Genomic DNA, 72,089 nt, shown 5'->3' with positions numbered 1-72,089 from the left:
AAAATCGCATACATATGTTAATATAACGAAATTGATTACAATAATTTTTCCTGTGAAATGAGAGTTTAATAATAGGTAATAAATGATCATTAAAATTAACAAACAGAAAGAAAGCAAAATAAATTGTAACTTGTTTAAATAAACTTTATATAACACTTAACACAAATTAAAGGTACAAAGAAAAAAAATTACATGAAATTACGCTTTCTTGACTGTCCTTAACTTCATCGTTACATATTATGCAACATAACTTACCCACATCTATTATAGCAGCATTCAGCTCAACAATAGTTTGATTTGTTTTATATACGTATATAAAATAATACTACTTATTCTATTACTAATTTATTTATTAAGTATAACTTAGAAAATGTTTACTTTAGTAATTTTAACAATGAATTTTATGGTTCAATAGTGTGATAACTCTTACCAATCGCAGTCTCCCTATTCTCTTGGGTATCACCACCAATCATAGATACTGTAGTACCGACATTCAGCAAAATCAATAGGAATCGTGAGTGGCCTAATATCAAAGTTTATCAAATTTTAAGTCTTAAGTGTTAAGGGCCTATTACCAACAAACATGCACATGTAAAACGAAATAAATAACCTCAATCACCCAACTAAAAATGATATTGAGGTATTTCTATTACGGTTATTACATTTTATATAATGTTAGGAAATGTTTTTCAAAGATTATATGACTAAATATTATTTCTACTGTAATGAAAATTAGAATTCAATAATAATACTACATACATAACATCGGTGGTGTAGTCGTAAAGATATACGCTGCGTGTGCTCACCTAGCACTTTTCTGTGCATGCATGTACTCGTGCAAAAAACGTGTACTTCTAATCCGCGGATACAGGATTTTCATTAAGAGCACATGCATGCATAGAAGAGTGGATACACACAGCATACACCCAATGACTACAACACAGCATAAGATAAACAATTTAAAATTTTCATCCATTTTTCTTCTGAAAATTAAAAACACTAAAAACAATAAATGTTAACGAAAAATGAATGCCACTAACATTATAAATTACTTTGATAAAGTTAGAAATGATGAAAATCTAATCTCATCAAACTTAATCAAATTGCCTAACGAGCAAAACCACCTCAGATTTATTTTGAAATGAGGTTTTTATAAAATACATGTGTAATAAACAGCTTACGGCATATACAAATTATTTTTGTATAAATCTTCAATTGCACATTACAATTTATTTGATTCAGTAAATTAATAAAATATGTTTACAAAATTGAAAATTCAAAAAATAGTAGCTATTTTATTGATTACTTTGATGAAAAATATATTATAAATAGGTCATATAATACACATAAAATGTACAATAAAATAGCTCGTAGAGATTGTTAGATATTTCTATAATCATTATCAAGATAACCGTAATCTACATACTTTTTTGATTGTGGAACTGCATTTGCAAACGTAACTGGAGCACCAACAATTTCACCTAAAATAAAAAAAAAAATGTAACAATCAAGACGCTTTACACAAGAAAAAGTTTAGCCTAAAAGTAACGGTTGGTTAAATGTCTTTTGACTACGCTATATTTAACGCCAATCAATGTAAATACGATAAAGTGGACTTTTACTCGACTGGACTGGCGTACAAAAACATTAAAATAAAGGCATCAAGTACACTTACCGGGCATACTCATATTATACGGAGGCATGAACGGAGGAGGGATTCCTGGTGGACCAATACCCATCGGTGCTGCCGCTAAAAAACCTGGAGGTATAGCACCGGGTGTAAAGCCCATTTGGGCTGGAGGTGGATACGCTGGTGGCGGTACCATCGAAGTCGCCCTAGTACTTGGAGAATCCTAGACAAACACGGCGATAAGTTTAAAACAAGTAATAATGTATTATAGTATTGTATACAACGTCATGAATACTCACCATTGCAAACTTCAAGGTTTCCAACAACACAAAAACGAGCAAAACATTAATAACACAACGAGCTAAGCAGTCTCGTTAACAAACATATTTACATTTGTCCGGCAGATGTAAAAAAAAAAAACAGTTAAAACCGTACCGCGAGAATAATTTAAATTATAAAAATTAAAATTACTAAGACGATTATTATTTGATGTATTTATTGGAGTATATATTATTTTTTACAAGTTTTGTTGTAGTTGGCGGCTATGGATATGATGTTAGCAACGATTATCGTTGGCATTGTCATTATTGTCGAGACGGACGCGCCGGTCGAAAAATGTTGGCCGTGGTGGTGAGGTTATCGCTCGCTTCCAAAGACGCTCTAGAAATATACGCCGGTTTGCTTACAATGTTTGCGCGCCATATTTTAAACTGGTTAATATAAATAGAATTTTAGCTAAGGGCTCTTGGCCTCATTGCATCTGTTCAGTTTACACGTTATACTAGTGTTTATGTCATACTCTATGTAATAATATAATATATTATTGTAATTACTATATATATTTGTTTATCAATAGTAGCGTGTTATCAGTTCATTTATCTGTGTTGTGTTTTATTCAAATACTAAACTTCCACTTGTATTACTCATTATTCTATATATTATTGTACGGTTTTACAACAAAAATTGTTTGTTTACACATGTTTTGCAATAATTTCACTCTTATTTCAAAAGCTTTATTATTTTGAAGTTTTATAGAAAAGTTATTAAATAACTGTTTAATTTGAACTTTTTTTAAAAAGTTTTATAAATGTTTTAAGCTTTGCTTTTCGTAAATTGACTTCGCGTGAAAGTAAAATTGAGATTCTAAAATAAATGCAAGAAAAACAAAGTTAGTTAGGTCGTTTGCTTTTATTTTAACAATTTTTCCAAACACTGCTCTCTTGCGGAAGGCGACGTCTTATGTAATGTATAAAAGGCTATTCAATTTTTTTTTAACTAGTTAACTTTAGTTAGTCACAAAACAATTTCAACTTAATGAAGTTTAAAGTTACTCTTTAAAAATTATAGTAAACAATAAACATACCTAAATTTTAGTAAATTAATAATCAAGAACAATACATTCATTTAATTTTAAAAAAGCTGTCAAATATCGGTTATAAACAAAATAGTTCTACATTTATTAGCATTAAAAAAAGTAGTGTATAAACTTAAATCTTCGGCGTACAATGTAAGAACTATGTATTATGTTATTAATTATAGTTATATTCAACATTCTTATTTTTTCTCCAATGCCAATACTGCTGCCATCTAGCGAATAAATCATTGAGAGCTACTATACTCTTTACACACCGGCACGGCGTTGAGTAAAACTTAAATATTCCTTTAACACTGCGAAACCCATAAAACAATTTAAGTATCTAATAAATATTAAACGTACTTTCGAGTTCTAAAAAAAATTATGTTTTCGATAAAAGTAAAACATACAAATAATATTATGTTAACGTTGCGCCTACCATATACTGAGTATGCAACTAAAATTACTTAGTTTTATTACATTTTGGAGGGTTTTATGAAAATTAAATAACTATATACTAGTATTATATTAATTCTTGGTACTTTTTAAATTAGTTAGTTGGATAAAACGTAGATGCCCGTAAACCTGACGTGTTATACTGTACTCTGTAGTGTATAAATTATAATTATTTTTTGGTCGCAGGTATAATGTGCAAATGGATTTACAACAAACAGGCTGATTTTTAAAAACCAAAAAACTGTTACGGAAGATAAAAGTTATATTCATCGGTCAAAATCAGTACACAATTTCTACTTCTTAGATAGAATGTTGTCCTTTTAAATTTGTATTGCAGCACAAAAGTTATAATTATTGCAAAAATATAATTTTTCAAAATTTCAAAAAGTACTATAACCAATTGTGTTTTACCATAATTACAATATAATACATCCGAATAAAAAGTATTTTGTACTCACTTATCTAATACTTTATTTATTACCTACTATTTACTTCATAATTTTTTTGTTGTTTTGCATATAAAACAAATCTAAATAATAAAATAAAGGCTTCAATTAGGATTACTTCATTTTGTTCAATAAAAGAGTGTTAACTGTAGAATTTTTTTTTTTTAACTATTTATCTATCGTTCAAACATAGTTCTTATTATTTAGAATAACTCCACTTTGCTAAATAATTACAAATTAAAATATCGAAACATACGAATAAAGATCATTTAATTTACAATTTAGTATAAAAATGTCGAGTCAATAAAATAAGGAAGTATAATAACAATTTTTTTTGTTTTCTATTCCTACTTACTAAATTTGTTTCGCTGAACATACTATTACTCCTTGCGGGTGTTAATATATATATAAGAAAACAAATAATACTTTTCGAGTGTGAAAAATTAAAAAATCGCTCTCCCTGGAAGACCTGTAAGCCCGGGACCTTTTGTGTATTTATTAAACCGAGAATCCGGGAGGGAAACCGCTTTCGTATTACTTCCTCGTTGTAAACCCGGGACCTAACCTAAGCAATCACAAAACCTATTATATAATCGGGTGGACCGAAAAAAAGTATTGCGTTGAACTTTTCTTATTAGGTCCAAAATAGTATTGGAGTAGTAACGTCGTTTTACAAAAACTAGTCACGTGGCGCGCAATACAAGACGGCTGGCTAAAGAGGGGCTAGAATGTAATTTTCTCCCTACGAGTCCCTAGAGGTTTTATCTACTGATCTTTCGTTTATCTGCAACGTGAAAAAGCGATAGCCACCGGATAATGTATAGGGATAAAATGCATATGCGTGTAGTATATATGTCTATATATATATAACAAGTTAAGTAAGTACGTTTTACCAACGTTGTTACGGCGATTAATGTACGTTATATTGTTAAAGGGATTGTGCATGCGGTCTGTTTTAAAAGAGTGTATAGGCAATATTTAAGAAAAAAGTGGTTTTAATAAATTTCGACTAGGTCAATTAATTTACCGGTTAATTTGCGTATAAGCGTCAAGAGATTATTTTTAATGAAAATAATGTTTTCTATGAGTAAAAGCCAGTTCGGTTCATTTTAGACAGAAAAGCTAAACAAAATGTCGACTATATAGGATGGTCCATTTTCAATTCTGTATTAAGATTCGAGTTTTTTGGCTACTTTATTGTGTCGTGTAGAAAGCCTATTTTCATTTGCAATTTTTTCAATATTAAAACCTAATTTTTTTATATAATAAAAACAAAAAATCAAAAATCTGTTTTCTACATAACCTAGTAAAGTTTCCAAAAAACTCGTATGTCTTTACACAATTGAAGTCGGACCATCCTAGGTAGTCGACATTTTTTCTGGCTACCTATTAAGTACCTGTCTATAAATGATTTAGATGAGAATTTGATTATTATTATTATAATAATAAGTTCGAATATTTTTTTCACTCATTCGATTACCAAGGCTTTTTCGATTTATATGTAATCAAAACAATGTAATCCTATTAGCATATAAAACATATTTTAATAATCTAATCAAGTCAGGGCCTAACAGGTAGCTTGCTCTAAATATGATCACCCTAATATCTTTAAAATATTATAACAAAAGTAGTACAGATGAACTATACGAAGTAATATAATATAATAAATGTATAATAAAAAAATGATCAAAGTCGGAGAATTAAGTAATATTTATATCCGAGAATAATAAAAGAACCCTGTCAGTAAGTCATTTTTAATTTTTAGTAAACTTAGGTGGCATATCTATTCTGAATAGTGTAACTCTGATTGTTATGTATATTATTACTATATCCGAATTTGCTAAATCGTTTGCGAGGAAAATTACACGTACCAAAAAAAAAATTAAATAAATCACATAACGGTTTTAAAAAAAAATAATAATAAATTAATAATATTTATCCAGCTTGGTCGTATGCAGAGATTTAAAGTATTTAAGTACATTGTTGTATGATAATTTTACACACGCATCATATTTGAATATCGTACAGCGGAAACTCCCCTTTGTGAGTATTTTTTTTTTTTCTATCCTTTTGAACGGTATGAATGAATTAATACCGCGGCTATACAGGGGGCAAATATATTATATAATATAATAATAATCGGAATACCTTTATCGGGGTCGTGCTACTATCGTTTCCTACATAGATTATCGACGGCGACAACGGGATCCCGGGTAATATTATAATATTCAGACAATGCAAAACAGCCATGGCACGTTCCCCGGGCACAATGCTATACACGAATGCGGAAGTAACACTACCTGGTCGTACAACACCTTGTGCGTTTAAGAGGGACCCTGACGGCAGCGCAACATCTGCATGAACCCATCGATACATTGCGCGTATCGACGATAGGAGAGAAAAAAAAAGGGTTATACTAAATTAATCATCATCTGCCGCCTCGTCCCCACATTTTTTACCAATAGAACATACATATATATTTTATTCCAGATGTCCCACCGATCTCATACCGGTATCGGAAACAGATGCCTCAGTTGTCATATTATTTTGTAGGTGTCCTATAATAAAATAATAATATGCGCGACATTATACATCGGAAGTAACCTATTTGTTTTTTTATAAAATAAAAGTGCCAATAGGTACGGTGTACACTGTACACCGTAGTACATTGTAGTTATATTAAGTGTGTACGTGACTATGATGAACCCCATAATATTATTGTTAATACTTACACATCTACAAGGTTTATCAAAATTGCGGTCAAAAATACTTTCCTATTCATAAAGTTAGTACCTAATCATCTTAAACGGTAATATTTTGTGCTATTTTTTTTATGGTTATTAAGCCAATAAGTGAAAGAACAATAATTATTATTATTGAAATTTAAAAATAATCTATTTATGACCATTAGCCAAAATTATTGGCGATATAAATTTTTTTAAATATGCTTTTACATACATAATATATTTATACGGTAAGATAGGTATATTGTAATTTACCGTTAACACGTACTTGAAATTCATACATTTATTCATTTAGACACGGTAATAGCTCAATGTTTGAACTAATATTTATGTGTAAAATAATTTTCTACAATTATTTATTTACATTTATATTCTGCATCATATTTATAACACAACTGCTATAAACGGACAGACTTGCTCATTCGGTATGTCTGCTTAACGCATAAAACGGTTACTTCGAATAGTACAAACTAACAACGACAGTGTATATTATTATATGTACAGCCACACGACCTGTGCTAGAGTTATTGAAGTAAGAACGTATCAAGCTATACATATATTTTCGAAATATTTCAAAAACAATACTTAGAGACGCACGTATTCATGTACTAAAGTTGTTACAGTAATATAATACAGAGCAAAGTTAGAGCAGCGAGACCGACACTATAGACTTCTGAAAATAAACACGTGAGTGCATTGGAAAACAGGTATTTCTAGTTTCCATTAAAGTTTTAATGCATCTAGTTTCCAACTCTTTGGCAAAGGTAGCGTGGGTTAGACTGTACTATAGTTAAGTATTAATTATCCAATTGGTCCAAAACATAGTGTATAGTGTTTTTAAACTATGTGATCTCAATATCTCCTAAACTAATTATTCAGCTATTGAAACTTGTTAAATGTTAACGTAAATATTTTATTCATTTTTTTAAGTTAAGAATACTTTACTAAAAACGTTGACTGGTAGATAACCAGATTTGATCAACTATTTTTAAGGCTATATAAGTTTAAAAGTTATGACGGAACGGGAAGTGCGCGCGGATAAAAATAATACTACACTCCACCTCTCCACCTGCCCTTAACATGAAACTTCAATAACTTCAAAACTGGTTATAGACCAGGCAAAATTGTTATTGTCAAATTAAAAAAGTTTACGCATTGTAAGCGTTACCATTTAAGTTTCAAAAGTTGATATAAAAATAATTAGCCTGGAAGATGGGGGGGGGGGGGGGTAGGAACAAAAATAATTGTGAAAAACTGAGATCACATTGTATAAAAACATTATGAAAAAAAACAATTAATTTATTAACAAAACTCGTTGCCATATTGACTGGCTTAAGATAAAACAAATATCAAATAAAAAATGACAAAATTTGTAATCTCGTGTTAGTTAAAAAAAAAAATAAACACAACACATCGCACACACATAGATATGTACACAGAGCACGCACATGTATAAGTACATAATGTATCGACTGATGTAAACATTTTAATATAGATGCGTATCCTAAATTTACTCGGCTTTAACTCCTAAAACACCAGTGAGTGTAAGGTTTTTGTTAACATTTCAGTTGCTCGGTCCACCAATAACATACCGGAAGAATGCGTTTGAATATTAATTCTACATTGGTGTTTCTCGTGTGCACGTTTCTAAGAATGGACGTGATCTTCACCCAAATAACTGACGAGGCCGCAATAAAAGCGTTGATCGCTCAACCGGGATGGAAACCTATTTTGGAAATCATAAAAAAAAATTGCAAACCCGAATACGAATTGGCCATTGATGAAGTGATACGACCGAACATCTCCGCCGAGAACGTTGCAAGTAGATCTCGTCAAGTTTTTCAACTGTTGTGTTGCTTTTATACGATGACGCTAAGAACGCTCGTGGTCAACGCAAAAGATATCGTGACCTTAAGTCTCTCGAATCTGGGACTCGAAAATGATATGCATAATGATTTCAATAATTTATTGATAGAGGCTATTGGTGTTATTGTTGATATTATTCCGCCCGTAGTTAGCGCTTTGAAATGTTTACAACATTTTGCACCCGATATCTACGATAAAGCACAAGTGGCGTTTCAATCTTTTCTAACGTATTTCACTTGTCAGCCATGTAACGATGATACCTTGATACCGTATTGGATGTTCGTGTGTATAATTGTTCACGACGATGAAGATTTTAGGATGCAACTAAACATTATGGCTGATTGGCTAACAACAGTCAACAACTACACAATGATTTTTTTGGATTTTTACTGCCCCATAACTAAACGGCAGGAAAAATCTTATAGACAGTATAACAAATTAAGCCAAGAAGAGTCCAAGAGTACTTATACTAATTTCTTCGAGTACCTGAGGTCGAAGTTTCTCGAGGAGTACTACAATACCCTGGGATTTGTGTACAACAAAACAAAAGACGAATGTGACTTTTCAGAAGGTATGATCGGTTAATTCTCAGCAACCAGTAATGTATATAAGTATAAGGATTAATTAATATTGGCTAAACTAAATTCAGAGTTAGTTGTACTAAACCTAAAATGTCATTATCTATCAGAATTTTGTGTAAATTAAAAAAGTAGGTATCCCAAAATCAAATTCATTGTGTATTCGTATAAAACATTTTATACTTAGGATGTCAAGTAACAACTACTTTATTTAGTGGACCATATTATTGATATTATAATAAATGTGCACACACAAAAAAAAAGTAATACAAATTATTAAATATTCTAATAAATATACAATTAGTGCTAACTAAAATTATACATTTTTTTTTATTATAGTATGTTTTATAACTTATAAAAAAAATGAAACGCATATAAAATAGCAATTAAACGGCAATAAACATCTAAAAAACACCAAGGTATGTATAGTTTGTATTTTTACAAAACTGCTGAAAAAATAAAGCAATGACGTACATTTTTTAGCTAAGATCAATAAAAAAAATTCCGTGGCCGTAACATAATAAAACATTTTTCAAAATGTATTAACAACTATACTTACCTAACCTATAACCGGTTCGCTTACAAGACTTAAAACATGACAGATGTTTCCATCACCCACTTTGTTCTGTCAAAAAATGCTATAAGGACCTTATATTAAATTTAACACATTTAATTGAAACAGCTTTACTGATGCTTGTAAATACTAAATAGCAAGTCTCTTACCAAGCTGAACAGAACCTCGAAAAAACTCCCAACGCTTATAAAATAACAGCACTTTTATAATAAAGGTTTACTTAAATATTAGAAGAACATACAAAACCTATCAATAACCAATAAACAATATTATTGTGAACTTGTCACTTTCATACAAAAAAAAAAATCAAATTTTTTGGATTACACTTTTATCAGTGATCATTTTTTGACTATCATAATATTATCTACTTACCTAATTTACAAAATCGTCACGATCGTAGACTATTGGGTCTGGCAAATTGATATTTGGAAATTTTATAGTATATTATGTATATCATTAACTCATGTTAATATATCTCACGAAATTGCAGCCAATTTTTAATTATTTAATTACATTTATAAAATCACCGAAAAAAGGGAGTTTTCGTTCAAATCAACTCTGACTTAATAAAATCCATATTCAGTTAATTATGTAATGTTGACAAATTGGTTTTTGTCCATAAATGAAAACTGATAATGTCATAATATACGTTTTACTCTGTAACGCAAATTACAACCAAAATTAAAGCAACCGTTTGGCAGACGTGATTTAAAGGTAACATGTAAAACAGTAATCCACTTATTGTATCAACTGATTTCATTTCAGAGCCGCAATGAGCGTGGCGACAACATGGCGTTTGGGTAGACGATGATGCCAACAGAACATAAAAATAAAAAAATTGTTCGTTTCTCACATCTTGCACACCGTAAATAAAGGCAAAAAATGTATTTACCCCCTCCAAAATATTAACTAGATAAAATTTGTGATTTATAAAGTTGCTACTCGAAATAATTGGTCCAGTATTAAAAAAGTTACAGTGTGTGCATACACGAAAACAGACCACACCGTTGTAAGACCAATAGCATCGCTGCTCCGCATCGAAGCTAAAATCACTCTGTATACGCATTTAACAAAACCAAATAAAAAATACCAAAACATGATATCTCGTGTTTGTTCAAAAAGAAAGTACACGCAACACATACATAATTATGTGCACAATGCGCACACATGTATTAATACATAATGTAGACTTGTGTACAAGTTTTTTTTTTTTGCTGGGTATCCTTATTTTACTCGGCTTTCACGGCTTTCGTTTAACAATTCACTTGCTCGGTCGACCAATAACGTACCGAAAGAATGCATTTGAATATTTCTACATTAGTGTTTCTCGTGTGCACGTTTGGAAGAATGGACGTGATCTTCAGCCATTTAACTGATGAGGCCGTAGTAAAAGCGTTGATCGCTCAACCGGGATGGACGTCTATTTTGAAAGTCATTAAAAGAAACATCAAACCCGAGTTGGGTTTGCCATTGGCCATTGATGAAGTGATACGACCGGACATCTCCGCCGAGAACGTTGCAAGTAGATCTCGTCAACTTTTTCAACTGTTGTGTTGCTTTTATACGATGACGCTAAGAACGCTCGTGGTCAACGCAAAAGATATCGTGACCTTAAGTCTCTCGAATCTGGGACTCGAAAATGATATGCATAATGATTTCAAGAATTTATTGATAGAGGCTATTGGTGTTATTGTTGATATTATTCCACCCGTAGTTAGCGCTTTGAAGTGTTTACAACATTTTGCACCTGATATCTACGATAAAGCACAAGTGGCGTTTCATTCTTTTCTGACGTATTTCACTTGTCAGCCGTGTGATGATGATACCTTGATACCGTACTGGATGTTCGTGAGTATAGTTGACCACGACGTTGAAGATATTAGGGTGCAACTAAACAGTATAGATAATTGGTTAACAACAGTCAACGACTACACAACGATTTTTTTGGATGTTTACTGCCCGATATTTAAACGCCAGGAAGGATCTTATAGACAATATTACAAATTAAGCCAAGAAGAGTCCAAGAGTGCTTATAATATATACTTCGATAAAATGAAGGTAAGTTTTCTTGACGAGTACTACAAGACCCTGGGATTTTGGTACAACAAAACAAAAGGCGAAAGCGGCTTTACAAAAAGTATGGTCGATATCATTCTCAGCAACCAATAATGTACATAAGTATAAACATTTATTAATATTGGCTAAAATAAATTCAGAGTTCTAAATGGCTGTAATATACTTCTATATTTAAATATTATTATATGCTAACTACACATATGTCCTAAAATGTCATTGTCTATCAGAATTTTGTGTACATTTAAAAAGAAGGGATCCCAAATCAAATGCATTGTATATTCGTATAAAACATTTTATGCTTATGATGTCAACGATTTTGTTATGTTAAGTAATAGCTACTTTATTTAGTGAACCATATTATTAATATAATAATATATATGCATTAAAAAAAAGTGTCATACAAATTATTAAATATTCTAATAAATATATAATTAGTGCTAACTAAAAGTTGACTTGTTTTTTTTTCAATAAATTAAAGTATGTTTTATGAAGTCTTATACCGGAGTTCTTATAAAAAATTGAAACGCATATAAAATGGCAGCTACATGACCTTAGATATGTAAGGTTTGTATTTTTACAAAACTGCTGAAAAAATAAAGCGGTGACATACACTTTTTAGCTATGATCAATATTATTATGTTTTTGATCAATGATGTAATACTATATTGACGTACATATTATTTAAGCAAAGTCATAGTACTTGTTTAGTATGCTTACTATAATAATCCGAACCTAAAAACTCAGAGGTTGAATTTTAAATACGTTGGATTTTGCATAACACAAAGTCACCTATTTACAAACTTAAATTTTTTCATTTTGTACATCTGAAAACTAAACAAATATAAACAACTTTTAATAATAAAAAAGACACTGTGGTTGAGCATCTTAGAAATGGAGAATTCGCGAGTCTTAAGAAAATTATAGCTGAAGGGATAAAATCACTTTCAAATAAACTTTTGTTGCGAAACTGTAGTTAAGGTAAAAAAATATTCAACAGGTATATTGAGCTCTTGAGCGATATTCAATTTTTAACTGTTCGTTTGGAAAGTTTATGTTACTCTAAAAAAAAAAGGTTAAAAAATATAAAATTCGCTTATTTTTGGTTCTTACGTTAATTTGATGAAAAATGTTTAAAATATTTTTATGGCTATGTTGTGCCTTAAATTATATTTTTATTATTAGGGTGGCTAACAAAAAGTACACATGCTTTTTTCAAAATAGTATCAAATATAAAAGAAATAACTGAATAAAAATAATTAGATATATTTCGATGCTTTATAATTACTAAAAAACCAAATAATAATTATCATTGTTACTCTATAGAATATACATTTAAAAACGCAATTCGTAACTGGCCAGACTAAATATATATATTTTTTTTTTCGAAAAACACCAGAGGATTGCAGTTTGGCGGGGGTAAGGACGCCAGACGGGGGGTAATTAAGGGTGACAAAAAAAACGAGAGTGAAATATTTTGCATTCTCTAATTTATATTATGAAAGGAAGGGTTTAAAAAGTACGGTGTTTGAAGGTCTATACAAAAAAAAAACCCCGCTGCCGAGGGGTGGGGCTGTATGATCTCTCTAGACCCACATAGTATGGAAAAAAAGAACGAAAATAGTGTGCGCACAAATCCCATAGTCTGTTGTGCCCAGACCAATATTTAAAAAAAAAAAAAAATTATTATTTTATTTTAATAGGCCGCATGGGGCGGTACCGAACTCGGCTGGACGTCTTCTTTGTCATCGATTGTAATAATAATAATAATAATAATTCAAGCGCATCGTTCAAAGTGATTTCGCCAAAAGGCTTCTTTAGATTATATTATTATTTGTTGTGGGGTCGACGCTATTGTGGCGAGGTAACACCCTGTTTTCACGCCGAGGCCGGTGCCCCAACGGCGTGTATGTTATGTGGGATTTACATTTTTGGGAAACTGTCTGTCGGGAAAACGCAATTGCCCTTTGGCTGACCACCGTGGACTTGGTCCGAATACATGTCGCCGAGGTCAACCGTGTACAAAAAAAAAAAAAACGTACAATGCTGCTGACAAGCGGTTCGGCGTTTGTTTGTATTTTTACACGTTCCGGTCGAAATCCCATTTTTATTGTACACTATATGTATACATGCAAAATATTCCATCCGGCTGATCCCCGATAGCCCATAAAAATGCGCACGGCCCGTTCGAATTGCATGTTTCGGACGGATCGCAACCGGAATCCGAAATGAGCGAGCCAAATGGGTTCCGAACCCTTCGACATGCTCCCTACTCTCCCGTGCCCTTTCCCGAGTCACTCACTTTTTGTCCCCGCCGCTGGGCCGGGAAACAACAAAGTTCGATGTCCGCCGCCCGCGCTATTCCGAAGACAAACAACCGTCGAATTAATTGGACGACATAGCTCTTTGGCTCTTTCTCTATGGTCAAGTCATAAATCCACTGTCCGTCGCAGGCCGCACGATCTTAAACATATATATTATGTACTATAGGTATATATATATATATATATACTTACGTTGTATTGCCAACGGCGCAAGTTGGGTGTCTTCTGTTCGAAAACGGGGGACACTTTTCAACTCCCTGAAAATTCCGTTCTTTCTTTCGGACATTTGTACATATTATACTGCTTTTAAAAAAAGAAAATTACTCGGATTATTTTCAGGAAAAAAACCCTTATTAAAACCGCCTTGAACTAGTTCTCATTAAAAATTTTGAAACATAAATTCCAGTTTTTTTTAGTGTTCTAATGAAAGAAAATTCACAACTGGTATCATGCTACTTTCGTTATGCCTGCCCACATAACAAATACCTTATTATCGGCACATCCTCACGTGTATACTTTATTATTGTAATTTTGGTATCAACTCAGACGCCTACCTGTTTTTTAGATTATTAAACTTGTAAAAAATTAATACCTTGAGTAATTTTTGCTGCAACGACTTATTGTTAAGGCCATAAATATATATAATATTTTTTCAAAAACATATTTATTTTACTTCCACTTTTTAACAATTCCACATAATATATTGTTTAAGAAAATAATAATTATGAATAGGAAAGTATACTTAGCGGCCAATATCTTGTTAGACTTATTACCTTTAACCTTTTAGTAGATTATAATTACACGTGTATTATATAGAGTAGAAATCTAAGAGATTTTTTTAGAGTTTCTAAAAGTTTCCGCTGTTTAGCACGTTAGCAAGTTAAAAGTTATACTTCAAAAGATGCGCTTGTCGTCGTTTGTTAATTATTGCGGATTTTGCTCGTACTTATACTCTCCGTTCGTATTAATAATATATTATTATACTACGATAATAATTATTATTGTAGTTTGCACGGCCTTCGTGTCGTCGCCGTTTTGGCGCTTTTGTTCTTAAACGTTTCGTGATTAGCGCCAAGGGTTGACGGTCGGTTTTCACGGGAAAGGTCAAAATATGTGTGTAGGTCCCCGGGACTACCTACTTACTCTCTCTCTCTCTCTCTCTATCCATCTCTTTTGCTCTTGCTCTCCAGGTTATGCATACACAAAATACGTGCTCGGCGGTGGTCGCTAAAGCGATGTCATTTTCTATTTGCCCGGGAAAATGATGGCGTGGGCGGCCAGAGCATTTACCCGACGAAACGTTCAAACCGGGGAAAGCGCATAAACCACGGCATTACGGTCGCGCTGCCCGTGTTAGGACCGTCTCGGAATACCCCGGGGTCCCATATAATGACACGGACGACACCGTACTCTTGTAGATATATATATATATATTTACAAGGGACATTCCCGCACAAACTGCGTGTGTATATATACCGTAATAACAGCGCATCGTGTAGCCCGGGAGCGCCTTACATGTCCGCGTCGGACCGTACACTCGCTCCCCTAAAGACCGCGCGTTCGCCGCCAACCCGTAGCGGCCAGAGAAGATGATACAAATAAAAAAAAAACCCCCCATAAGTATAACGCCCGCACCGTATCGGCCGGCCACAGTTGTTGCTGCTGTCCTTGTACATCCTTTATAGTATGAGGATCTCCCGTACCTCTCTCTGTCCCTCTGTCATCTCCGCACTAATATACATATACATATATATATATATATATATATATATATATCTGAATCACGCCCCCGCACACATGATTTTCCTATAGCGAATTTTTTTTACCCTCGTCACAGCGGCACAATGTAGTACGCACAGTTGAACGCTATTCTCCGGTCAAAAAAATGCCACTATCATACATATGGGCTCGATATGTGACATCTATCTTTTTGCGACGGACGTAGGTCGGCTATGACCAGCGTTTCCCCGGTGGGATTTGGCGGGCCGTATCGCGTTTCAACGGCGAGCACCGCAGTTAAATAGTAAGTAAAAAAACAGTCAGTATAATAATTGCGAATTAACGATTTTTTTACTGGCACATGTGCGACAACGCCGAAAAATCATAATCGAAAATCCATTAGCAAATCGGTGTTATGAAACCGATACGTTCGAACAGCAGTGTTTTCCGCATCGCCCCAAAAATGTATCATGATGACCTATTCAGCGCTACCGCACTTCTCGATTACGCTATACATTTTATAATAAACACCCTACCAAACGTCATCTACCCGCCGAACAACGTACAATGTTGCCGGGGAGAAAAAGCGTTATTTCGAAAAATAATCCCGGAAATAGACGACTAGGCTTTTAGAAACTCTATTAAGAAGAAAATAAATAATTTAACTATGAACAAATTTAGTTAGATTTCTACTTCATATAGTATATAAATTACAAGTACTTATGATCTATTGTAAGTAAATACGTGATAAAATCCATTATTTTCCGTTTGATCTTTATAACCAAACAGCTTTTCCACTCCATGAGAGATCTTACAAATGTAAAAGTTATGTTTATTTTAGTCATTGAAAACCCCAATATTAATCCAACATATCACAAAGAATATTATTGTTAGAAGTTAGATATTTCTTGTATCAATTTTTTTTCAAATCCTTGAAATTACAGCCTCTTGTGTAACAGACAACAGTTAGATACACAAGATTACAATATCATCACAGTATATTACAGTAACTCATAACAGCTATATAAGGCAATACTGTATTGAAGACGACGCGTGTATGTGTACTGAGAATGTATATATGTGTTGTACATGCTTCACCCGAATACACGCGGGCAATCGTTTACAAATAGGAATTCGCATTTACACACGGTGACATATCGGAAGAGGGTATCGGGCGATCACGGTTCTGTGAACAAAATGTCCGATTTGGAATGTGTGGCGACAAGATAGGGTGGGCCGATGGTGGACGGCTGCTGTGCTGTGCGACGGCCGATATAGGTAAAAGCAGCACACGGTATCTGATTCGGACCGGAAATTGAATTTGCTCGCAGCGAAAGTCCACGATCAGAAGATACCCCTAAACCCCCCAAGAGACCGCCGTACAAACGCACACGTCTTGAATGTCATTTTAGCCCGAGATAGAGATTTAGTATATTATTATATACCTATCGAGGGCGGTCGCGGAGACGAGCCGTGCAAGGGAATGCAAACATTTCAGTGTCGGTCGCTACTATTTAAATCGTATGCTAATCAATTCTGGGTTTTTGGGAGTGCGCGAGGGTCTACCGTGAATTATAATATGCCTACGTTGTTACCATAGGCGCATTCCTCTTGTCATAGCTATAATATGTAACTCTGAAACCGTCGAATACCGTGCGTTAAGAGCGTGTAAAAAGTATGCTTATTATAAAAAAAAAAAACACCCTATAAAAGTAGTTGTGCTATCGTTTTCCCACACATAACAAAAAAAAAAATGCCAATTTGGCGTGACAGGTTCTGATTGAACCCTTCCGCTAAACACACGGCGCGAGGCTTTCCCGTTTTGTGTGGAAATCAAGTGTTTTATTATTATTACTTTTTTTTTTTTTTGCTCATTCCACAGAATTTTTTTTTTTTTGGGGTAAAACGTCCGGGGTAAATAAACACAAACACTCTAACTAGTGTGACACGTATGAAAAAAAAAAATAACACATAGCGGTATCGTATTGCCATCCCAGTAGGCCCTTATTGTATGTGTAATAGCGGCGCGCAACACTAACTATTGTGTGCTCATTCGTCCCTTTAATGGATGTCGTTGAAATCGGTTTAGTGCAAAAAAAAAAATAAAATAAAAAAAGGCCACGAGTACTTGCTAATAAGCTTGTCGTTCGATCAGATATTAACGTTTTGGAGAATACAACCCATCCGCTGTAGTTGTTGGCCACTCGAAACGGCATTGTTCTTGCACGCACAATAAGAAATAAAAAAAAAGCCCACAGACACATTTTGACTTGGTGGCCAACACCAGCACAATCACAACCACCACCATTTCGCTTCTAAACGATCGTTATCTATATTGTCTACTATTCTTGTATAGTCTGCGGCCACTTCTCTCGGTCGTTTAGCCGCGCAAGCACATTATCGTTTACAACAGACGGGTTAACGGGGTACATATCAATGAGTTGTATATTATTGTGCAGTTAACATTGGATTGCACCCCGCACTCTTAGAAGAGTAAAAACCGTCTGCTCCGTCATGCCGTAACAATATTACTATAACATGAGAAGTAAATCAGTTATAGTTTTAGCCGGCCAATAAAATATAATATAAGGCGCTTCACTAGTTTCGACAAAACTGCAATATTGTATTCGATCGCGAGCTTATGTAAACGTTGTGTACGTCTTTTAATATAATATAATGCAATAATACGAGTATATTGGATAAGTCTGGTTTCGCTTGCTCTCGTCCGACCGCACGCAGCACGTGTGAGTAATCTGGTGTGCGAAGACTTAAATAACCATTTCTCGTAGGCATCGTGTCATTTATATACGGTGTACCTTCTGTACATCTAACAGTGTACTTATGCGATCAGGGAGAGTTCAAAAAAAAATATATATATATATATATATTGTCATTCGATACATCGTAAATCTCAGCGGTTACTCTCCGATTTATGTACCCGAGGAACAGACTTTCATCTGTTCAGCGTTAGCATAACATAATATATGAGAAGATAAAAAAACCTTTGCGCATAAATGGTATCCGAAATGTCATATTTTTTCCACCGTAATGCCGTAGTTTTGTAGTTTAAACGTCAACCGCCCGTCTTATAAGTCGTTATTTTATAAGATAGAAAAACATATATATATAAATACAAATAAAAGAATTTATATTTTTTGATTTGATTCGAATCTCGAAAAATATTTCATACATATATAACCTCTAACGCCTCGAGACACTTTTACATGGAATACAGATTTGACACGGTTTCTTATACATACCTAATGATTGATTAACGGTCAGTTTTTTTTTTTTGGTTTAGCATATTTTTTCGAGCTATTCTAACCTACATTCCCGCACCCGAGTTTTTAAACTGTAAATTATATCAGTGGGCCGCCGCGCGTTTCGTGTCGCATAATTGAAATGCACTTTATCTGCCGAAACTTTCTGTCAGAATTGAACACTATTCCCTCGGGGGGGTAAAGAGCCCAACACCACGGTATTAACTATACATATAAGTACCGCGCAGAAGGTACGTAAAGCTATAAGTTAGGGTTGTCGCGGACGCCTGGTCGGTGTGCATTATAAATTCAAACACGGGCGGCCGAGGCGCGCGGATTTCAAAATTGCCATATCGAAAAGTGGAGAAACCCGAACCCTTCTTCCCCTCCCCATTTGCATGTTCATCGTCGACCGTCACGTTGTAGGTATAAGCACATGACGGCGAACAGGGTAAAGTTAGCTAAGTCAGGAGCCGGCGGCTTTTAACTAAACGGACAACACATCCCGGACCCAGACCGCCCTCACTCCGTCCATCCGTTAATAACCGCTCCCGGACCCGGCGATGATGGATGACCCTCCTCTAAACGATTACCACTTCATCCCCATCCAAAGTTTGTTGTCTCTTTAGTCCCTTCCCGCAAATCTCAGCGGTAGCTGCCCGGCCGGACCACCTCCTTCCCGACCACCTTAAGACTACTGTGTCGTCTATCTCGCGTACGTAGGTACGCCATATCGTCGGTAAATATCGACTTCATTTTTTTGAGTTTTCATGCTAAGCTATTGGTACGTATACATTAGGGTGGTTCTTCTTTGGGCAATGTCCGAACTTTAATTCAGTCGATCTGTCATTTGGTACTAATAAGAATATAAAAAAAAAAATCGTACCAATCCGACCTTTCTACTCATACGATGTAACGAGAATAAGATACCCGTTTAATTTAATTTTTTTCGAATTTTACAACTACATTTCTCCATAAAAATAAATAATTGTAAAACAAATTTTATACTTTATGAATTTTAAGATACATTGGCTCTACTTTCAAATTAAAAAAATACTAATAGTTAGAGTACTGTGTTATTTTATGTGAACAGAAGGGATAATTCAGTTCAAATTTCAGTTTACACAAAGCAATTATGTGATGTATACAATTGTAAAATATCATGATCTAGATCATGTACTTATTCAGATCATTAAAAATTTTTTTTATGTATTGTTACAAACCTTTTCTTCAGTCCTCTCCTCCCTTGGATGACCTATGGATTAGCAATAATTGGTATAATTAGAATAATCGTTATAAAACATGGACAACGAAGAATATGTTTTTGTTATATGTCTTTTGTTAGTAAATGTTCGCAATGTTGTGTTATTTTTCATAATCATAATTTGTAAATTGAATACACCGACTTGATTATATTTAAATAAGAGAATTACTCTGTTCGACCAACAGTACTTAAAAATATCTTCAAAGACATAATAAAGTGGTTCGGTGCAACACGTTGTTTGTATTTACTATATTTTATTTAACGCAAAACCTTTGAAATTAATTGAGTCAAGTGCGCATGTTTATATTAATATTTATTAATAAAGTCAAGTGCGCATGTTTATATTAATATTTGCTGTAGTAGAACAACAGCTAAAAATCGTTATTATATTGGCACTCAAAACATTTAAATACCGGTCCATTATCGCATCCAAAAAGTGTTGAACAAATTAGTCTGATCAATTTTTAACTTAATTCATAATTTAATTGTAACATTTTTCCCAATTTTGTTTTTGGGTTTCGTTTTTATGACCGCGAGACAATGAGTAATAATTCTATAACAGGAGTATTTTTTCATCATTAGCATTACATAACCAATTGATCTTTTAATAAAAAAATCACATCATTCTGAAATTATCATACTATTAGATTCGTGGCCACAGTTTTATTTTTACTTTATTTTTTTATTTTTCAATCAATGTTTAAAAAAAATGAAATTAGGCGTTAATTAAAATGTTAAAATGAGTAGGTGCAAACAATGAATACAATTATATTTATTTATAATTTAAAAAAAATATAAAATGTTTGCTAAACTGAGTTAAGAAAATATTTGTTCATAGTAAAACTTTCAAATTATCGAGTTAAATGTATTTTTTATTAATTTTTAAATTTAAGCTGTCCGGTTAGTTTAATTCGACTGTATCGAGTTGATTTATTTAATTAGTTTTAGTCCGTCTTAGAATTTGAACAAATGCACGTATTTCAATCAAATAAACGTTTCTATACTCTAAAATCAACGTGGTCGGCGCGGCGGTGTTGTTAATAATAATTATTATATTTATTAATAATCATGGTGAAAATGTGTTAAAAAAAAAAACATCTGTCTCCAGTTTCATTTGTATACTACTGCGTGCGTCTTGCCCGTTTAGTCACGTCAACGGAAAATAACCCAACTCATTTCTGATGTATATATAATAATATATTCGCGTTTGCCGTGGAAATAATATCGTTTTATGTGTTCCGTTTCGGCGTATCGGGAAAACGAATTTTCTGGTCAACTAAACGATTTCCATATTTCCGACGGCATTCGAGCGAGAGCCCATATCGCATATAAGCCGAAGAAAAGAGAGAAAAACGAGACGACGGTATATGTGTGTGTGTGTATATACATACATAGTGGCCGTGGTCTTTATGGGATAGCAGGGGAGGTGGAGAGAACGTATTTATACGGATGGTTGAATGTCACGCGGGTCTCTGGAAATAGCCCCATATATTTCCTCGGCAATGCGCGCCGGGGAGACTTTATTTTCGACCAGTCAAAAGTCTGCAGCACCAGGGTCGATGGGGGGGGGGGGGTGAGGGGTTGCGTTTCCCCCGACTTTTTGATCCGTACTAAATTGGATGTCCACATGCGCTCCTATCGCCCCTCCGCCGCCGACACCGCCACCGGCTCCAAATAGCAGCAGCCTTTGAGCTTTTCGTTATTATTTTTTTTTTTTTTCCCCATCTCCTTGCCCTTTTTTTTTCTTCTTCTTCTTATTATCCGCGTCGGACAAGCCCGCCGCTCCCTCCTCCTCCTCCTCCGGCGCGCAGTCGACTTTTATACATACATTTCGGTGCCGGCAGTTTCATTTTCTCCGGGGCCGGATTATACGGTTAAAGATAGGTACTCCGCCGGAATAACGTACAGAAAAATCCTCTTTAGTGTACCGAGAAAAAAAAAGGAAAGAAAGAGAATATATATTTTTCAATTTGCTTTCAAACCAACGGTCCCGCCGCCTCAGCCCTGTCCACCGCGCTCGGGGAGAGCACGGTGAACGTTATTAAATAGACATGCCGGAAAGAAATCCACTCCCGTGCACCGGTCTCTTGCCGGTATTATATATATATATATATATATATATATATATAATGTTTTATATTCCCATATGATTTAAAATTAATTAAAAATATTTTCTTGACCATAATCCAAAGTCTAAAGTGGAATACCTACTGCTCGACTCTGCGGTCACCGTTTTATCAAGGTCATAAACTAAATCTCGATGCCAATTCAAAATCGCTTTCTACAGTTTTTATGTTTTAATTGTAAAATAAAAAGAGCTTTAGACGAGAAATTAACTTTTGTTCCTCTCTAAAAACTCCAGGACAAAACATATATACTTTATTCTAGTGCAACACTCATTATTTATAAATGTATCATATTAATTGAGTTATTCACTGTCTAGTTATGAAATAAATGACATCACACAAACGTTAACCGTTTTCCACTTAAATTATATAATAAGGAAACATCAAACAATTATTAGTGTTATGAATTACAGCACAAACAGTTTTAATGACAATTTTAACGTACTTATATGCTTTTATAGATTTTAAAACTATTCATAATGTTTGCATGTTCGTTATATAATCTATTTTTTTTTGGTTGGGTCCATGGTTATGACCTAAGTTATTGTAGTCGACCGTAGAACCTGTTTTATTCGAGGCCCCTGGGCTAATCATGGTACTGTCGTTGCAGTAACTATCCAACATAATAGTTAAAGCGGTAGAGTGAGACTAGGTATACTGTCTGCGAGTAACTAAACCAGTAAATAGGTACATATTTTGTAAGTACTTTATAAAAATAATAACGTTTACATTTATCATAGCAAACTATTGTAAACGTGTATTTATATTTTGTACCTATAGTACTTTCCTATAGACTCAATCGGGCCTGAAATAAACGGTTTTAACTGCATTTATAATAAACCGCCGTTGTCTCCCAAACAGTATGAGGATCGTGTTTATCAAACATTACGTTGTCGACGCGGTGAAATTGGAGCGCCCACTCTTCGCTACCGCTAATGCGGTCGACCCTCCGCACTGCAGCAAACCTACATGTACATAAAATATCGTTGGGAATGTCCACACAAGAATGTTTTTGTTTGTTTTGGATCCCCTGAGCATTTGTTTAAAGAAATTCCTAAACGCACCCCTCGACAAACCCTGTCCGGTGGAATATTGTTTTTTTTTTTTATAATAATATCATTACAACCTGGTTTTATTATTTTTCACTCTAAAGTTTTGAGTACTTTCAATATCTACGTATGTGTAATGCCATTGTGGCCAATCTGACGGACAGTTAAAAAAAAACAAGTGGATGTGAAAACTAAAAAACTTCAAAATTATTTGCGTGAGGGTAGTTTATATACGTAGGTATACCGTATGATATTTTGTAGACTTGGAATAATATGTTTGAACGCGTTACTTCGCTATTTTAATCTAAATTGGGTTTAATTGTGGATCAAAAGGTTGATTGAATTGTTTGAGCATTGGAATTGGTATATAATACATGGATATATACTTACATGGAACATACACTTAAATGGAAACACGGACCGATTCTATGGATACATGACGTATACGTTGAATTAATAATTGAATGTATACATTACCTAAATCGTTAAATATTATAGTTAAATGGATTTTGGATATAATATATTATTTTGAATTTTCATAGAAATCGAACTTAAGACTGAAATCTTAATGTTAAGCGATTATTTATAAAATAACAAACAACTGGTATTTTAACGTTAAATTTTCATGATAAATTTAGATGCACAAAAATTTTAATAAATTTGTCTTCTTTTAGTATAGTTTAATAAACATTTCAAGTTGACCGCAATCATGATCAATCTGTTTTATCCTAACCTAACTAGTAAATACCAAAGGAATCGTTTAACTCCTAATAAACATTTATGCAATCTGGCATTCGAATGATGAATAATTAATTTGCAACTTCAAGTTTAACCGCATTACTCCATCACCAAGTTTCTATAATTTAATTGACGTGTTCACTATTGTTTTTAATGTTAATATTCTTCGCCATTCTCGTATAAATGTATTATTTTTTCATAATATTAAACAATATAATATAACAGTCAATAACAACAATTTGATGACTGTAATGTGTGTGTGGGGGAACTTTATGGATTTTCTATTTGGTTTGTCTATTATTTTTTTCATCAGGGAAATATTTCATTCGAAATTCAATTACTGTAGTAGTGCGTTGTGGGGAACAACACGGTATCCCGTAACCTCTGGCGATGAATATATTTTATTTTTGTCCAGCGTTTAAAACTCGCCCCAGTTGATTTCTCTACGGTTTTTACGGATAAACTGTCCAAAATTAATTTACCGAGTATTATAAGCGATACTATCTAATTGAATGACTTCTAGTCTCTTGAACATATTTATGTTTGTACATTATTTGCGTTAGATAGTTTTAATCGTATACTTATCATATATCATTATAAGAGTTCGTATTATTTCTAAAATTTAAAAAATTAAGAATAAATAAAAAATCATATTGCACAGAGAATACGTTGCTTAGGAGAATCTAGCATGGCGCTATCGAATCGAATACGGAATTACTACTATGCGCTCACACACACACATACATACATTAAAATGCCAGTTATTGTTCGTTAATAAAAAAATATACAATTCTTTTCCAACAGGAAACCGACGTACCGGCATTGTGCGTCTAATGTATGTATATATATATATATATAGGGGTTCAAATCCGTCAGGTAGCTATACGGTATAGAGCTAACTGTTTAAATGCGAGAGAGGGCACATACACGGTTATATTATGCGCGTACGGTGTTTTTACATAACATCATCACCGTCACACGAACTGGGAATGCACGGGGGAACCGTAGATAAAGGGTTAATGTTCGGAAATTTTAAAGGCCGACGGCGGCACACGAGGAAGGGGTTGACACACATGAGAAAAAAAAAAGGTACCTTTTGTGTTATCCGGCACAGATGTGTCAGTAGGTTTAATAATAATAATAATAATAATACAAAAACCCACTATGTTTGGGGAAGTAAATTTTTTAGAGGAAGGGTTAATCCAGGTACACGGTGCGTAAGACCTGTTTGTATGCGGTAGTGTTGGTTCGTCGTTCGTTCGGATTGCATTACACTGAAAACTAGTTCAAAAACGAGGAAGTAAGCAATGAGGAAGTGCGATCCTAGTAAGTACTGGCACATATTGTTATTTTATTGGAACAAACCGTTTATCATTTGGGACGAGCAAATAATATGCAGTAAAATAGTAGATATAGTTATATAGATATATAGTTACTAGATGTACAGTTTTCCTGTAATGCTGTTTAATCGAAGTCATAAACTTGTATAAAATACTCGTGAACCCTTTTAGAACGTGTTAGAATTAATAGATGAACAGCTTATACGATTGTCTTATACAATAGTCTATGAATTACAGGTACTGCTGAATAAAAAACTAAGAAATTTCAAATATTATTTTGGTATTAATTTTTATATTTAACATTTAAACACAATTTTTTTTATTTCCCTTCTAATAACTTTGATAAACTTCATTTTAACATTTCAATATACTTTATTAATCAAACGTCGGTACAGGTCAGGTTGTTCATAGTCAGACTAGTGTATTCATTTTTAATATAATAATATAATATGAAACATAATGTTAAAAACTTAAATATTTTAGTTTGACAAAAACAATGCTAATGAATTTGAATAATCGCCATCAGTCATAATTTAAATATTTTTGTTAATAATTTGACACACAGTAAACACATTAACAAAATCATTTATTAAGCCTATAACGTTATTATAAATATTAATATCTATAGATTTTCTTAATTTTACTGAATGACAGTATTCGGTAAAATAATTTAGCTAATATGTACTAATATGTTACTGTTTATAATTAGTCAATATATTATAAAATATTATCGTTTTAAATTAGGTAGTCGATACAACTTGGTGATTTTTTTATTTCAAGTTTCGTAACCTTTCTGAATGTTTTAAAAAACATAAAAATAATATTACACTATAAAAATGAGGTTCGCTTTATAATCTTTATTTCGGTTACTCATTTCTTGCATAGAAATTTTTAAATGAGGTGAAATAGTACATAATTAGAAATTAGGTATTGAACTTCGATGTTTAAATTCATACAATGAGGTTGTGTACTTTAAAACCAACAAAAATGCAAAACGACCTATTATTATTATTTAACCGTAATTGTTTTTTTTGCGCATTAGAATGTTCTGACGGGCGAGATGATAATTTGATAGCTGTCGAGCAAAAGAAATAATTTCCGGTTTAAAAAAAAAACAGAAAAATTAACATCATGACGGCACGGTCAGAAGTATTATAGTTTTTTTTCCGATGATTTTCTTTTTCGTTTAGTTTGTTTTATATTGTTGTCTATAGAGGCGGACGTTGAGGCAATATAAGCAAACAAATAAAATTACATCTTCACACAACTTGGTGATGTTATCATTTACAACAACTGATATTATGTATTGATCTAAAATGTATCAATCTAATACAATCGATGGCGCTTTATGATACTATTATTATTTTTTTTTTATATTCTTTGGTGCTTGTAAACGTCCTAGTGTTGTATTATAACGCCGGCGTTGGGATGGTTTTGGACGGAAAACTATATAATAATTATTATTACAACTTAGAACGTGGAAACCGGCGGCGATGGGCAAAACTATAAAACCGCAGTCGCCGAGTGGCTGGAGCGCGCGGTTTAACCCGGTCGGCAACCACAGTGGTCGCGCAGCACACACACACTCACACTAACGTTTTCCAAACTTGAATAATAATTTATGTTGAACGAGTTTGGCGCGTTAAGAGCTGCCAACTCCACACTTGCAGTACTTTTGCACAAACGCGCAGTGGAAAGGAAAAGAGAGAGGCGACGATAGAGAGAAGAGACGGCCCATGTGTACGCGTACACGTCGCGTTATACTTAAACAACCAAAACGATTTTCCGGCAGCTTTTCCGCTGGCCCTTTAACAGTGTGTACACACGGTATACCCACGGTAAACACACTCTCCTCGACCACCACCACCACCATCCCTTGGCCGGCTCTCGGAACACCCGGCAAATGTGTTAGGCGTCACCGCGGGTAAACGAATTGGAAACAAATAATAAAAAATAAAAAAAATGGTCCGACTTTACTATTTTTATACGCGACGAGCAACTCCATTGACGTCTAATGCACGCTTCTTTAGCTTTTTTACCCGACCACCGTCGACCCGTACTTGTCGCTCTTATTTCCGAGACATAAAACATTTTGTTCGACTACCCGCAGCTGTAAAATATTTCGGTTGTTTGTGCGGACGTTTCCGTTTTTGCGCTCCCTACATGTTTTTTTAACCACCGCCGCCGAACAGAACGTGCTGTTGTTGTTGTTGTTATTTATTTATTTTTTCTGGAAATTTCCGGGCATGTCTAGCAAGTTGCGAGGGTGACGGGTCATTACTAAAATATATTAGAGAGGGTCCGGCTATTGGCGACGACCAATAGGGTTCTAATCCGTCGCGCAGCCATGTTGGTCAGTGCCAGTGCAATTTTTATATGCCCACGCACGGACGAGGGTGCTCGATTTTTCTCCTCCCCCGTGCAAAAACGGCGACGACTCCATTTCCCTCCGGTCACACAAAAGGCTTTTTTTTATACAAACACAAAATCCCCCGATTAATGTGCGTTTACAATAGGTAAACACGATTTTCTTTGCAACATTACCTTTTTTTATTTTATCCATTAACCATATTTTATATTGCACCGATTAGGCACGACTGCACTGCACAATATGTATCTAGTTGCATTTGGTTGACTTGAGATACATTTATTTTATTTACTTAAGTATAATATATATATTGTCCCTGTGGCTTAGGAAATTACAATATGAAAACCCCTATTTTTAAAAACAATCCGTTTTAACATTAAATGTGAATTATAAAAAAAAAACAAAATTGTCAAATGATAAAAAATAATGATCATACTAAATACTATGTGCAAAATACAAACAAATTATATATTTGGTTTTCACTTTATAAAATTGACAATAAAAATAAACAATGCATAAACTTCCAAACTATAATTATTATCAAACTCGCCTTGTTGATGTAAAAACATTAATTTCCAATGCCTCTAAACATAATAGTCGGCAAATTAAGCGACCACACTAGACTATTAAAGTTAGAAACAATATGAATAAACAAAGATTGCGCAATTATTAAAATATAGTTAACATAACATTAATATGCATTTTAATAATTTATAATAAACGTGCATTAAGTTAATATGTATCATTCGACAATTATAAATTTATAATAGTTGTATTTAATAGTTTAAAAAATAATAGCTATAAAATCAGTGATTGATTGAAATAACGAAACGTGGCCTTAATTGTCCACAAGCATTAACTCGAATAATAGTAGGTACATTATTATTTTAATATACTAATTGTTACTTAATAGAACATTATAATATTTTAATGTACACGTGTTAAGGCATTTCTGTTTTCTTTATTATTTACAATTTACGAGTTCAATGTGTATAAAGTTATTATGAGACGTTACGGACTACTTAGAAAATTAAAGATCCTATTATGTAGTCACGGTCTTGCTACAATAGCTAACAATGTAACATTATAGTTAGAGCAGAGTTAGACACCGTCAGCTAGTAACTGAACACGTGTTTCTCTTTAAATAAAATATATTGTAGGTATGCATTTTTCAGCATATCTATTTTAGTTTAAGTAAAATTCTGCAACGACACTAAAAGAATTAGAGATAGCGGTAGTGTCTCAATTTTTTTTTATATATAACTGTATGCATTTATATTTCGATATAGATAGTGTCCACTATTGTATTATTTCATAAAATGTATTAAAATCACGTCAGCATAATATGTACCGAGTTTAAATTGGGACGAAGATTAAAATGATTTTAATTTTTTTTTTGTATTAAGATAGGTACAGAAGTTTTAAAAACATTAGTCTTTTTTTTTTAGTGTAGATTCATCAACCGGGCAGTCTTTGATATTAGCAGTGTAATTACAGTCTCAAAGTGCACATTTGTCTTTTAAGCATTCACCGGTATGGTGCGGTCCTCGCTAAAAAAAATTTACAAAACATGAATTGAATTCATGACACAACTGCACATTGGTAGATTAGATTCCTTTCGAAAATATTGTTGTCAGCGGTTGTAAAAAAAAATTGTTTGACTATAACGGCCAAATGTACGGTGCGGTTAGCTTACTTTATGTTATGTAGGTAATGGAAGGTCTATAGTTAATTTCTATCATTTATTTTCGGATATGCCTATCCAAAAAATCTGTTAGAACGACGAGGTCCTTTGTGTTTTGGTAACCAAATTTTTTTCTAGCGTTTGAAACTTCAAAGCGGCCGTTAAGCACACTATCGTTTATCTCCTTCGGGCGAGCAAGAGATTTTCCGGACCGCCCCTCCCCCCTACAGTGTGTGTGTGTGTGTATACAGTATATTAACTATATATAACAAGGTAACTTTACGGACCCTTCAAGTCAAACAACAAGGGTATAAAATCGATGAGAACGTATTTAAATTAGTCGGGTCAATTACCGTCGGCGGCGGCAGTGGGTCTAATGCCACGCGCTATCTGCATTATTATTATAATTATTATTATCATTGTTGGCACAGTATACGTATAGTAGCGTATAGTGACCGGGCAAAAGAAAAACTCGGCTACATTGTTACAGTAGAAATAATATTGTGCAAGGAAATGGCGGTGTATGAAGAAGGGCTGCGAGTGGGAAGAAAGGGCAAGAAACACCAACTTTGACCGGAGTTGCGCAGAGGCAGCTTGCCGGACCCTCGAATGGACATAGGCCAATCGATACTTGCCCACCAAAACACAATGTGTATGTGTGTGTTATTTTACACTTTTATCCCCCAACATGACTACTCCCAGCGGTAATGGCGGGCCACGGCGCATGCAAGTTTTTCCTTTCCTTCACACCGTCTTTACTACTTGCACACACACACATATATATTTATACACATCGCGGTATATGTCCAATTTATTTTTCGACCCTTTGCTTATGCGTGTGTGTGTGTGTGTGTGTGTATGTATATACTCTATTACACGTATATACTTATGTATAATATGCGTGGAGAAATGTTGTGGCCCGCATGGGGGAAAAGTCGGTAAAAAGTTGTTTTCTTTATTTATATATACGTTTAGATACGTCCCGTGTAAACACCGCCACCCCGCGAATGTCGAAGGAGAACGACTTGGGGGTGTTTATTTCTGAAAAAAAAACCAAAAGTAAATAAGCAAACAATATCATAACATACGGTTATAACTTATTACGTTAAATGTACAGAGGTTACGGTGCAATTGTAATTTATCAGAGCACGTCATAATGTTTAAGGGCAGCGGGCGGCTCGGAGGGTGCAGATTTTGTCCGTGCAATTAAGTAATAATGTTAAATTAGGTACTCAATTACTATAACGGGTGTACGCAACGAGACTCGTTAAGATTATATACTATACACCGCATCCTAATTATTATTGTACCGTCGCTCATCGCATCTATTTTAATTTTTAGCCGATAGAAATCGAAATCACTCTTAACGGTATTCAACTTTTATAAAAATAAAGTAACGCGGATTATAGTATTATTAAAGTACACTAAAGTGGTATTTGTCAGGCTTTTTTTATAAATCTATTTCAATCGCACATACTACAATCGTTGTTTAAAAAAAAGCCGTACACATAACATCATAACAAAAAAACATAATATTGTCGTCTAAACGGGCCGAAAATAATAAACTGCATGAAGATGACGAAGCTAGTTTTTTCCTGAATATAGTTGTGATTGGCCATGAAAGGGTGTATGAACATAATAATTGCTTAATAATATTTTTCGTCACCGCGGGGGTAGCACACCATAAGGATATACACGGTAAAAAATAAAACATTAATAACAATCCGAAGCGTGCAGCTTGAGCGTACAGGGTTATTAAAAAAAATAAAAGTGTTAAATCATGATCACAACAATTTGGCGTTAGTGATATCAAATAAATATGTACTAGGTACCTACAACAATAAATTTGCCATAAAAGCATTTACAATGGGTGAGTAGATGGTTAAAAATTAAATTGATATTTTTCAATCCAAACAGTAACTACACAAAGAAAGGATATAATATTATCTTTAGTAGATTTGGTGCGAACGTTTGTTATTATATATTTTACAATAACAAATTAACAATGCAAGCGTTCATTTAAGAATAAAAACATTACAATTTGGTATCCCACGATTGATTTACATACAACGCTTAAGTATTTTATTGATTTACAAAATAGTACTGTAATGTAAAATTGCTTAATTTAAGTTAAAGCTTTTAGATAAAATAAATATTAAAGTTTCAGTTATCAGTAATCATCGATTTATAACCGGTAACTGATAATAGAAAAAATGTATATATCATCTGTGGTGATAATAATATTTAAAACAAGTACTTACTCTTTTATGTGTGTGTGTAAGACTTGTCTTCGTAGCTATTGTCTATTAAATAGACTTTATTTAGTTTATAACAAAACACCAATATTATAATTTATAATGTTCACAATAATTGTTAACAGGTTAACAGGTTATACATCAATAAATAACATATATTATTTGTTCTATTTCAGTTATCACTTATTTGCTGTAAAAAAAAATCGTAATATCATATTTGAACTTTAAATCAAATTTATACATTTTGTGTTTATAACCTGGCTGAATCAACAACATAAAATTTAATTCGGATTTAAAACATCTTCATCTAAATAAACTACGAGCTCGGTGGTAGTATAATATTAATTCTCCAACAATTTTTTAAATTTTATTTTCAGAAGATAAAGAAGTAAGAGAAATGCAGATAACATCAGTGACACGGTTTGCGTACAACGATAGTATGAAATCACGATTGATCGGCAGTAATCTGTAAGCACACATAAATTATAAACTATCTTAAGTATGTATAGGCACTTTAAGTTCATTCAAATATGAGAGTATTGTAGAAGTATATAAATAAAATCACTTAAAGTCTGTTGATTATTTCGTTATATTTTAATTTTATCTTTTAAAATAATTGTTTAGTAGAACAACGCTGTATTTAAGATTAAGTCGAATAAAAAACGGATAATAATGTTTAAACAGTATGATTGTTTTAGGTAATTCTTATAGCCACTTAATACTTACTACTAGGCTACCGCGTTGACTAGGCTGTAAAAAATGCTTTTTTTTTTTGCAAATTCATGGACGTTTGTGTCGAGTAACTTTCGAAGAGCCACTGCGTGTGTAGGTATAATATCAAAACAGTTATATTGGACTTGTGTGTACAGGTAAGGGCGCGAACACCCGATACGTCGTCGTCCCCCGACCGGTCATTGTGCGCTTGTACGCCATTGGTCATGACCCCCGTTCCGTTTGACCCCGACGATGACCGACCGGGATAACGTCAGGTCCGTTTACAGCACGCGCACCTGGACGTGGACGGGTTTGACCAGTTCTTGTATTTTTTGTATTTTCTATGGCCATAACGCGTCCCGAAAACCGTCGGGTCCGAATCCAGAAATTTCAGGACTACTCGCCGGGCCAAACGGTTTTTGTACTCGTCGCCGTGCCGGGTTAGGTTATTCGCCAACAAACCGGTTTCCGGTAGTAGGCCGTTGGTAATAGTAATAATAATAATAATAATAATAAAATATAAATTCGCACATACGGTCTCGGCAGCCTTTTATTTTACCCTTCGCTACATTATCTTTGTGTGTGTGTGTTTTTTACGACGGGGCGGCATTTTTCGCCAACCCTTTTTTTCACATGCCCGTGACTTTGACAATGAAGATTCACTATCGTCGGTCGTTACAGCGTGTCGTATACCTCTACTACAATATATATTATATCACATAACGTGAACGGTTTTTTATCCCCCGAGATTTATGCGCCGGCAGACGCGCGCCTTGGCCGTCGAGAATATACATATTATTATTATTATTATGAAACAAAAAAATATCGCTGTACCTCCAACGGTACATAGGAATTCGCTGAATCAATATTATGATGCACATGACACGGGGGACTTATGGTACTGTATATTGTGTGCTATAGGTCCGAGATCAGGGGTCGACCGAACAAGTAGATCAGAGATCAAACGGGGTCGGCGCCGCGGTCCATATTATATTATTATATGATTGTGTTGACCGCTGGCAAACTGGTTGCTGCGTGGTCCAGTTGTTGTGTGTTTGCATGTACCTGCAGCAGCAGCAGCACTTATGGGGTGGACGCGATTATATTGGCTCGTGCTACAGGCGCCGGACGACCCGAGATCAAAGGTCGGTCGCAGGGATGCAGTGCTCCAGTTTATCGGGTCCGGATTATTAACATAACTATTATGAATATTATTATTATTATGTACCGTCATGCGGCGCACAACAACCGGTCGGGAGAGAGCGGCCGAGACGATAACCATCTTCGGACCCCATTGACACCGGATGGATGACCCTAGAAGATCCGCCAAGGGTTTTTTTACGGATAGCGAGGACAGGGGGGGGGACTATCTTTTTTTTTTTGGTGTTTCCTCGGCACGTTTTTGCATACGTCAGTCTGAAGGGGCCCATTGTGAAACGTGATGACTGTGCGCGCTCAAAGACCACTCGGACCCCTCGGACGATCATACATTATGATTTGAACGCGCCGAGACGATCCAATATATAAAGTACATGTGTCTCGTTCGAGCACCTCGTCGAATCGCGCCCTTGCCCGCACCGCACCGCACACACACACACACTCGAGTCTATAGAGGCCAATTATACCAATTATATTATTTATGTTGTGATTGGGCAAGTGTAAACCACCACGCGATATCGCGCGAATTCGGTGTATAAACATAGTAATATGTATATTAGGTATTTGATTGTATAAAATAATATGATATATTATAAAATGTTCCTTGATTGACTACGATCGACGTTCCGGTAGGCAATAAGGTCTGCGCGATCGGTGAGAACGTCTCGACAAGATAAAAAATAAAATAAAAATGATTTACGTTTGAGAGCGACGGACCCGAAAAAAAATAACAAATCATCGATGCTCGTTCGAGCGTTATGTCTTGGATCTATGCCGTGTGTATTATTATTTTTGCACGTCAAAAACAAAACAAAACAAAAAAAAAAGGGGTGAAATTTATTTTGGGTTTCTGTGTCGTCTTTTGGCGGCGACCGGGTGCGGAGCGCCGCACACACACATGTACACATTGAACGATTGAAAAATGTTGATATTTTTCCAATAGCCATTAATGCTATCCCTGTTTTTATTTGTAATTTTTTTATATTTTATTGTTGTTGCTTACCAGCGAAAAGGGGTAAAAAAGAAGGAATAAAGGTACAATAACATGTCACGCTTCGATAATTTTACTCGTGTGTGTCTGCGGGTCTGCGAATTCCCAAACTGCGCAAGGGTTAATGTTGTTTTAACAGGTTTTTAAGTGTAACGTGCGTTTTATTTTTTTTTTTTTTCGGGAGTACCTACCTTCTGTTTACGACTATAACGCGCGCACACCTGGGAATTTTTTTTCCCCAAAAATACTCGAAACGCACGTAAAATATCGTGTAATTGCCGACAAATAAAAAAATACGCCTATATTAGGTGCACGTGAAGATGAACCGTTCGTCTCGCAGCTGCTGCGGATCTCTTGGACTCCGTCTAGCCTGGGAAATGTGGCACGGCCAATTGGATGGATACACCGTCTCTGATGGTATGTGCGGTTAAAAGTTGAGCCGTCATCGCGTTCTCTAGACGGGCACGGGCGAGTAATAAAGACGCTTCGGACCCACGTTTTTACGGCCATAAAGCTATCACGGGTTTAATGCGAAATAATAAAAACTAGCTCGCCGGCAAGGGAGGCGTCTTCATCGGCAGGCGGTTGGAATTATTACATGTACAGAGATACGGCGCGGTGGCAAGTACAAAATTATTTCCTTAATCCCATTAGTCCACGCGCGATAAAGCCCAAACCCTTATTAATCATTTACCGTCGTACAATCTCGCGGCCATAACGTTCCTGGGCGCACAATAATTATATACATTAACGAAAGACAAAAGCTCTTCCGTTTTAAGTTTATATATTTTTTCGTACTTTTATGTGCAAAATCTTAACCATTAGGGTCTTACCGGTGCCGTGGGGAGAGATGAGGCGACTGACTAAAATAACCTCACTTGTGTACATAGTCGTGAGTAGGAAAGGGTTAAGGGGCTCCTTTCATCGTCAGATTTATTGCTGAAATTTGTCTTTGAGTTATTTATAATAAATGAATACAAGCGAATAGTCAATTTATTTGAAAATAAAAAATGGAAAAGTGTTACTACTACTAGAGGCTTAAGTCTCTATAAAAGTACCCATTAGACAATATACTTGGTTTTCGGTGCTAACTATTCTTTGAGTTATGTTCTCGAGTGAGTTTGTATTCTTGCGCATAGGTGATATGTATACTTTTTGTTTTTTTATTTATAGCACTTGTTGGTTAGTTTTAAAACAACAATAATAATTTAACTGTACAAAAAAAAACACCCCAATACGACGCGATACTTGTTTTTATAGTTCTTTTTTTTTAATAAATTAAATAAAAACTTCAGCATAAAAGAGAGCCACCGAGATGATATTGTAATGTATATTCGTATTGTACATAGAATACATAATACACTCAGGGTAAAAACAACACGATATGTTTTTATTGCGTTATAATAATATATGATGATGACGACGACGACGACGGCATTGTTGTTCTTGTTGCGGCTATCAAAGTGTAGCATATTATATGTACGATCGTTATGTAGTACATAATATATATATATGTATATATTGCAGAGCCCCAAAAGTAGGCTACTATAATGTACTTGTTATTGAGGTCGTTTGCTCATAACGATTTTAACAGGCATTTTTGTATGCAATATAGTTTAATATATGATTTTCTACCGCAGCCGCAACGTGGTGACTATATTATTATTGTTAAATCGGGTCAATTATTAACCGCGAGCACCGTTTGCTGTCCGTTTGTTTAACTCTGAAAAAAACACCGAGAAATCGCAGACGGGATGTGACAAGTGAACTGTTGTCGTTTTGCACAAACGGTCCGTGCGTCAAGTTAAGTGATGTATACACCTTAGTTTATATATATATATATATATATATGGACAAAAACGACCCAGAGAATAGCTTGTACGAGTTTCCTTGAGCGCATCACCGACGGCTCTAATGATGTATGCGCACTGGGACGGCCGGACGAAAGCGGCGAAGGGTTGTTGTGTCTAATGGTGGTGACGGGGGTGGTGGCAGCACTCGGGTCGGAGGAGGAGTGGGGTTGTTTGAAACACACCCTAAGTAAATGGAAGTAGCTGACCGAAACTAGACAGAGAGTGATGTCGGACAGCAGCGAGCCAACCCTCGTTTGCAAAAGCCTCCGCGCCGGACCTTTGTGTTCGCCCGCCGTGATTTATGACGCAAACGGCTTTTACGGACCTTTTTAATGGTTTCCGCGTCGCGCGCTTGTACTTACGGTCCGGCACCGAAAACTTATCATAAAAACTAACTTTGTGCTCCGTAGTCTTGATGCGAAAAAGAAAAATGCGTCGGCCGAGAGCAGCATAGCATATACATAATGTAAGGTTGTTATGAATTTCATTTTTCCTCGGGTGTTTTATTTTTACATCCGGTGTGAAATAAAAAAACGAGAAACCTTTAGTGCAATTATACGCTTTTGCTGTCCCGCTTTCTATGTTTTTTCAAAATATTACAAATTGAAAAGCGCCGAATAGAAATTATGATGAAGTCTCGACCACATGAAACATGCATAAACCATAGATTTTTGTCCGTATCATAATGTATAAACATTAGTACAAGTTTAATAGCTTTTATCCCCTTCTTTATATAAATTATTTAATAACGAGAAGAGTGCTTTTGTTTCGTGTTACCTTGCTCCTACAGTCTATATACATTATGTGAATATGCATTAGTCGTTTTGTACCGCTCACACGTATAAAATGAAGAGCTGATTGTTCGGCAAAGAGTTTTAATAGCATTACTTTTTATATTTTGTATATTTTATAGATAGGATTTTGGAAATCTTATAACAACATTTTACTTAATTTTATTGATTATAAAACGAAAAAAAAAAAAATTATATCAGCTTTCATTGTCCATAAAGTTTTTATCAGTCAAACTGATGGATTCTTGTTCAAAAATATACTCGAAGGGGGAGGTTAATATTCAATTTACCCAAGGAAATACCCGTTATGTCATGTCTACACACTATTTTGGGTTTCGAGATTGAAATCCGTAAAAAAAACAAGTGTAATATTTTGCATTATTAAATTATTCTCATCATTTATCTCTTTATTAGTCTCGCGGTGCTCATATAGGGCTTCCACTTTCACTACTGTTTACAACCATTTGCTGATGTATGACGGAGAAAATATTTATATTAATGTAATTAAAACGCCTTAAAACAATTTTGATTATGAAATTTAGAACAAAGACAGTGATTTTATAATACAAAATAATTGTTATAAAAGCAATGTTTGAAAGAACCAAGAGATGTGGTTTAAAATGTCCACACTTTACATCCCCAAACTGACCATCTTCATATTAATAATTTTTATGTGCTATAATAGAGCACTAATGGATTTTTATATTTTTTACAATATTTATAGATTTATGAACAAAGTTCATTGTGTGTGTTTAGCCGCAAAATGTATTTTAATTTTATTTTTTTTAAAAATCTAAAATAGCCAAGTTGAAAACCTCATTTTCTGTTAAGAATAACAATATTAATAGACAATTATAGTTTTAATTATATTTATTCATAGTTTGTCTTTTCAATAATAACTTTTTATTTTTTTATTTTGCTACGAAAAGAACGTTGACATAAAACTTAACCCGTTTCTCTTAGAGCTGTGTTTTTCACGTTTTGCCTTATACATAATTTTTATAAAATTTATTGAGTGTATTAACTTGTATATTTAATTATATTGTGGCGTTTAAAACAAATGTTAGATGGCGCCACTCCGATTGTTGTTTTCCGTTACGGGTATTAAATTGGTTCTCATAAATCGTAAACTTTCGACCGACCGACTGACATTATTTTTTAATGTTTAACAACTTAACCGTATTTTACAAAACTTCTTCGAACGACATTGTTCAACGGAAGTACATTCGTGAATAAAACCCGGAACAAATGAAAAGTTAATTTTGTTGATAAACTCGTTAGTTTTTTATTAATGCATATTCCTCGATTGACACTTTACATTCGTGGAGAATGATTTAAAATAGTTTTCTCATCAACATAATTATTAATCTAAATTATTCGTAGATAATATTATACCTCAAGTATAAAAAAATAAAATTTATTACCAAAGAATGTCTACATAATAATGGTTTAGGTGGTAACATCAATTAAAATTGTTATATTATTATTTTAAACGAGTCACTGATATTTGCTCTAGTATAACCAGCAAGAAGTGCACAACAAAATAGGCTTATTTATAGGAAATTAGATATTATGTTTCTCTCTTTCAACTCAAGTTTATCTTGAGGTAAAAATGTATCTATTTTTTTCAATATTACTAATTATAATCATTTTAAGGGTTTTTATTAGTATTTATAAACATTTTCTGCGCATGTTGAATATAATTGAATGATGATTCAGAAACGTCAGTCGATTCATAATAGTAAATTCTAGGTTAGTAAAATATGTTAATTCAATGCTTAGTCGATTGTGCATTGCTGGTTTTTAAAACACAGTCAACTGCGGTTGTTCATTCATTATTTTTGATATTTACTTATTGAAAATGAACTAATATTATCGAAATTGGCGACCAACCTTATGTCGGGCGGTCTTGTAATAGATTATAACATCAGTACATAGGAAGCAGGTTTTGATTGTGCAGCGATATCATTTCCTAAGTTAATCTTCCGAAACGCGTTTTCTTATAGAACCGAAAGCGGTGTGGTTTTTTTTTTGAGGGGGATTTGTACAACGCGAGGGGGGTCAAAAAACGTTCGGGTCACAGCGGCGTGTGCCAAATTCTGGTTAGGGTCGTTGTGGCTGTTGGTTTTGTAAACGACCGACGACCAGGATATTCGTTCGACCGGTCGAGCTAGTTTTTATTTTTTTTTTATGCTTGAAAAACGCCGTCGCCGGTGTGGTGTGCGTGGCAGCAGAAATCGGGTCGTATATCATTTTGGGCGCGAGCGGCGGGTAAACGCACATCTATATACATGCATATTATTATATACATATATACACACAGAGAGTAAAGGATTGTGCGAAAGAGCAGAATAAAGGAGGAAATCGGCGAAAATAAATTGCCGGCCGATCGACTCGAATGATGATGATAGCGGCGCGCACGGGTTTTCCGGGGTCGGGCATTTTTCAAAAAAAAAAAAATATATATACATATATAAGTATGTAGGACGAGAAAAAGTAAAAAAAAAAAAAGTACAACCTCGTCGTTGTCGAAAGCAAATAAACAAAATGCGAAACACAAACATATACACACACACACACACAATTTCGGTATACGCATATATAATATAATATATACACTACATAATATGCGCAATAACGGTGGGGATGTAACTTTTGAAGCGGTTTTTGGGCCTTCGGCCGGCAGTGGGGGAGGGGGTGCCGGATGATATATGACCGTGGGGTGGATAACCGGACGGTCGGTCGGTCGGCCGGCCAGAGGTTACTAATGGACGACCGGCCGGTTGCGGTGGAGGGGGAGCGAACATGGCCGCCGCCCACCAGCCGCCTTCCGATGTTTAATAAACTACCCCCATAACGCGCCCGGCTTCCAGTCCAGATATCCCGTTATTTATTGTGTATAGCCGGCCGCGTTTTCATATATAACGGCAATTTTCCTTATTTTCACGCTCCCCCGCATTCATTGTCTGCTCACGCCGCCGCCGCCGCTGGTCTTTGCCGCCGAGCTATCTCCGATTTGCGATGCCATTAGTCACCACCACGCGCCCGGCGGCATGTATAGAGGATCCGAGCTCGCCGGTGTACACATACACTTGTATCCTTATTTTCTATACACACACTAGCGGTATAGGTGACATCCGTATGTATATCCGTCCGTCATACCGATCGGTGTGATTGCGCGCGACCGTCGGAGGGAGGGTGAAAAATGGTCGGTCATTTTTTCCCCTCCCTCCGCTCGACCACCCCTATTTGTTCCGCGTGCAGGTATAGGTGACGACTTACCGTGGCCGCCCAATCGATAATTGAAATATTATTAATTATACTGAATTCTTTAATGCGCCTAAGGTCCGGTTGAGCGTAGGTACCACAATACTTTTAAACAAAACGAATTTAAACAATAATATTATATTATTTGCTTATAATACCGCTGTAGGTTATATTTATATAGACAGGGTTGGACAAGTTACAATAGTTAAGGAACTAAGTAACATTTAGAGTTATACCTACGTGTAAAAGAAAAATACTTATTATTTAAACATGTAACTATTAGAGTTGTCTAGATATGTAGATTTGTTATCTTGAACACTAATGTTATAAAAAAAAAATCGGTCCTAAAGAAAATATTAACGGTGAGTATACTAACACAAAAATACCGTTGTAAAATTAATACCTCCTCAGCTAAGTTAAAATATTCCATCGTCGTTTTGCGATAATACTTATATTGTTACCTAACTTAACCTAGTTTAATTTTCACAGGATCTCCGAACAACTACAATGACATATTATTATTATAAAAATGATGATAGAAAGAATACATTTTTATGGAACTTTTGTCTCCCATGAAAATGTATACATTTAACAATGTACCAATGGTTATATATTATATATTCGTGTTTTTATATTTTTATATATAACATTTTATAAGCTAATTTAGTTATTATTAACAATATTAGTTTACTATTAATATGTTAATCGCTCAAATGTTATCGATTATTATTTTTGGTTAAACGGTGTTAAGCTTATAATAAAGTTCGAAATGATAATCAAAAAGGCGTTCGAAATAATAGAATCTGTGAAAGCGGAAGTAAAAAAATGTGGTATGAAGAAAGAGAGAGAGAGAGAGAGAGAGAGGAAAAAGAGAAATTACAAATTCAGTAGAATGGCGGTTCGTAGTAAACTTGGGAAGAATATTTCATGAATGAAAACTTTTGCATAAACTGAGTATAGTATATTTTTTTTTTTATTCATTACATTTTGCAAATTTTTTTTACAATTGTATTGATCAAATAACCTTTATAACATGGTAAAATATAATACCCCAATGTAGTAATTTATTTAAACTGTTTATTAAAGTTTTCACTGAAAATATATATCCCCTTTCCCCTCCTCTAAAACCGGAGTAAAAAATATGATTTAAAAGTTTGGTTTTTTTTCAAATGAATTATTATGTAATTTTCTTTATAATCTGACACTGAAAGTTAATCAACTCTTTTTTTTTTTAGAAGTATAGTTTACTGTTTGAGTAAACACAAATGAATCATTTTACTAACCGTATTCATACTGAACCCTTTTTCGTCTTATTCGTGTGTACTATCATCGGAGGGTGTGCAATATGCGTATATTATTATTTATTAAACACTCCTATGCTCGGACATAAACTCATTAATTCATCTTGATATTAAATTAGTATTATATAATTTATAAGTTGTTTTAGGATCGTGCCTATATGCCTATTGTGTCTGCGGTCTTGGGAATAACTAAATAATTAATAACTAATTATTAATGGATAACTAATAATAAATTAATATTTTACTATTGATAATAGCTTCAAAAACATTTTCAAACTTCGGTCACGTGAAGATTTATTTGACTTTATGTTGACTCAATGATGCCTAGTTGTTTCACGGTATTACTTGTAATGGTACATTTTTTTTGGTGTAGAAGAAAAATTATAGAAGCAATTAGTTGTTTTTTGTAACGATATTAGGCTGCTACATCAATATTTTCAGTATAATGAACAATATAAAAATAATGTTTTTATGCTTACAAAAATATGCGAATGGTTCACTGCCTAATTGACTCATCGACCTACTCACTAACCTAAGTAGAACATTTTTTTTTTTTTGTTAAAAAAACTTACAAAATGAAACTACAATACTTTCAATAATTGTCCGACGAGGGCGACGGAAGGTTCCATCATAATCTTATTGGTATTTTTTTCCTTAACGATATTATTTGCTACGCGTGACAATTTCTGGTGAGTTATACTATGTAATTTTTTTCTCTACGTTTTTGTTTTTTAGTCAACATACATGCATACACACTGCACGGCTCTCGAGAGAGCCTTTAAACATACAGAAATAGAAGAGAAACGGTCGCAGCTATCTGCGGTGGGACTGCATTAATTAAACGTCGTCGTCGGCGGCGCAGGGGTGGCGGGGCAAGCGAAAGACTGTCCGCCTGCGGCCCTGTCGAATGGGCCGGAACGTGCGGACGACATCCGGGGATTACTCTGATTTTAAGGGATTGGTTTTCGGGATTTGCCGACGACACAAAAGGACGGCAACGCTTAATTGGATGTCCTTTGGGTTTATTGATTTTAAACTCGCCGTCGTCCCTTCGCATTTATGTAGATATGTATATATATATATTATGTGTGTATATACATAATATGCCTCCGCTCTCGCGCCCAGGACCACGTCCGGTCGGTCGGTCGGTCGGCCGGCGGTGGCCGTTAAGTTCCCAGAGGTCCGCGCGACTCTTTCATTTACATAATGCCACAGTACCGGACGCGGTGGGGCGAGGGGGAAATTGGAAAACATTCAAGTGACATTTTCCAAGATGGCCGGCGGACCCCTTGACCCGTGCACGACGGCGGCGGCGGCGGCGGTGGCGTTTCTCTGACTCACCGAGCAACAATGATTTATTACACAAAACGCCTGCACCGCTCGCCCTGCCGCCGCACGGCCCGGGGTCGCCGCCGCGCGTTTCGGCCGCCGAAATGATGAGGATTCCTACACCGGATATGTGTGTACAAGACGAGATAGTATAGGTAGTAAAACCGGGGGAAGGGTATGCCCGAAATGTCGCACATACCACGCAGCAGACGGGGTCGTATAGCAATTCCAATTTCACCTACAACCCGAGTTGTGTGTACGGTGTACGCACTGATTAAAAACACAAGCGCCCGGCAACGAGACGACGAATTGCCGTTGTAGTTATTTTCCGAGTATATCTGGTAAAGAATAGCTGGAAGGGACATTGACATTTTTCCACGTCTCTGTGGTCTTTGTCGGCCCCGCACAACACCTATAACAACGTACAATAATAATATCATATACTAACAACATTGTCGAGAGGTTCGTCCGGATCAATTTCGATAAAGGGAAGTTTGTTATCGTACAGCAGCGCAGCAAATACAACCCAGTTTGCTTTTTACCTAAAGCCGCGCTATAGTTTTTCTTGTTGTAATTACCACATTCACAATAACATGTGATTTTCATGCACAGCGACCTTTACTACTATTATAAGCACAGTAATATCACAGTCGTTGATTTATGAGGTTTTTTTGCGGGCCTTTGAAAAACGGCAGTACCAACGACATCAGTAGGTACCTATATAATAATAATACAGCCGTTGGATAAAGCCGAACAATTTTCACGGTTAAATAAATAGGGCACGATTTATTATTACCTTTCGGTTGTCGCTGGGCCGGCGGTAGAACAGGGCAAGTAGTTTTGATGCTGATAGGTATTTCTGTTGCCGGGCGATACCGCTGCTGTTACTTTCCGCAGTAACCTAGTTAAATTCTCGGTGTGTGTGTGTGTGTATAAATATATTGTATACTTATATACATAAAATATAGCCCTTTCCGCTACCGAGTCCGTTCATCAATATATATATATAGATATATATTATGTGTGTATAGGAAAATAACGTTATCGAGTTTTCTGGAAAAATGGCCGCACCGGGACACTGCGCTAAGTCCATCGCATCGGTTCGATGCATGCCATAAATTTTACACACTGCCCTCGCTCCACCGTCGGTTCCCCGCCATTGATCATAGGATGCTTCCAAAAATTAAATTCGACAAAAGAGCTTTTTTTTATCGTATACAGGGAAAAAAGGCATCAACATTACATAAAATTGTATTAGCCCATCGTAAAGGGAGGTCCAATAGGTACTTTCATATGACATTATTATATTATGTACGTCTACGAGCGAATAGAGTTAACACCGTGTACATATAGATAGGGGTACCATTTTTTTAATTTATTAGATTACTCGCAGGTCAACAATTGTGTACTTTTCATTCTTCGTTGCCCTACAATAGGATATTAAACTTATTGCAGAACTATTTTGGTGCACTGATTTCTGAAATTGTCATCCGTCAAAAATGTATAGTTCCTTATTCAATTACTACTTTGTGTTAATGTATTTTACCGCGTGAGCTCTATTGAAACTACTAAATTAGGTGTTACAAACTTTGTTTTACAAACACAAAAGGCATAAGTGAATTTTTTTTTTTAAAACTAAGATCATAAACTATTTGTCAATAAACACTTTTTATACGTGTTTCATATACAATGTTGCTTGCATTTTTGAAAGAGATATAAAAAAACGAATACATTTAAAGTAACATAAGAAATCATTAAAAGATTTTCATTTTTCTCACCTATAAAATTGTTTAAAATCCTTTTATTTTTTAATTTGTATACATACATTTATTGTTAATAAATAAATTTGTTAATAATCTTTTGGTTCTCACTTACTTATATACTAGGTAATTATTATTATTTTTTCACTTAATACAGTTTTTAGTTTTTTTTACATAGATACTTATTAGCGTATTGCACTAGGATAGTAACTTTTGCGAATTCCTGCAGCATTAATTCAATCGTTAAATAATTATAAAGCTGTAATAAACATTAAACTTACATTCAGTAGTTCATCAATACCTATTATATCAAGCAAATATCTCCAGGACCAGAGCAACAAACTAGTATCATTTTTTAGACCGGGGTTCCATGTGAAAATAAGTATTTAAATCCTTCTATCTATATTATATTATTTTTAAATTCAACAACTTAATAGTTTAATGGGTTTATTAAATTATTATGGACCCGTGACGTCGTTATTATGTAAAATTAAGTACACTATAGGTAGATATAATAGGTGTATATTGTAATATATATATATATATATATATATATATGTGTGTATACAATATAATAGCTTGGGTGAATGCGGTACGACCTTCTTAGCGTCGTTTTATTGTTTACAAACGATCATAACGAGAGAGGGCGAGGTGGGGAATAAGTAAAGCGAGCACATCACAAGCAGAGAATGGGAGGTGATGCGGCGAAGGAGAAAATCCCTTATTCCGAGCTCACAGTGTTCAAGCGTTTCAATTAATGTTAATTGTGGACATTGATTTTACACAGTGGCAAAGGGTCGCCGGGTTAAAGTAAAACTTTCACTTTAGCTTTCTGTCCAAAGTTAAATCTGCTGTGTACGGCGGTTCGCCAGGCACCGAAGCCAAATGGGGGGTACACGTGGAAAGACCGAGACAAGAGTAGAAGGGTCGATTAGGGTAAATATTGAAATCACCTTATAACTTGGCTAAGCCGTTTCGAAAGAGGGTAACGGCGGCGGCGGTAGGCAATATTTACCTTAGCCGCCTGTAAAGTCATGTTGGAAGACGAATATTACACATTTTGCGCACACACTACACACAGCACATTGCTTGTTGGAGTTCCATGTACACTGTGGTGTTTAACGGAGGAACAAAAAATGTATTTCAAATGATTAAAATATGGAAACTATACACCGTTATAGCCTTGAAAATGCATATTTATTTTCGGTTTAATATTTGTTGTATTTTCATTATTCATTACTAATCGATAACAATAACCAAACAGCTAATAAACCGTCGAAATAATTTTTTTCCCCGATACCTTTTTTATTTGGTATATTTTTTCCCGGTTACCGTATATAGGTCCCACGCGTATAATGTGTGTGTGTGTCATCTCATCTCTGTAAATACTCGCGCACACACAACCGTTCGGTTATGATATTATATTATTATTCTTTCCCGTACCTATAGATTATAAGGACATAATGTAAAGGTGCACGATACCGCGTGTACATAACCCTTTGGAACAATAATATAATATACGGTACACGGTTGTTGACCCCCCTTGGGAATTTCTTCCTTTTTTTTTTCGTTTCGTTTGTGTTCCATCCCGAACATAGTTAGGGCGTAATTGCACAAAAGGCCATTTATTTATTTCCTTTTTTACGGGGATACATTAAAAAAAATCACTCATTGTCGGCGTTAAATAGAGGCGGTCTGTTTCCATTACGGGATACACTGGGGTTCTGGCATTGAGGTTTTGTTCTCCGCGTTCCACAACGATAATAATGCTTTTTTAACCTCATTCTTGACAGCACACAGGTATACACACACAAACCCTCCGCTGTCACTGCACTTCATAACGGTTTTTCAACAGGTAATCCGGTAAAGATATTACATATCGGCTCGTCGTCGAAATAGATAAACAGTAATTCATATTCTTATAGCACGGCTGGTGTGTGTTGAGTAGAGCCACTTGAATTTTTTTTTAATGTAGTTTTTAATTTCACCGCCGACTCGCCGCTCCACGCGATACATCTTAACGATAATAAATGTTTGACAACGTTATGCCATTTAAAAACAGAAAATCAGAGTATAATATAATATACTCTATACAAGTTCTTACTTGTTTGAATTACTTTATGCGATTGGGCGCGTTGTGTTCGTGTAAGCAAACAACAAGAAAAGAAACGATAGGGTCGTCGAACAAGGAGTAAAAATGTTGGCAAACAAAAGTTTTTCTATGAACTATAAATTACTGTAAGACACGATCAACAACAACTGTTGAATGATGATGTTCTCCGAGGCAACATGTGTGATGGGCGACGCTTTGTCAAACTAAAACTTTCCTCGGAATCTTTCTTCGAAACACACGAGCTGTACACGTCTTGTGTAAAATACATTTATTCACTTTTTACATGTATATTATAATGTTAAACAACAGCGAATCGATAGATTAAAATTCTACACCGAAATATATAACGCGCTTTGAAATTGTTTAATTTGTGATAATTGTGTTTGTATTTTTTGTCGGTTTAGCTTAATAATTGTTGGCCGTTAAATCCGCGTAGGACGTAATAAAAGTAAATAATAGACGATTTCCAGTACAAAACTCGACGGTAATAATGTTAATATTATAATGTGTACCGCGAGCAAGACGGGAAGTACTTTTAAAACTCTTTATTGTTAATTACGAAATTAATCCTATTGTTCAGCGAAAGCTCAAGTTAAGCGGGGGTTTTTTTTTTTGTTAGCGACTTGCCATTTGTTTTTGTGTTGATTTCAAGACACCGCTAATTGCTATACAAGAATATTTGTCGTTTAATCTGCTCACCAGACAAAGGTCTAGTAATAATAATAATCAAAATCGTACTAAATGATTTCCCTTGCCGGGTAACGCTCAACTACATAATATTATCTGTGTTTTCTTGTCTTTCGTAAAGTCATTTTCAATGGGAATCCGTGTTTTACACCGTGTGTACAAATACAAACACCCACAAACTTGTATTTACCACTATTGGCGATCGGTATCCTACGTCAACAAGGGAATCGTCCAGAGAGATACACGTAGGTATCTACACACGTGTGGAGGGAATATATTATTATGTTTGACGAGGAAAGAGGGTGAGATGAAAAAAAAAAAAAAGGACGGCAAACGGCAGGAGAAGAAGTACACACAGTATCCTTCTCCTCCGCAACCGTATCGCCGTCGTCGTACGCGGTTTTTGTGCGTTATAACGTCGTCCCATCCCCCCAACCACTGCGGCCGTCCACGTCTGTTTCCCGTTGATGCATCTCTCTCCCTCTATCCCGGCCGTTCCCTCTCCGGCTCCGGCCTTTCCTCCGGGGACGCGCGGGCGGCTATTGATTATTTCAAGAGGTCAGCCGCTTGTCCAGGAAAACTCCGACATTCGCTCGCACGCCGCCCCTCGTCCGCAGAGGGTCCGACAGCCTCGGCGGCTAAACAATGCGACACCGCAGACACGGTACACACCCACCTTTCACCGCCAGTGCCCCGTGTCTCCCGGCACAGCCCCGCCGTTCCCTGGACGTGCACGGTCCATCCCAGTTGGCACCCCCGCCCGTGCCGCGGCGGCAACCCTCGGCAGCATATCTTTTGTGTCCGGAATCCCAACGCCACCGCCGTCATCACTTCCGTTGCATTTCCTCTTCCTTTCCACAACACTATATGTTAAACATACACACGTACGCACGTCGTACAAGGTGTACAGCAACATCTATACATCGATCGCAGACCGCTCGGCATTAGCCCCGGATACACATGCGTTCCCATTAAGCGGCCCTTCCCCGTCTTGTGAGTGCGGACCGTTTACCAGTGCAGTGTAAACCCCTCAATCATATTTCAATGCGAATAAAAACGATTTGACGTTTACATAGATTCTGGATTCGCTGGAACCGATTTAGTCCATTGACCGATTATCTAGAACTCTAGTTCCTTCCAATAATCATTAACCTATCGATTATAGTAGCTCAATGTATAATAGCTGTTTACATTATTAACAGCCCGTGTTCGGTTTACGGCTAGCTAATGATTTTCAGACCAATCGTGTCGTGTTAAAGGCACAGTATGGCTGTTGTAACAATTTAATCGAAAACTAAACAAGTCGATGTATCTGTAAATAGTGTATAACTACTCAACATGATGACAATTATAAACAATAAACTTCTTTATCTACTATTACAGCTGCTAAATACAAAAGTAATCATAACAGCGAACTCGTTTTTGTTAAGGCGAGCGAATAGTGCTTGGACGTGGACATTGGATACATCTGTAAATTAATGTAAATAACATTTTAATGTATATGATGAAAATTATGTTAACCGACATTAGAGTGAATTAAAAGATATAGTGATCAGATGTAGCAGCTGATATACTCATATTGTGGATTTAAATTATTAAATAAAACTCATGTAACTCATATTTTAGGTAAATACATTGTAAATTCATGACCTTACTAATACACAGACATATTATATATGGAATTGATGTTTTTATCTATAACATGAATTACACGACAAAATACGACACTCGTCAGTTGTATTACTATTTAATATAATTAAAGATTGGGAAAATTACTCGCAAAGGCTGTAAAAGCACCCTAAGTGCTACGGGGAGATGTATAATAATAACAATGATTATGATGATGATAATATTATTATTGTTGGGTATTAATAATTCTTAACGACTAGGTACGGTAACTGTGCGAACAAACTCTCTATGGGTTTTATTATTATTATATCAATGGTAGTAATAATATAAGGATTCAAAATATTTGTCAGTGGTTCGAGTAAGAGCTATTAGTGTGTGATAATAGCCAGCATATATTAAAACTTATCCGACTCTAATATACTGTCATGTCTGTAACTCAAGAATGGCAAATAACGCGTTAATAAATTAAAAGTTAATTAAGTTACATAACTGAACAGTTGAGCCCACTTTAACTATTATAACCTTGTTAATAATGATTCAATTTAATTTAACTAATTTCAGTTCACCAACAATATTGTGGTTATTATAGTTCACTAAATAATAATATTGTATATTGTAAAATTAAGTTTATTATTGTTAATAACTCTAGGTTGGTTTTATTTTTACAAAATATCAAAACTGTTTTTGTATGCGTTGATGATGGTAAAATTGCTATAGAGAATTATATTTGTGGTCAAGGGTTTATTTAAATATTTAATTATTTCATAATATATAAGCACAAGCGTTGCTCGAGTTTTTCCTGGATTATATTTATCAGTTAAAAAAACGTTTTCAAACAAGAGACACTGTAGGATTTTCTGTGTATGCTAAACATTATTTTTGTGCAAACTGATATCCAAAAGGGAATGTGCGGATTTTTATAATATAAACCGTTCGACAATATTATCCAAATCGTGTCCGTCGACCGTTTGCCGGAGAGTCATTACTCGAAATGGGGTGAGGAAAAAATACACTGATCTTGTTCGATGAGGTATTGTGTCGGTTGTCAAACGGTTAGTAACAGAAGACAAGAAGGGTGAACGGCGGCAGCGTCATTAAAAATTAAAATTCGGCGTGCTCAGCGGGGTGCGCGGCGGTGGCGGCAGGCAGGGTGAGAACTTCACAGATTAACCCCTTGTCGTTTATGGGTCGCAGTATCTGTGCGCATAATGAGTTGCCTACTGCGTGCCCCTGAAAACAATAACAATGCCGATACTCGCGAAATCAATCGCTTCGGTATTTGCATACTAATAAATAATTATTGTCGACAATATTCCTTCGGAACGACTCCTTTTTTCCACACCCTCTCTGCGATTCACGATTGCTTACATTTTTTTTTTGTTTCGGTTTCCTTCTACGATCAGGCGGTGCATTTTTTACACATTTTTCTTCCACGCAGTTTCCTATATAACACATCCTCTTTCCGGCGACCGTCTCCGAGTCACGTTAGAACAAACGCTCTCCGCCGACGGTGAAGCGGACTCCACGTATGGCATTTTTTTGCGTACCTACCTGTCTAGGTCATATTATTAAAACGCTGAAGGCCAAACGGGCGCACGTGTGGTGCTGCCGGGAAAAATTCCTTTTATTTACACGGGAAAAAGTGGTATAAATGTGTACAAAAAAAAAAAATTTAATAATAAATAAATAAAAGACAATACCGGCGAGACCGTGTATATAGTGAAATATAATATCACCAGAGTTTTCATAAACCCTTGTTAAGGAGAAGAATTCCGTCATTTTCGTCGACGTCTCTGAGAAAAATGACAAATAATATTTATACATACATATATATATACATACCATCCTGTTTTGTAATAATAAAAGTAAAGAGCGGGACCCGGATAGGAGTGGGGCTCCCTTATAGTGTCTTTGTGGCCACGCAAGCTTGAATATTGCGAACCGACCACCGGCAGACGGGAATACGGGGGGTACTCATCAAAGGTACACCTACACCTACTCTTCGGTCGTGTAATATTATATTGTATGTATGAATATGTATATAGAGTGTAATGAGAATAAAAATACGTTTGAAAGGCACGATTTTTAAGGGTTGCCCGGTGTCTAGAGATAGGATACAAGAGCCGAGCGTTTCCTTTGCGCGTTTTGTATAGGCTACGGTATTTTTTAACAAAAAAAAAAAAAATCAAAATTAAACCACTGTAATAATAATGAATTAATAAATATATTTTTTTTCTACACTATATAACTGCATAACTATCACTGTCGTCGTAAAAAACTTATATTTTCTGAATAATACAAAATATTAGGAATTGATGATGCTAAAAAGTTACATAAATACAACTTTTTGAGCTGTCATTAATACTCGATTTGGTTTTAATACATTTTGTATTTTTTTAAATTTCTTAAAACGTTCATGATCATTTATTATTGTTTGTTTTTTCAGGTACCTAATGCAACCAGAAGACTTACAAAACACAGTAATACACTGGCAACAACAAATTTCAGATACCAATTCAATAAAAATCTAGGGAATATCAAATAGATCTCACCGGTAACCATATTAATAATAATTTATTTTGAAACTTGTTTGGTTACTATAGTCGCCTTGTAATGTCTTAGACTGTGATAATACTTACAATTAAATAGTCAAAAAATGTACATTGTATTTTTGCACAGGAAATCACTAATTGTTGCCAGGTTGGCCGTGAACTAAGTATTAATAGAGAAATCGTATTATTACACTATATTGCAAAGTCGAGAAAATAATTTGTAAGCAGACCGAAGACATTTAAGTTCATTTTTAATACATTTTCGAAAAACGTATCAATGCCCCTCCCCCCATTTACACTCTGGATTTAAAACACGGGATTATCATATAGATTTAATAAAATATCTATACGCTATTACATTATATTTTTGTTCAATACACTCATCGCATGCGTGCATATAGGTATACATATATTATAATGTCATATCTCATATCTAAAAGGAAGGGAAAAAACTTTGGCCGGAGAGTGCCGGAGGAGCAAGAGCAATTTCTCGAGCTGAGCAAGGATGCGTGTGAAGAATGCAGCCGTCGGTGGTTGGTGGTGTGTATGTAGAGCTGTGGAGGTGATCTTTAGCGAAAAACGCGGACGGGACGAAATCTATGATCGATGGTGGGGTAGAGTGGAGGGTAGGGGAAGTCTGTGAACCGTATAATGCGTCTTATGTGTGTCGTGTGTGGGAGGAGTAAGCAGCAGACAGCTGGTCGGCCTGTGCGAATGCCCAGTATTCCAGAGAAGCTCATATTTCAAATCCGGAGGGTAAAAAAAATAAAATGTATAATATATAATAGACGTCGCCCAGCCCACCCGCCACCGAAATAAGAAAATATATATATATATACAATATTAGTATCGTACACGAAATAAATGTAGCTATTTTCCTTAGGCCACTTCCCCTCCCCATCACCGGTCACCAGATATATATATATATATTATAATATGTATTGTCATCTCGTCGTCGTCGTCACGAGCTTGTATTTTTTTTTTCCACCCCTCCTTTCGTTCGGAAACACATTTCCTTGCCGCGAAACGTCATGACGCAGCAGCGTAGCACCCCGGCCGCATACGTGTACAATGGGTTGCATATCTATACGGATATACGGCAACGAATAACATAAATATATATGTATATGTAATATATGTTACATATACATTCAAACGGATAATAGTGTAGGGATGGTTTTTTACGAGCACCGAGTTGCGGACCCGGAGGGGAAGGGAGGAAAAAAAATACCCACGGACTGTTCGTTATTGCGTTATACGCTACACGGTGAATGTTAGTTGTTATACAATACAATAATATCATACACTAAACTAATAATAATAATACAAAAAAAAAAACGTGTACTTATAATACGTCTGTATTACACGGAAGCACATACCTACGGCCTGACACACAAACGAGTAACGTTGGACATGTTCCACATGAATCATACTTGGTTTTTGATAGTTGATTTTCAAGTAGCTTAATAACCGCGAAATTCTACCATATTTCTTTTTATTATAGAAAATAAAAGTTACATAAAAAGTTGTATATTCCGTAATTATTTGTATGTAACACTGCAGTCTTCGCAATTGGTTCTGGAATAAGTAAAAATAAAAACTGTATTTTCAACGTATAACCCGTGAGTGATGTTTATTCGTTTTTTTTACAATATCCCAATTTAGTTTTTATGTATGATTTTGGCGCAAGTCTTAAGTAGGTATACGTTATTCAGATCTATCACATAGTAATAAGTAATAACTAATTTCAACCGGTCATACATGTTTGCCAACCTAAATATTATGTAGCTTTGTTCGTTGGTTTTCTAATTGCATAAAGGTTGTCTATTTTTGTTAAACAGTTAATTTTGTCGCCAGTGTATTTCTAAACTTTTTATTTAAAATGCACAACGTACGGTTTACTATATTGTATTCTATTTGATAATAATTATACCTAACCCAATAAGGTTTTCAACTCAGTTGGGATGGAAATGTTCCCATTGCCGACTATGAGTAGTAAACTAAATTTGTTATGCTCCTTCAATATTGGTGGTTTCCCTATCCACAACATTCACCGCTAAGTTAATTGCGTCAACCTTAACAGTATCCACTATTATACATAGGTAATATTTAAATTTACATTTTATACGTACGCCAGATAAACGTCTATTTCCTGTTTGTTTTTAGTTGTGTGACAATATTGGTATTCAGAAAATAAATCAATAACTATTTTCATGAATGTTTCGCCTAAAATGTGACTGTGCGTACAAACTATACACGTGTACAATAATAAAATATATTATCGGTCGCTCACACGCGAGGGGATGGACATATATATAAATATGTATAGTGGTGTAGAAAACTTGCTTTTCTTGTTTTGATAATATAAATGATAGTCGCTGATGCATCTGCTGTTCATCCTTTTTGGCGCGGCAGAGAGCAGCGTTGTATTTTTTTTTTTTTTTTTTACCGAAATACACACAACACCCCGGGGTGCTATACAGCGCGCCGGTGAAAAGCTATCAATTTCCAATGCCATTTCTACTGTACCAACTATATAATACCGGTGCGGGCCAAGTGTAAAAGGGAAGAGGGGAAGAAAAAAGTGCGCAACTTTTCCTAGTGCCGATTCCTATTCGGCACACGGTAATGGCGCCCACAGACATTTGCAAAGTGTCAAACGCAACCGCCGCGGCTATTCTTCCACGCGCCGCGCTTATAATAATAATAATACATGTATGTGTATAAATGGACACGTGAGTAGATAGACGGGAAAAGGTTTGTGTGTGTGTATCAAAAGAACCGCGGCGAAGGTCTTAAAAGCATGTCTAATGCGAACTGTGCTGATTTCCACGTCTCCGCCTTCGCCGTTATCCGTCTGTCCGCCTCGAATCCGTCTCCCCCTTTGAAGAAAACACTTACTCGGATTGAACGGCGTATCGATAAATCACGGGTCGCAGTTCATATATAATAATTATTCCGTCCGCGCCAAACGCCTGCGAGGTATTGTCTGTACACAACAAGCCCCGACGATAATTATTATTTTTTGCAACCCCAAACGCTTAGAAGCAGTCAGCGACAAACAACAAAAGTACTTTTTGCGTTGCAAAAAAAAAAAAAAAATCATCTAAAACCCCAAAAAAGTTGTGGCCGGCTGACTAATGTGGAAAATAGTGAACTGTTTTATAGTTTTTATTATTATATTAATTATTATTATATTTATTTGATATACTATAATAATAGGCAAGCTACCTTTTAAGCGCGCAGTAATTGAAGGATCAAACGGGTAATTTAGTTATTTATAAGTTTAGAACTAGGTATTTGGAACGAAAATTTAATCAGCGTTGTGCTTAACAAAACTCGGCAGGTATTTTAGCCGAGTTGATGGGCTCTGCGTGGTGTATCGAGGAGAGACGATTTAACTCATTAGGCTTTTGTGTAGGTTAAGCCACCGGGTATTAAAGGCTTTATTGCGTTTTAGAATTTATCCACTTTAAGATGTGCCGTAGAACGATAATCATTTTGAAAATACATCAAATCAATTTGGCTAGACAAACGCGTTAAATTATCATCAACGTGACAAATATAACACAATCTATCTCATGTAAATTAACATTGACCGATCGACTATTCCAGTTGCGTTTGCAACAAGAATAACTTTTACACTTCTCAAACAGCTAGTAAAAACTATTTATGGTAAACAAGTATCTGTAAAAAATGGCCGTGGTAGATATTTCAAATATTATTTTGGTATTAGGTTGTCGCCCGCATAATGTGTGATATTTATCCAATCCTTTTTTACCGTTGTCATAACCAGCTGTCGGCGACCGCTATGTTTAATTGTACCGCGTATACAATATAACAACTATACTATAGTGGATACGGCTATAAGGCGCTGTGTTGGGCTGACGTCTATAAACAGCTTTTGACGACGACGCAGCGCCTTCTTATTGTTTGCATTATTAGCGTTGTCGTGTTGACCCCAGAATAATAGTTCCAATTGCGGCGGTGGCAGCGGTGACCGCGGGAAGGACTCGTGATTAATTCACGGACAAAGGACGCAAACGGGGGGGGGGGGGCGAAGGCGGTAAGTCACGTCAGTCAGAGAGCAAGCGGTAACTGGCCTTTACAAAGTTTTGGCCTTTGGCCGCGCGTACCCTTTTGCCGCCGATGCAAAAGCCATTCCGGTCGACGTGATTTCTGCGTACCCGCGTCAAAGGCAAAACGCCCCGTCCTCGTCCGTCCGGCCGTGGCGAGGACTTAGGGTGACCTTTTAAAGTCGCCGCCCCCCCCCCCCCGCGCGCGCGTCCAGGCGACACGACGGCGTGTAGGGCTCTCGCTGGAAATCGGTTCGCCATCAATCATCGCCCGGGCCGTTTTGCAAAACTGTCACATACTCGCATTACCATTTACCTACTTCTAAATCCAAAGGCGCACCGCCGCCAAGGCAAGATCACTGGGGTCGCGCCCGGAATACGAATGGCCTACTACACCGTGTTGTCGTTGCGAGGCCGTCCGACCGACCGGCCGGCCGACCTAAGTTCTTGTGCATAATAACCGTTCTGTTGCCGGCAGCCGTGTTATAGTACCTACACAATTTAACGATATTGTCATGGCCAGACAATAAACGGTTTTTGCAGATTTTCGCATACAGGGTCACGAACGGCACAATCGGTTTTATCGACAAATCCGTGTGTGGTCGGGATATAATATAGTGGGAACGAGTATAATATATGATATATTGAGAGGTCGCGAGTCTCTAGGAATATTATTGAAACTCAAAGAGCTTCAGTGCTAAATTGTGGACGATACCAGCGCTTTACGATATCAATATATTTTTTAGACGACATGACAATGGTCTATTGAATAATTTTAACTGAAAAGTGCGTGTAATATTCTAAAATCCAACACAAATATTTGCAGAATAAAAAAAGAACTACAAAATGTATTTTACTTAAAAAAACATTACTTGTATTAAGAGTTGATTACCCTCTATAGATGAAACCAAATATGATGTATCCACAAAAATGTCAATAAGTAAGTACCAATAATAATTAACAGTATACATTTGTTTTTTAAAGAAAGTTTTGTCTATAGATTTTTGAAAGAATTGACATTATTGGGTTACACGTGTACTTGGATCTACCTACAGTGTCCGGAGTATAACAATCTGTGTGTTAACAAAATATAATTCATTACTTGTCATAGAGCATACTACTACAAATTAATCAGATATTTAGTTAATAAATAATATCGATTGCTTGTAATTTTTTTTTTCGTACTTTGTTTAACCTGTTATGCGATACCGCGTGTAGATTCAGTAGTAAAAACATTTAACCGAAACAATTATGTTACATGTTTTACTTGCCATATACTCATAAGATTACCGTATACGGATGCATACAATTATACTTATTTGTACATATTTTTCGTCTGGTGCTTCGCAGTGTTTTGAAGCGTAAACGAGCCGTCGGCGAATGTGGAAAATAACGAGCTGCATAATACCCAGGTACAGCGGTGAATGTTAAAAGTAGGAGGAAACAAGTTACTCGACATCATCATTGTTATATTTTTGCAGTGAACCAACGTCCGATCGAGTAAATCAATATCCGCTTGTATATATATATTATTATAATATAAAATGTACGTCTCACGACAATAATGACAATATATAAATATATATATATACAATATAATACCATGTGTATACCTATACAATATACATTACCCGGCAGCATCGTTTTTGGTGTATCATGTCACAAAGGCGAGCGAACACGGCAAGACGGTGCAATAATGATGCTACGACGAGGGGCGAACATAAAGAGGAGAGACGACTCTAATATAGGAACATGCCATGGGAAATAATTGATTTGAGTCGGCTATAAATGAGCTGCTGAGGTATATCTATCTATCCGCACAGCTGAAAGGCTGGCATTAAATCACACACAACAGCAAAGATACACACCAGATCAAGAACAAACAGTTTTTGATTTACTTTAGAAATTTTCAATTTCGGACATTCGAATTCGGACAAGTCGGCTACAAGACTCGCGTACAATGAAGATGTTATTCGTCTTGCACTGATTTACTGTCTGATAAGACATAATATTATAACCATTGTCCGATTGTCGGTTCTATGAGTAGGCTTATACCGCAAGCATATACAACACATCTTGTTATACCTTATAACTTTAATAAGTCAAATCCTGATTATTAACGGCTTCATCTCAACTGTGATTATGATAATAATATGTGTTTAACCGAACACCTGTGGTCACCCTATTTGTACAGTATAGTACATCAATCTTCCCGGTCGCATCCGAACCGGTCCTCTCGCGCTAAACGTGACCCGCTTGACCGCCATGACATCACTAGCACAGATCAGGTGTCATCAGCATCCGCGACCTCTGAGGGGTTAACTACGGTAACGGAGGGTCGACCGTCTACACAGGTGTTATGTTGAATGAAAAATAAATAACGTATAATATATAGTATACAGTTAGGGTTTGTTGATATATTAGAGTTAAATGTATCATAGCCATGTAACTTCTACCCTTTCATGCTACAATATCTTTTTATAGAAGATAACAGTTGAGTTTTCTATTTGTTTGTATAATATGACACTGTAGCTGTTGAGAGGACGCTTAATAAGACCATTATTGTCACCACACTCAACTTATGTTGTTACCAATTATTGCAAGGAATGGGGACTAGGGGGAAGCTATTCTAGCTTTGAGAACGATTGCAGAAAGAAGACTAAATATGAACAGGAGTACATATATAGGGTTCATCGATCTAGAGAAAACATTCGACGCCGTAAATTGGAACTTATTGATGACCACCTTAAAAAGAACTGGCCTGGATTGGAAGGACGGAAGAACTATTATGGAACTATACAAAAACCAAGAAACAATAACTAGAATAGGAGACTGTATATCAACAGTCATAGAATCCGTAGAGGAGTGAGACAAGGCTGTTGTTTGTCACCCTACTTATTCAATATACTCAAGAAGTTGTTCAAGAACTCAAAGTAAAAGCTAAAGATGTAAAAATAAATGGAAAGATAATCCATTGTATCGGATTTTCTAATGACATTGCCATGGTAACAGAGACAGCGAAAAACATGCAACAATCTCTGGCTACATTTAATGAAATATTAAAACAATACCTTATGAAGATCAATACAAAGAAAACAAAAGTCATGGTAGTAAGTAAAGAGAGCAGAGTCCCCATCGTTAACATACAATTAGATAACAAAACATTTGAAAAGGTACAACAGTATAAATATTTAGCAAGTACACTAACCAGTGACAAATATAGCCATGGCAAAAAGAGCCTTTACGCAAAAAAGACCGTTACTCATGAACAAAAATCTTAAGACCAGAAAAAACTTTGCCAAAAGCTACGTATGGGGGATTTTTTTGTATGGTTGTGAAACCTGGACCCTAACAGTACAAGATAAAAATTGAAACAATGAAAATGTGAACCTGGGGAAGATTACTTAGTTGGACTGAAAGGAAGAGCAATGCAGAAATTATCCAAATAGTAGAGGATAAGAGAATATTGCTATCCATCATTAGATCAAGAAGTAGAACATTTATAGGACACTTAATAAGACATGACCTCTTCATAACCAACATAATGGAAGGGAGAATCAATAGACGCAACGGAAGAGGAAGACCGAGGAAGACATTCATAGGAGAGATATTTGAAATGGCTGGATCCAACGAGTATTCGCATATGAAGACACTCTGGCATTAAAGAGAGAAGAGTGGAAGTCTTTTTTTTCGCTATGACAAGGCCTTTAGAAAAGAAGAAGAAACTATTAAGAAATAACAAAATGGGAAAAAATGTATTTTCATTAATGTCCTAGCTTTGATTAAATCCTTCTGGCCCACGCTATACAGTATGACAGATTACCGACTCCTTTCTGTTCCAAAGACATATTTGAGTAAACTTATAAATAATTGTTTAATTATACGATATAGCTAATAAACAAAATTGAATAAAAAGTGCAACATCCGATACATATTGTATTTTGTGTCTTAAAATCAATATAAAAAATACAAAAATGCTTATAGTTTGTGACTATATATGGTAGTGACAACGACTGAATGTGGTTACAGTAAATTTTGGTGATTTCTAGTTACCTTCTAGAGCGAAGTTGAAAAATTGTGTTTTGGACTTGTGGCCATACCTGATATATTGTACATTAAAATCAAATAGCCATTGCCAATTTTGCAGCGTACACTATTATTATAACGGGTTGGTACAACAGCTAATACTACTTGTACAGCAGCTACAGAGCTAATACACGCGGCGTGTGTGATTAAAACTTCAAAAACAATACCCGTTTTGGGGCTAAACCAGGCGAAAAGTTTTACCCGCCGGTGGCCGCGAACCGGCCGATGATTTATGCTTCCCCGGAGAATGCGATCCGGCAGGGTAGGCGTGAACGGAAACCGAACGCGGTTGGTCGTTTTCGGCCCTTGATAAGGGACCTCGCCGTTGTTTTCACTCTGTATGTAGTATGTACCCACCATATATATATATATATACATATATATATTACTTATTCGAGTACCCGGTTGCCCCGTGTATCGCCGCCGGATTACACAACACGACTGTGCACTGTGTATGTATACCTACCTAAACACTGTGCATAGCATATTATAACGACCTTCTTCCTCGCAAAACAGCGACGCACTTATCTCTGGTCCGATGCCGAGTGTGTAAGACCCCGGCCGTTCTCCTAGATTATACATACGCATGCACACACGCACTATAGCCCTTGGTCCCCTCGAGAGTCCTCCTCTAATTACACGGTAGTAGATAGGCGTTATTATAACAATATTAGGTATATTGGTCTATAATGTGCTCGTGGATTAGAATGTAATTAAAACGACAAGCGGCGCAACGTCCAAAACCCCCAAAAAAAATGTTTTAAAAAAACCGCAGCAACCCTGGCTCTGCTGATCAGATTATATCGGTTCTAACCGTGGCGCGTTTTCCACTCTATAGAATGATAAATAGGTAATATTGTTTTTCATCAGTTCTACCATAACAGTGCCAGTAATTAGCTGATCGTAATTAGAAGTATTAGCTTCAACAGTGATACTCAATAATGTAATATATACATTATACACACTTAAAAACATGTTTTTGGTTTTTGTTTCAGGAACAAAACTACATAAGTCTCTAAGCCCTAAGCAGTTTGACGAGAATTGGATCAAACGCTATCAGTTATGATCAATAAAACAGCGTTTTCGATGATGAAATTTATTTAAAAGTAAGAACCCCAGTTGAGTAGTTTTGTATTTTTTTAAATATGAACTAATGTTAAACCGTCACAAATAAATGAATAACTAAACCATAAAACATTAATTATAGAAATCGCGAAGTCAGCGTTAGCTAAATAACATATAGTTGTAAGAACGATAACTAAAACATTTTGTGTAAGCTAAAGCGTCTTGCGTTGTTTATTCTCTTATATTAGTTCAACTTAATTGATATCCAACTAATTGTGTATGACCAATTTGGATTTAATAACAAAACTCCCTATTGATAATATATATATTAATAAAACAATATGAATGTAAATAAAAATATATATTAACTCAGTTAATTATGTAAGTATAGGCCGTAAAAATGTAAAATATTTATCTGTCAAATTGTCATATTGTAATAAGATATCATTGGTACATTATACTTTATAACAATGTGTCAAATAACATTTGCGTTATTTTTATTTCTTCTTCCGTGTAAACTTTATTGGCGCGAGCATTGGCCGAAGTTTGTTCAACAAGTCAAAACACACTGTTTCAACGGGCCCGCCGCCGCAGAGCGCCAAGTTGGATCGCCTCTCAAGTTTACGCGAGAGCTTAGAAAGTATGTGGTTGATTCTGAAATCTTTGATAAGAAACTTTGGTACAAGGTTTATGCGGGCCGGTTGCCATCCCCAGCTGTAGCCGCTGCTGCCAGGACGACGTCGGTGGTTACAAAACTTCGGCCAAGTTTCTTGGAACCAGTAACTTTTCCCTCTCATCTATATTCGTTGTTTATATTTTTTTTCCACTTTAATTGTAAAAATACAATCTCCTACACAATAGTATGCAGTGTAATAATAATGCGTAGGTATCGTTATGTTTAGTCAAACGGAATCATATTGTGTGTTTTGAAAACAAAATAAATTGCAAATAATATCTCTTTTGCATCCAGTCAATCGAATAACATAAAATAACCGTAGATATTGCTATTTCAGTTTAGCATTAGGTAATATTACACGTTTGTTGAGACGATTTTATATATTATGAAACACGATCAACTCCTTATATTGTTGGGCTCGATTAATTACCTTTTGTTTTTTTATTTTAATTTCATAATGGGCTCACAAACACTCTCCGGCGTGCTTTCGCCACAGAATCGCTCAAAACAGTAATTACCACGGGGTTTGGCAAAAAATAAAAATAAATTTTAAGGCGTCAAGGCCTAATATTCAGCTGCGTGTATTTTTTTTTTTTATCCAGAGTCCGTTTTATTAATTAAACAAAGGGGAGACGATCCATAGTGATCGAGGGAGACCGTACGTCATACTCGTTTAGGAACCGACCGACGTTCACACGGCGGCCACTACGGCCAGTGTGTGTTGAAAATCTATACGTCATATTATTATTATAGTAAAATCCCTACTTATAAATTCAGATTCGCGCGTTCACTTGTACCCGTCGTCTTAAGTTCGGGCGGCGTGTGACGTGATCAAGGAGAAATTATGATAATAGATTCGGTAAACAAGAACAAATCCACTGCGCCAATGGTGCCCACGTCCCTTTCCCCGGCCGGTAATCCTTTGGTCATTAGACGGGTCGGAGTGTAGATGGGCCTCATAGTGTATGGCCAGCAGCATCAGCAGCAGCAGCAGCAGCGGTGCTTAAGTTTGCCCGGGGCTAGCGTCAGCGACATTCGCCTTGACATAACCGTCACTTTATATGCTAATTCGTCATTAATCCGCAATCTAAAGAGAGAGAGAGTAGTTTGCCGCCTCTCGTCAAAGTTCTATTACAATGCCGAATTACACACACACACACACGCGCGAGGGTTGAATTTTCTTCCAAAAACCAAAACGTCGATCGCGTCTAAAGCGCCGGTTTCAATATCACTATTATATAATCCTACATAACCAAATGTAGGTATAGTATCACTGTCCAAATGTTATAACCCACTAAATTATAGCGTTGTGTGTAGGCAGAGACGGGGAAAATGTACAGAGCCAGCGCCAGTGGGCACTTGTAAGGGTCGAGTGTTAATTGTTGTTTTTCTATAATTATTTTAACTGAAAAATGTATTATCGCCTGAGTGGACTCTGCGCTGAGGAAACCCGAAAAAACGAATCAAACACCGCGTGTGGGTATTATAGCTGATGTTATTTTTTTCGACACACAAACTATACCGGTGATAGACCGGCCATTTTGTGGATGCGTGACCGTTGGGCAGCTGCATTTGACCCCGGAAGTGCTCGGCCAACCCTCATTTCGGTACGTTGCACCGTGTGGTGGGGTCGCCCGTGTTTTCATTGACCCTTGTCCGGGGCTATGCTCGCAGAAGGGATCAACCCCCCAAAAACAGCAGCAGCTATCCGGCTGCTGACCAAAACACGAGTTGACCCCTTTTACAAATGTGTTTTCCATCAATAAAATCGCCCAACCGGTTCTCCCCGTATAACCCCGCTAATCGCCGGTCATATTTTATATTTATTGTGATACACATTAAAAACCCTCTTTTTTTCTAATCGTGAAACGTAGGAATTTTGTTTACGAAAACTATATAATAGTATAAACTAAAAAAAAAAAAACATTGTTTTAGTAATAATTTTAAAAACAAACAAACTGAAATTTCACTTGGTTTTCTTTTAGAGTATAAATATTTGTTTTATTTTCTACGTATAAATTATGATAATATAATATACAAACGGGTAACACAATAGAGTTGCCTCTTTATAAACCACAGCGATTGTTCGTTTTCATTAATTAAATTTATCTTCAGATATTATGATTTTTAGTATTTTTTATGGAATTGTATAGGAGAACGCCACTTGTTTGTATTTGTGAGTTCATGTCGTCAGCCGCTTATTATTTATTTGTACTAAAATAATTGTTTGGAAATATATATTGTTGTTATTTGCTATGATTACTAATACGGAAACTAATACATGTTGCCGATTGTATTTTCCCAAAAGTTGGAAAAAGGGACATATCAGCTTCCCGGCCATCCTTCCACAAAATCATGATTTAAGACAATTATTCAATTTGTATTAAAAAAAAAAAAAAAATTGATTCCGTTGTCACTCGGTCGGCATGGCATATTATAGTCATCTGACACCGTTAAACAACTACCTTATCCTATAGTTGTACCAAGGAAATTACCGAGGATTTTGGAAATTATGATTTACACTAATATTAGGCTGGTTCACCATTGCCGCGTTTTTTTATGCAGCGCTACAGTGTAACAGAAATAGATAATACATTAAATTATATGTGTATTGTGTAAACTAACTGTACAATAATAAAACAACGTTGACTATAAAGCCGGGTCCACACAGAGGTTTTAAAAAAATAAAACAAAAACTCATCTTCTTTCTGTTTATAAAAAAACAAAACTGTAAAAAAACATTTGTCTAGACTGAATTGACAAAAAACTTGAACAAAAATTTAAATACTATGTATGTGTTGGGTTTTTTTCATCTATCCATTTTGAAAAGATCGTTTTAAAAATGAGCTTTTTATTCTTTTATACTAGTTATCCATTCACAGTCGTTTAGTCTGCTTTCGTAGTGCGATCTTTTCGGTTCTTGGTTCGTTCGTTTTTATTTTAATAATTAAATTGTTTAAATATTAAAATATTAATGTGGAAACTGAAAAGAGGTATCGAAGATGAGGAAGATATACTAATGCTGGGTGCTGGATATATTTATTTAAATGTTCAAAATAAATAAAATTAAAATAAAAGACGTTTTTGGGAAAGACCAACGTTACAAAAACGAAATGTATATGAATCAATGAACTTTTAAAAGATTTACGGGTTAAGTCATTGGTATAATATAAACAAGTTATTAATATAACTTGTTTTTATTTTTTAACACATTAATATTTAATTACATTTAACAATTAATATTTAAACACAATTTTATGTCCACACCGAGCTACATCGTGTTTTTGTTTTGTTTTAATATTGTTCGCTCTGCGTGGACCCGGCATAAGGAATTTCACTGAAAAAACGTATCTGCATTTTTTTTTTTGTGGGCGGTGGTGCAGTAGAGCATAAAGTATATGGGGGGAGAGGGGAGTATAATTTTCATCGGATAACCAGATTGCACATAATAACATAAAGACCAGTGCGGAGATGGTGGCGCCGGGAGGGGGAGGCAGGGTCTGCGCGAGATGGGTATTCCCTGTGGACACAGTGGGCGAGTTTTGATAGCATGTGTTGACACAAGGATTGGTTTGCCAGGTATCCGCAAACATGGTACGCTTGTTTGCCCGCAGCTCTCCGGAAATTACAAAACCGAAGTCAAACAATATTATTATAGGCGCAACATCAAACCTCTTCGCCGTTGCCTCTGCTCGTGCCGGCTTAACTGCACGGACCGACAAAACAGTTTTGCGGACTCCAATTATTATTATTATTGTATTTATCATCTCGAAAATAACCCCATAACATTCTTCTTCGTGTCCGTCATCGTCGCCACTGCGATTTACATAATTGGCTCGCTCGCTGTGTACTGTGTACACACACACACACACACATACATGTGCCCGTTGTAGACAAACCCAGCTTGTAAACAAGACCACCTTCCTTAGGGGAAGTATAATGTGTTTGTTGTACTGACGTCCAAGAAAACCGGCCAAAACGGTCTGATGAACGTTTCTCCTACACAGTTTTTGTTTTGATTTTACAATTCCATAATATGTTCTAAAGTCTTTTTAATTCCTTTCTTTTTAACAGTATGTTTAAAAAACATGAAAAATAAGATTTCAATACTAATTGATACAAAATGTCTTTTTGCATTAAATTCTATAAAAATAAATTGATCGTGCCGCTGTTTACGGTTTATCAATGTTTCAAAAACTAAAAAAAATGTATTAACAATAACTCATACCGGTTATTATTTAATCTATTTCGGCTATATTATTAAATTTTAAATATATTATTGACATAATGCCCAAATTTTATAGGGTCCACAACACTTGACAGCGAAAAGTTGAAAAAAGGGACAAAACTACATGTGATTTTTCAACAGCTACAAGAATTTTACTCGAAGTCATATCAAATAGTGAGTTTTTGAATAAAGTAATTGTTTTAACTTTTAAGTTGAATTAATTAAATAGAAATTTCATTTTGTTTACATAAAACGTACAATCACTCTAACTTTAGGACTTCCGCTGTTCAAAATATTCTTCCTTTCCATTATTTTTTTATCGTTTTAATGTTTTTCCTTTAGTACATCTGAAGCTCCAGACCAGACACTACAAAATCAAATAAATTTAAATTGAATAATACTATTAAAATACAAACCGTCTTAATGAGTCTATAACCAACACAACTTTAGGTCGTTTTAGAAGTTCATTGTCCAATCATAAAATATATATTCTACAACATACCTAAGACTTATTGTTTAATGATTTATATTGTTTTATGTGATAATTGTACATCAAATGTTAAGTATTTAGTATGTAATTAAAGCAAAGTAATGTTTTTTTTATAAGTTTTTACAGAAGTGTACGAGTGTCAAGAAATCAACGTATTCTCTATTATACATTTTGTTGTCATTTTTTATTTTATTATAATTATTTCTTTTCGAAATAATTGTTTTACCATTAAATTTAGTTTGCGATTAATATATGTTGTTTATTGATATTAATTTGCATTTTGTTTGTGTGCTCTATTAACAAAAAATTAATAAATATGTCTTAAGTTTTTTTTTTATCGCAATTTCCTCAATAATTAAAAAATGAAAGTATTAACGTTAACATCAAATAAACGTTAGTCGAACATTTACTGTGATTTCGGTCGATTTTCCTCTGTTGAATATGCATTGTACAAAAGTGCTAAACGAACACCTTAATAAACTAATAACGCATAACAATCGTACAGATAGCCGTTAAACCGTTTAAAAACCGTTAGTTGCGTACTCGGGAGCATCGATTTGAATTTTTGAATAAACTATTACCATAGAGCTGCGCAAATAATTTCATCATCAACGGCGGTACCTATATTAAACCGTTTTAAACGCCAAAGGCAGCAAGCACAATATGTATTCCCTTTGGCGTCACAGCCAGCACTCGAGACACCCCGGACCGTGTTCGTGTATCTGAGAAGTATCTTAACGGCTGAATAATAATAATAATAATAATAGTGTCAACAATAGAAGTGAAGCACATTGACGAGTAACACACACACACACACATAAGCGGGCGGCGAGTGGGGGGAAAGCGACGTTAGCAACTAAAACGATTAACGGCTACCGATAGTACGATTGTAGAGGGTTAGAGCGGAGGTGACCATCAGCTATAGTAATTTTATACTGCTGTTGTACCTTATCAAACGGTTGATTGATTCGAATGAAACTTTTCGGCTGCTCTGACCGTATATAGAAACTATGCGGTACCATAGCCGCCTAAGACTTTTGTGCATAGCGTTAAACAGGGTGTGGAAGACAAGGCAAGAGCACTGCGGAGGCGGTCGGTTTTTGTACAAGTCTCTTGTGTTTATATTACTATTATTATTATATATTGTATTATAGTAGTAGTGTAGAGCTTGTATATGCGCACACACACACACACACACACCGGAATGAGACAAAGAGAAATAAACATGGCCGCCGGACGCTAACGATCCCTTAGGGTGTCTGTGGTCACCATAAATACCCGAGCGGACCCCGTCGAGGCCGGCGCGGCGGTGGTGTGTAAAGTTTCGGGTCCGAGCCGAGCGGGGAGCGTAAGGGGTAAACTTTGCCGCTGGGCGAACTGCCGCGCTCTCCCCCCCCCCCCCCACCTCCGCCGGAGTCGGCCATTTTTAATTATCTTCTACTCTTTGCTAATTTTGTTAACCCTCACACCCCCTCTCGTCCTATCTCGCACCCTCTAGCGCGCACACACACACGCATACACGGCAAACTTGCCACTTACATTATTATTATTACACCCGCGAAAGAGTGAAAATATAAAATAAAAAAAAAAAACGGTCAACCCCGACTGGCGAGAGACCTACCTTCGCGGTATGGAACTTTTATATTGAACAGCCTTTAAAAAAAAAAAAAGCGTACCACCGGACACTCGAATAATCAACGCAATATGATATTGATTTTTTATATATATATATATATATATATATATGTATAGATAGATTAATATTGTATCGAAAAATATTGAATTCACTGTAACAAAATAGCTAATTGTTATTATTATAATCATCCTTAATTGTATTTTTCCTAGCATTTTTTTTTTTTTACTTATTTTACTGAAAAAAAAACAGCAGGTTAGGTACTCATTACATTTATTATAATTACCAAAAGAAATGTCATTAGAATTAGTGATCTGTGTTTGGCGAACCAGCGCGTAAATAATATTTTTATAGTTATTATAGCCATTAAGTATATTAGAAAATAATATAGTAATAAAAGGTAAAACAAAATTGTATATACTGATTATCGGTTATACACTGAGTATACGGTTTTGACTTATCAAATCCGTATACTAAAGTTGGACAAATTATCAATTTGCGCTTTGTGCTTTCAAAAACCGAGATATAAGGTAAACAACTTCGAAAACAGTAAAGTAAACTTGCTACTCGAGCATATTAACCGCCGGTTGTATGAGATAATAATAATAATTTAATACCAGCTAAAAGAGTTTCCGGACACGTTTCCTTTAAAACATCATATTAACAATTTATTGTATTAATAATGAATATCATTATCATGTTTCAAGACATTAAAAGTACCACTTACAAAAAATCAAATATTTTTTTACTGAAAACACAATTATTATAATGTGTGTATACAAAATTATATACTATTATGTATAATTTGGGTGTCTTAGTATAATATCTTTTAACGTTACATTTTTCTAAACAATTAAATTTATATATTCTTTTTAAACTTTGTCTATTTATTTTAATTTCATTATTTTAATAATGACGTGTATATATTTCACCATTCAATAATAATTAAGTTAGATGATGACTTGAAGCTCAACATTCGCTTTACAAATATTATTACTATTATTATTAATATTATAAGTATTTTTTTTCACGCATAATGTCCTTTTAACTTCCTACCACTTGTAGCACGAGTCGGACGGTTTGTGATGGATTGGGTAGTAAGTAGTTTTACAGTATAATATTACAATATATTCGTTTAATGATCTACATAATAATTACAAACCACGACTGACGCGAGTTATTTTTCTTAATATTCTAAAGCAGTCCTAATAATTCTTGGCCTTAAACTGTGTCTGTGTGTTTGACACTACGATACGAACGAGTTGCGAAATCGTAACGACAATTGTGTATGCCGAGAAGGATATAAGCGAGCGACTAGTAGACATAGACAAATAATAGAACCGAGCCATAAAGAGCGAATAGGTAGGTTTCTTCCCTCGATCAACACATTATTATTATTATAGATCCATAATAATATATTATGCGCCTCCCGATAGGCGATACAAAATAATAATAATAATATCCTATCCACTGTACGGCGCTCTCGAGACAAATGGTTCGGGATATCGGGGAATAGTTCTTGTTTTCTACTTCTATTTTTTTTTTTTTTTTTGTTCAGCCAACCAGCCGAGGAAAAATAAATAATAAGGTGAGCGCGAAAAAAGGATCCGTAACGACCTCGAGGGATTCCCCGCGGGAGACCCGGGCAACGCGCAATAACAAATGGCCGAGACTTATCCGGTGGACAGGAAGTCGTAGCCGGATCCAATTCCCAGCGCGTCCGTCCGCCAGGAATTGTGTGGTTTTTTAGGCCGTTCCTGAACGAAACAACGCCGGGGCCACAGGACCGGGGATCGTTGTAGGCTGTAAATTAAATCCGCAGAACACATCCTAACCAAGCTAGCCGTCCCCGGTGGGGTTACCAGACCAGATTAAACTATTTAAATGTTCGCTATTTGTACGGTATACCGTCGACCAACGGGTTCTCGCCACACGCGTATGTGGTCACCGATGACAGTGGCTATACATTTTACCAGAGAACTAACAGACAAAAAACATCAAACATGATACACACAGAAAACATGATATACACAGAAAAAAAATATAATTTTAAAAAAGAACACAATAAATTGTACATCCGGAACAACTAAATAAATAGTTGTGCCAACTTGTACAGAGGCTTTAACTAAACATTTAGTTGGCCTGACTATTTATTTAGTTATATTCCAACAATAAATGCATTAAGTCACCATCTTAATCACGATTATAATTTATTGATCTAGTTCACTACCAGTGGACAAGCAAGTGTACATATACTTTACCGACAATCGAACTTCCTCCTTCAAAGATTTCTTGTTAACTATGTCCCCTACTGTAATTGAAAAAAAAACAGAAAAATAGAATAAGCGCTCATTGATGGGTACACCGGCGATGGTGTTTATCATTAAATATTGTATTGTAAACAAAGTTTACGGTAACAATTTTCGGTATGTTGATCTAATGAGTAAATAATGTCAACACGCCAACGTCAAAAGTCTTAAGCATCACACAAAATATCAAAACAACTTACTCGTGTATTAAATATTATCTGTATTCGTTCAATATTTGTCTGTCACTGACTATTTTGAGCCAGAACGGTGTACTCGTGTTTTTAATATAATACACAGCAGAGCAAAGGCAAACGGCTCGCGTGTCATAAAGCGTTTGTTAGTATTTTGTCGCCCGTTTTTGTTTGGGACGACTTCCCTAGTGTCAATTTGCAAGCGTTTATACTACCGATGCCCGCCAAAGCGTGTCTTTGTACACTATCTAACGGAATGCCTTCATATCAACAGCAAGGCACGATATTATTATTAATATTACTGTGACACGCCTGAGATGATTGCGTTTAAAACCCAATTAATTATACACGAAGAGTATAACAACGGCCCAGAATATAACAGGACTTCGCTTATGACGTCATGGCGTATGCTAATAAGTGATATGATGATGAAAAGTGATTCTTATAAGTATACATTTTCCTTAGGAGGCCGTAACCCACATATTTATTAAAGAGTAAAGTATAAACGATTTCTCGTAAAATCTTAATTTAGATTTTAAACTATAAATAAATACAGCAATAAGCATTCTTTATTGGTTGTTATTATTTTATTTTTGACTATCAGATTTATTTCTATGGAAATAATTTTAAAACAATTTTCCATCAAAACAGTTTTTTCAATGTTGTGAAATCGCCGAATTTTCACAATAAAGAGAAGAGAACTTTCAACTTTATCTGTGCTCTACCGTTTTAAAATTTTCGGTAACTCAACCCACTGATTTTTAATAATTCAATGAAAAATACTAAAAAGGTCAACTTTAACATCGTCACGCTTAAGGAGATTGCATGCGGTCTATTTATAAGGAGTTTTGTATAGGCAATATTTAAGAAAAAAAAGGTTTTAATAAAATATGTTGACCATGCCCAATATTAATTTACCGGTTAATTTTTAACGCTTTAATTTTTAAGCGCTTCAGGGTATTATTTTTAATTTAAATAATTTTTTCTATGAGTAACGGTCAGTTTGATTTATTTTAGTCCAAAAAGCTAGACAAAATTTCGACTACATTGGATAGTCAAATTTCAATTCTGTAAAGAGATTCGCATTCGTTGGCTACTTTACTATGTTATGTAGGAAGCAAATTTTCACTTAAACATTTCAGTTTCTTGTAGTTAATAAAATTAAATTTGCCGTTTTTTTTTTAATATTAAACCCCATTTTTTTTACATAAAAAAACAAAAATCTATTCCCTACAAAACCTAGTAAATTTGCTAAAGAACTCGTATGTCTTTATAGACTTGAAATCGGACTATCTTAAGTAGTTGAAATTTTTGTCTAACTTTTTGGTCAAAAACAGACCAC

General features: G+C 35.4%; 1 protein-coding gene and 1 long non-coding RNA gene across 2 annotated transcripts in view; one reads left to right on the top strand and one right to left on the bottom strand.

Moving 5' to 3' along the window:
- Nucleotides 1-2,183, bottom strand: part of LOC126840822 (pre-mRNA-processing factor 40 homolog B) — a 6,398-nt gene extending 4,215 nt beyond the window's left edge. Inside the window, exons 1-3 of the mRNA XM_050576779.1 lie at nucleotides 1,930-2,183; nucleotides 1,676-1,853; nucleotides 1,427-1,481 (exon numbers count right to left, since the gene is read on the bottom strand). Of these exons, the coding sequence (XP_050432736.1) occupies nucleotides 1,427-1,481; nucleotides 1,676-1,853; nucleotides 1,930-1,932 (236 nt within the window). The 5' untranslated portion in view covers nucleotides 1,933-2,183. The remainder of the gene's footprint in view (nucleotides 1-1,426; nucleotides 1,482-1,675; nucleotides 1,854-1,929) is intronic.
- A 23,264-nt stretch (nucleotides 2,184-25,447) lies between these two features.
- On the top strand, nucleotides 25,448-66,327 carry LOC126840985 (uncharacterized). The gene is made up of 5 exons (XR_007686123.1): nucleotides 25,448-25,527; nucleotides 32,226-32,316; nucleotides 51,888-51,995; nucleotides 61,151-61,261; nucleotides 66,201-66,327. It is a non-coding gene; the product is annotated as an uncharacterized LOC126840985 (long non-coding RNA).
- The last annotated feature ends 5,762 nt before the right edge of the window (nucleotides 66,328-72,089 follow it).

The sequence above is a fragment of the Adelges cooleyi genome, unplaced genomic scaffold (genome assembly GCF_023614345.1).
Source record: "Adelges cooleyi isolate 19-005CV unplaced genomic scaffold, UGA_ACOO_1.1 ACOO_flye_CR_arks_rails_tigmint_CR_PRNA_376, whole genome shotgun sequence".
Classification (NCBI taxonomy): Eukaryota; Metazoa; Arthropoda; class Insecta; order Hemiptera; family Adelgidae; genus Adelges; species Adelges cooleyi.
This window is presented reverse-complemented; position numbering and strand designations above follow the sequence as displayed.